The 72,089-nt window shown below is 38.1% G+C and overlaps 1 protein-coding gene across 2 annotated transcripts; it reads left to right on the forward strand.

Moving 5' to 3' along the window:
- Positions 1 to 4,273: 4,273 nt before the first annotated feature.
- Positions 4,274 to 57,722, forward strand: ABCG1 (ATP binding cassette subfamily G member 1). Of its 2 annotated transcripts, none has more exons than XM_026713607.2 (15): positions 4,274 to 4,487; positions 9,854 to 10,097; positions 33,999 to 34,116; positions 35,067 to 35,199; positions 37,767 to 37,817; positions 38,870 to 39,015; positions 41,603 to 41,726; positions 43,245 to 43,359; positions 45,413 to 45,561; positions 48,863 to 48,964; positions 50,698 to 50,866; positions 53,723 to 53,823; positions 55,870 to 56,028; positions 56,311 to 56,429; positions 57,100 to 57,722. In XM_026713607.2, the coding sequence occupies exons 1-15, from the start codon at positions 4,446 to 4,448 to the stop codon at positions 57,326 to 57,328; spliced, it is 2,001 nt and encodes a 666-aa protein (XP_026569392.1). In that variant the 5' UTR covers positions 4,274 to 4,445; the 3' UTR covers positions 57,329 to 57,722. The 2 variants fall into 2 exon arrangements, with proteins under 2 accessions (XP_026569392.1, XP_026569393.1); XM_026713608.2 differs by lacking the exon at positions 4,274 to 4,487 and adding an exon at positions 4,781 to 5,180.
- Positions 57,723 to 72,089: the final 14,367 nt, after the last annotated feature.

Below are 72,089 nucleotides of genomic sequence, written 5' to 3' on the forward strand. Positions count from 1 at the left end.
CATGCCTAAAGTGGGACTAGCTGGATGGCTTAACTACACCAAATTCTTGGTATGTGAGAGATACTTCAAACTTCATCATCTTGTAGTCTTCTTCTGAACTTGCTTCAGGTAGACAAATGATCTAAACGGGATCTGATTGCAACAAAGTATTATAATCTTGATTCTATATTTCTGTTATTATACCCTAAATTGGCATTTTAATTTTTAGCAACTGCATTACACGGTTGAGTCATGTTTAATTTGTAGTCATCAAGGATACCCAGATACCTTTCACACCTACTACTGCCAAGACAGGTCTTCCCAGTCCTCTACTTGTGCCATATTTCTCCTACCCAGATGCAGAACTTGTTTTTCCTTGGTGAATTCTACGCACTGCCAATGCCTGATTAGTTCTTTTGAATCTTCTTTTTCATTTTATTTGGTTACCTCTCCCAGTTTTGTATAATCTGCAAACTTTACAAGTGTCTCAACTCTTTCATCAAATCATTTATAAAAAATGTTGAAGAACACAGTTGAGGACATAGACCAATTCTATTCTACTACTTATAGTACTTTCCTCCAAACTGAAGGGGCACCATTATTAAGTCCTGTTTGGATACAGTCATTTACCAACTGTGAACTGGGACCTAAGATATCATCAGTCCCATGTACACTGCAGGATTCAGTATATAATTCCTGATAATTGTCTAATTTCTATTTGAAAACCATCCGTGAATGGGAAGAAACCACTCCATCCAGTAATATATTTTACTGCTTGGCAGCTCTTACTGCCAAGTTCTTCCAAATACCAAATCTGTATCTACATCTTTGGAGTTTCATCCCATTAGTTTAAGTCTTGCTCTCTGAAGCAAGTGAGAAAAAACCCAATCCCTCTGCTGTGTGACAGCTCTTTAGGTGTTTGAAGACAGCTACCATGTGCCCTATTATAAAGGTACATGAGAAAATCTTCGAAGATGAGACAAAGATGCTGTCTGAGACAGGGGTCCCCAACCACCGGGCCGCGAACCAGTACCGGTCCGTGGAACATTTTCTACCGGGCCGCCGGTTTGCTGGGCACCGCCATCTTGTTTTGATGAGAAAGTGCTTCCGGTGAGCTTTTCCGGTTGGAAAGCGGCGTTTGGGTCCTGAAGGAATCCTTGCGCCTTAGTTTCATCGAAGGGTGGGCGGCTTCGAACGAAACTAAGGCGCGAGGATTCTTTCAGCACCCAAGGCAAGGCGAGCCGAACGACCGTCCCGAAGCCCATCAACAAAGGTACAAAGGAGGAGTTTAAGGTGGTGGGGAGAAGCGGGGGACGGCTGGCTGGCCGGTCGCTCGGCTCGCCTTGCCATGTGTGCTGATGCTGGTACTGGGCCGTGGATTATTTTGTGATGCTGGTACCAGGCCATGGCACAAAAAAGGTTGGGGGCCACTGGTCTAAGGAACAGACAGAAATGAGATCGCATAGCCCACAGCTGGCTAGTGGGTGAAGCAAGAACTCAAGAGACCATATCTAGCTTCTTGGGTTGTAAATGAAACAGTGGAGGTATGTGCTTTCAGACTTACAAGATTCTGTTACTGTAGTCTTACAGTAAACTAGAATTATCTCACCTGGTTGTATTTTCTGTCTGGTCTACTTGGGAAGATTGACTCTCCTCAACCTTCCCTTCTGCAAGCTGAGCTTATTAGGATTTTTTTTTATTACTCCTCATAGGACTTCATTTCCAGTCCCTTCTTCATCTTGGCAACTCTTTTCTTAATTTGCTGCAATTTAACAATGTCTTTTTTAAACTGGAGTATACACAACTGAACATAATACTCCAGGTGAGATCTGATTAAGGCAGAATAGAACTGATAATTACTTCCCACAATATGAACTTTATGACATTCTTGATACCCTTCTAGATGCTTCTGGCCTTCTTTACAGCTGCAAATACATTATGGTCCAGGAGAATGGCTTTGTCCTTATCTCACCAACAACTCTCTTCCATTTTGAGAGACCCATCAGTGGAACTCTATTGGTGAAGCCACTTAACAGTGGAATGTTTTCCACAGTGTTCATATATATTTGCGCTTGGACAAAAAGGACATCTTCAGTCCCCAAAACAATGAAAGATCCATAATCTAGGGACCCTCCTTTTAAAGAGTAAAGAGTGTTGTTTTGTACCCTAAGGTCACTTTCTCATATGTTAAGGAATATGCCTGGCACTTATAAAACAATTTGTTTTAGTTGCTTATATAGCATGTGTTTGTAAAAATGCTGAGATAACACTGCTAAACACCTTACTATATCTTCTGAACACTTCAAATAGTGTGAGATATTAAAATGTTGCATCACTTCAGAACAGTAAATCACAGAGGAAGTTCAGTATTTTATTACTCACCACTTTTTTAGACTTTCAAGGAATAGAAATATCATAGCCTACATAAAGATAAATAGATACAGTAGTATGGAATCAAACACTTCAGTTCTGTAATCTTCCTTCAGCTGATTTTTTTAAACTTTATATTAGTACTGCAGTTGCATACAATTCATTGTAGTTCTGATTAACAGTTAACATCCAGCTATCAATTTAGATGGCAACTTGTCAATCATAAGCAAGAATACAACAAGGAATCCACCATAAGGATAAGGCCTGCAATTTATATTTTAAATGTCTGAAAGCCACCACTTAGGAAGGACATTAGTGTTTCCCTAAATCAGTGGGCGCCAAGTGGTGGGCCACAGCCCACTGGTAGTCCGCAAGAAAATTTTGGTGGTCCGCAGAGAAATGCCACCCCCAGAGCGGCCCCCCCCAAAGCAATTAATCCAGGATGCGCAGGCACACAAGGCTGCGCCACCCACATGGCCTGCGAGAACCCTCCCCACCCACTCACTCCTTACCTGGCAAACTTGCCTGCTAAGTTGCTATTTTTCCTTTTTCTTTTCTCTGACCATCAGCTGTTCTGCTGTGCCGGGAGATTTAGATTAGCTAGAAAGCAGTTAATCATTGGATTTTTTTTCGGTGGTGGGATTCAAACATTGTTGCCATCGGTTCGGTGGGCGTGGCTTGGTGGACGCACTTTGCGCATGTGCACACACTTTGCATGCGCACGTGCACCAAACATCCACTTTGCGCAGGCGCAGAGGCGTTCTAAACTTGCCTCCTACCAGCTCTCTGGAACCGGGCACAACCGGTCGAATACCACCACTGGATTTTTTTTCTAACTAATCTTTAGATCTTCAGCTCTGCTTTTAAGCAGAGCCAAACCTTCCTTAGGACTGAAGCTTCTATTTGTCAGTACAGACTCAGGTAGCCAATGGCAGATAGATGGATCTCTGAATGAATCTGTGATTCTGTGAGCAACTTAATTTGCCTGCCTGCTTTGCCTGATTTTGGGTAAAAGTTGCTCCTTTTTATATAAAAATTCAACATTTATATAAATATTTATAATATTTACATACAAGCTATGCCCAGCCAGCCACATGACCACCAAGCCACACCCACAAATTAGGCCACACCCACAGAACCGGTTAAGAAATTTGTATCCCACCCCTGCCTCTGTGTGTGTGTGTGTGTGTGTGTGTGTGTGTGAGAGAGAGAGAGAGAGAGAGAGAGATTAGATCAGGTCTCTCTCTCTTTCCCCCACTGTCAGCAAGCCACCCTCAGTCAAAATTCATATTTGTGGTCCCCGGTATTTAACATTATGAGTTTGGTGGTCCCTGGGGTCCAAAAGTTGGTGACCCCTGCCCTAAATCTTCCAAACTTACAACTAATAAGCACCATGCCTTATAAACATTAGGCACACAGTTTTGCCCATAAATGAATTTCCTTCAACATAAACAATCAACAGGTGGGATTAGTCAAATCGATTTCTTTCCATTTCACTATTTCCTATTCTGGACTAGAAGCCAAAACCCAGTCTAAACCTTGAAACTTCTTGTCCTTCTGGCAATGTGTATAACGCTATCGCCCACACCACTGAATAAGCGTCCGACATTTACCTCCGTGCTGCGGGACGGGGCAGAACACGGGCGTCAAATCAGTTCTGACCTCCCCGCCCTCCTCCGTCCCTTTTTATTTTGGAAACCCTGTCCCCGAGTCTTTTCCTCTCGGGTCGGGAAACCATCGGTTCCGTGTACGGTCTCCTTTTGCCGGAGCTACCCAAAGCAGGGCCGGGGCAAAAAACCTTCCAAACTGACCTTAAACCGCCGCGAAGCGCAGCGCAGCCCTGGAGAAGTTGAAGGAAAACAAGAGCACGTTTACCCAGCGAGAGTACGCTCCGCCCCCTTCGGCTCATTAGCCAATAGGGCGCAAGAGCCGGCAGGATGCCGAGATAGGACCGCCCTTGGGAAGAAGCTGCCGGGATCTCGATCGGACCCGCTTTCAAGCAGCCGATCAATCTCGGCCCATTGCGGGCGCTGCTGCGGGTTCCTTTCCCTTCCTCTTCTCCTCCCGCGATTGCAGCCTCTCCGCCTGGGGGGCACATGGCATGTCTGATGGCTGCTTTCTCCTTGGGCGCCGTTCTGGTAAGTAGATGCTTTGGGGCGTCTTTCTCTCTTTTTTCTCCCCCTGCCTTCCTGGGTAAGGTGCAACGTCGGAGTATCTCCAAGCTGGCGCCATAACCTCTGCTAAGCACAGCAGGATCTTACCTTGCCTCCCTTTGCCGTTGGCATTTTGAACACACAAACACACACAAACACACACACACACACACACACACGGAAGAAGCCGGGGGCTCGAAAGCCGTGAGGGGAATTGAGCAAGGAAAAAAGGTGCAATTTGGGGGACCTGGCGGAAAGCGTTGCCCCAATTGGAAGGCGTGGAGAACTGCTGCTTGCCACCCCTCCCTGCCCTCGCTTCCCGCGTCTGCATCCTTTGATCCTGGTTTGCCCGTCTGGCTTGTCAGAGCCGGGGGCTTGTTCCTCTTTTCCGAAAGGGAAGCCCGGGCTGTTAGCTGGATCGCTTATTTTTAAGCCCAGCGCTTAGAAGCCCCCCGAGAGAGGAGGCCGAGAGTTCAAAGCGCGGAGCTCATCCGTGTGTCGACCGAGGGGGAGGACTCCGCTCCCGAAGGGACCTGGAGAGAGCCTTCTCGGAGGTGGGTTAGCGGTGGCTTCCCGGATCCCGAGTCTCCTTGCCAGCCCTCGTTCTTATTGGAAGGGCAAAAGAAAAACCCTTCGCCTTGTTCTCTTGCGTTAGTTCCCAGCGCGCAAATTGCTGTGGTAAGCGAATGTGGTCTCCGCGCCCCCTTTTTTTGCCGGGTGTTTTCTGGCTGTGGCTCGTTTGCTTTCTGAAGGTATCCTTGACACGGAAATAGCTGGTAATGCCGGGCGAGGAAAGGCATAATAATGTCATTTTCACAATGCAAATCGCCTAATATAATTTATATGAGTGTATTACTACCCATTGGCTCGGCGGCAGATGCCCAAACCGAAAGCCTCCAAAGTTGTTTAAGGTCTCATTTATTGCAACAAAATAGACTGATTAAAATCGAAAGGTTTGTGTTTATTTTCCTCGGGTTGGGGGGAGGGGGAGGGCGTCATTTACATCATCCTGTATTTGAAGTCAGCTGCATATAGCTGGGTTTGACCGAAAGTTACCTCAGTGTTGCGCTCGTTAAAACAAGGAAGGAGGGGGGAAGAGGATGGTTTTCTGAGCATGCTCAGACTTTCACGGGCGCATCCTGTGATTCGAAAACACTTTTCTCTGCTGAAGCACAAATACCTTTCCAGCTCTTTATATAATGAATTCGATGTAAAAGGAACAAAGTCCATTTTCTTAAAATTGTTCTTAGTTGGAACTTTAAAAAAAAATCAAATACAGCTGCTGGCCAAGGAATGGATTTACAGTTACTGTATATAAAATCCCCCCCCCCCCCAATGATGAAATCTGTATTTAAAGAGCCATTTAAACTGAGATGGAGAGCATATCTATTACACCATGTACTGCATGAAGTTAGACATATATAATTGTAAGTTCGACATGCATACTTTTAAGTCTCTTCATTACAGTTTGAAATTATGGATAGTCTGAACTATTAGATTTTTGCAGGATCCAATCTGAGTCCATCTGGGGAATCAGAGCTTTAGTCTTCTGAGCTTTCGATTAGTGCCTGAGCCCATCCATAGAGAAACTGCTCTATCAGAATGTGTTAGGTTTTTCTGTGAGTTCTCATTTCCCAAAATAAGTACCTTAACATTATTATGATCTCTGAATTTATTACTAAAAGAAATTCCCTGCCTCATACTCAATAAAACTCTTACATATAGGGATGAAGATTTTAAAAGGAAGTAATTTATTAATTTTGTATGCTGCCTGACTCCCAGTGGTTTACAATTGTTAAAAACATTTAAGAACAAAACAAATCTCACAAAAACAGCACAAGGCAGAAGAACAATCATGGGAAACAAAAAAGAAGAAAGGAGCATCAGTTGTCCTCACCAAAGGCCTGGATGAAGAACCATGTTTTAGGGCTCTTTGAAATACCAGTAGGGTATGAGCAATTCAAGCCTCATTTCAGAAACTAGGTGCTGCTATAGAGAAAGTGTGCTTCTGGGGTCCGGAGAGATGGCATTGTTTAATCAGTAAAATCCAGAACGTGGTAACTCTGTAGGATTAAACCAGCCAATCAAATACAATGGGAGACAGGTGGTCCCTCAAATAACTAGGCCATATGTCAAGCAGGGCTTTATGTGGTGATCAGCATCTTGAATCACAGCCAGAAGCAAACTAGAATTAATTATTTCTGAAATGCTCATTGTATCATCTGAGGTTTTAAATTAAGTTTCGGATTGTCCAAATTGCATGTTTCTCTTTCCCTCTGCACTGCAAAAGAACTATCTAGACAAGACAACAGAAACAAACATCAAAATGATGTACTTTGAGCGAAGGCCAAATACATTTTTGGAATCAGAGGTGCTTCTGTAAGAGAATTCTACACACAGTTACAACACAGTTTTCCAATTTTGTGGTTTCATACCATCAGAATACTTTATTTCAGGCAAAGGCATAGAACATGAAGTAGAGGATGTGTGTGCATGCAAGCAATAAATTATATTTCCCCTTTTTTGGAGTGGAATGAGAAAATTTTTGTACTTCAAGACCTGTAGCAGCTGAAGACGGGGTGATAATTCTTTTTTCTTTGTTCTTAATGTTATAAGATTAGCAGAAGAGAAAGTAACAGCTTATCTTCACATTTCTTTTGAGGAACTAGAGAGTGGAAGTTGTGGTAGAGTTATTGGATTATTGTGTGTCTGAAGCAGATAAATTGATCCTTAGTTCCTGCTATGTGAAATCCATGTTTATGGTCTTAAACATGACTTTTAGTTGGGGCTAGTACTGATATAGTCCTGAGAATACTATGGATAATCAAGAAAACAAATGGATTATAAAGATAATCAATTCAATCATTTAGGGCACAAATGATCAGAGTCATATTTTGGGCACATTATGTGAAAACCTCTTCAGAAGTCTGCAATACTGAGAAAGTGGAAGGAAAAAGAAAAAGATGAGGGACTCAATGGGTACGCCTTTAAAAGACCCAAAGGACTTCCTTGGGGGATAGATTGTTCTCAAGAAAAACTACCTGTTCACTAAAAGTTGACAACAAGTTGATGCACATAAACAAATGCAGATGTTCTCATATTTGAAATTGGCATAAAGTATCAGAGGTGATATTCAGCATGTTCTGACTAGTTCTGGAGAAGTGGTAATGGAAATTTTGAGTAGTTTGGAGAATCAGCAAATACCATCTCTGACTGGCCCTGCCCCCATCTATTCTCTGCCTCCTGAGTCCCAGCTGATCAGCTGGGTCTACTTTTGTTATCCTGCATTAGTATCTGGCGGCAATGTGTATGCCTGGAGTCCCAGTTATAAGCTCTCTCATGCTCTACCATCCCAAATTGTAGAGAATCGGGAGATAACTTTGAAGCAAATATTCAGAAACAGTTATATAAACAAAGAAGACAGTCCTAGGAAGAGGAATAGTTTTAAGAAGAGACCCAGGCTGACTCCTCACTGATTTAATGGGATATAAGAGGGAGGGGAAGAAAAGCACAATCAGTTTTGCAAAATTCTGTTTTTATACGCTATCTCAGGAAAATATATTTCTATGGTTCTGTTTCCTGATCTGGTCCATTTTAAAGGTCCTACACAAATTCATGTCAAGACATTTCCCTTGGCTCCTTAATTACTTCACTACATTGTAAAAGATGTCATATAAATGGGAAACAATAAACAACCTGTTTGCCAGGTTGTCTGGAGAGGTTACTTATTTAATAGCTATTTAGAAATTTCCTACTGTTCTACCAACTGGTGGAAAGGTGAAGAAGCAAGTTCAGTGTCATTTTGCACATAATATAAGTGCATGTTTTTTTTTTTCAATTTTCTTGCCCTAACAGTCTCCATGCCTTCTGAAAAGTTGCTCATGAAAGTTTGGAAGAATATGAATTGCACAGGAACATATTTTATAGACTGAGGAAATAGCAGAAATCTGATATCCTATTTTAGGATATTAAAGGGTTTTCTGTCATCTCTAAGGCACTGATACAGCCAAGGAATTTCTGCTGTGTTCTTTCTTTCTGGAATTCACCTTTGACTCTTCCATTGATGATGATGTAGAAATATGATGACCCCCAGAATGGCCAGATATAGTGCAGTTCCATATATTATTGAGTATTTCTATATTTGATTTTGTCGTAGATGTTTTACACATTATCAATTTATGGCATCTTCATTGTACTGTATTTCCTGAATATACAAATAAATAACAATTACTTTCATGTTGGCACAACACTAATTGGATGACTCTGGAAGGTTCTCTAAACATTTAACTGCATTGTTTAAATTTATCTTTGGTATTTACCCTAGCCTTAGCAATAAAATATTTATTGTTAGCTTTCCACATTGATCATAGTTATGACACTGTTACTAGCATGTGGATACTCATTCAGTTATGAGGTAGCACACAGTATTATAATAAACAGTAACAAACATTGTTTCACATGTTACCATCTTCTCCTCTAGCATGGCCACAAAGAAAAATGGGAAGCTTTTACTTATGGTATTTGGGTCAGACTGTCAGACAACGTGCAGTTGAAGCTTATGTTTAATCGAAGCATGCCCCCAATGGTAGATTATCAACTGATCGTTAAAGTTAAAATTAATTTAGGGTACAATTTTGATACAATACCATACTAAACTGGGTAATATAAAGTATGAATGTTATGTAGACCTGACAGAAGCAAAAAAGGAGGGGTAAACAAAGCCCGAAGTATTATGAATCTATTGGATTCTTGTTTATTTATACAAATGGAAGATAAGAACATCTCAAGTTTTTTATGAAAGAGAAACATGTAAGCATCCATTTACAGACAAAGAAACCAATGCAATACATTTAAGATTGGCAAAAATGAACACTGGAGTTGGCGTAGTCCTTTTAGCATGAAAAAACACATTTGTTAATTTGTGCTTCACTATGAAATAACCTAATTTAGAATTCTTGAATTTACACATTAAGTAAAATGCAGTTATGAAACAATATTGGGTGGTGCAGAGTGCTATTTAAATGGGGGGTGGGTGGGGTGAGAACATGCACAAAAGTAATTTTTACTAAAAAAGAAAGAAAAAGAACAATGCATAAAGAACAAATTTAAAATTGAGAAATGAGAAAATGGGCCACACTTTGACTGATTTGCCTATTTCCAAAGCCATATTTTCTTGTAAAATAACCATGTTAGCAGAACATCATTGAGTTAACTCTTTTTCTGTAGTATTATAAGACTCGTTCTGAGACAAATATACAATAATTGTATTTGCAATGGAGAGAAGAGGGAGGGAAGGAAGGAAGACAACACAAGAAAGCTATGTTTTATTTGTTTCCCTTCTTGTGTTCTAGAATGCCAGTAATTCTTCATCTACTATGCCTGAGCCAAAGTCAATATGTGTTTCAGTAGATGAGGTGGTCTCTGGTGGTACAGACACACAAGAGGTTCATTTGCTCAATGGCCATTTAAAGAAGATGGACAATGTTTTGACTGAAGCCCATCATTTCTCCTACCTTCCTCGAAGACCAGCTGTGAACATTGAATTTAAAGACCTCTCCTATGCTATACCAGAAGGACCCTGGTGGAACAAGAAGGGTAAGCTAGCATGAATATTTACGTAATTTACATTGTGGTAATATACCAAACAGTAGCAGTGAATTGTTGGTTTGTACATCAGAACATATTGTAGCATAATTTGGCTCAGTATGGGTATCTAATTTATGAATTAAACTAAGTTATATAGCTTGCTGGGAGACCATAATGGCTAATGTGTGAATTCTGTTTATTAGATGTTTTGAGGTTAAAATTATAGGGCTTCTGTTTCCCACACTGAGATCTTGCACTGCTGTGGTGATGTTGATTTCTTTATGTGGTTGATCCTGTAGTTTAGTGAAAAAAAATTAAGTCAAATGTTTTAAGAACCTCTATTGCACAGTTATACTCATCTTCTTAGGTAGCATAATAGCTTGCTCTTGATTGCTGTCCACAATTTCTTATTAGTCTTAGTCTGCAAATCAGCCTAATGTAGTTTGGAACATTGATAGAATTTTTTTTTAAAAAAAAGATTAATTTTGACATTGAGAGGTTCTTGAGGCTCTCTGAGCTTGGTTGTTTTCTTGTAGATGTTTAATTACCCAAACTAGGTAACATCATCAGTGATGATGCAGAGCACTGCTGATGTTACCTAGTTTGGGTAATGAAATGTCTGCAAGAAAACAATCAAGCATAGAAAATATTAAGGACCCCTCATTCCCACCCTGAGCTAAAAATACTTTCCTTTATCAGTAATTTTGATTACTTGTAACTATGCTCCTTGAGAAGAGACTGAACTGCCTTTTGTTAGAAGTGGTGTAGGCTTGAGGGGGGTGTTGGAGTAGATGACCTACCAGGTTCTTCCAAACTCTGTTAATATGATACTTTTAATATTGTATAAATAGTTGGTGTCATGTTTTCAAAGTTTTGATTAACAAAATATGTAGTTGCAATTTAAAAAGTAGTTTGGTGGTGTTTCATTTTGGGAAGTTTGTATCTGAGATGGGAGGATTTGACATTTTAAAAAATAATTTAATTTGATACTATTTTGACTGATATTTAAAAGTGCAACCAAGAAAGAAAGAAACAAAATAACAATAACAAGAAATAGGAAATATGTTTACATGCCTTTTAAAATAGAACAATAATTTTGAACAAAATAACCTGAGATTAGCATTACCATTGGGATGTTTATTCAGGGATTTTAGTCAAAGTACATGTTGTACAATATAGCTGGTTTTTATAAGTCTGTGAAAAGTGTGTGTGTGTTGTTGTTTTTTACTGGAAACCCAATTTAACACCCCTCAGAAATCTATTCATTGAAAAAGAGGCTCCAGTTCAGACGATCAGCTTCAAGTGTCTGATGAATCCAAAAGTTTTAAAATTGTGCTTGAGAGATCTCAGTGCTAGTTCCGTTGAGCACCTTGTTCATGTTTGAAATATAGAGGTACACAGGGTGATGGGCTCTCCCTATATACCAGTTCTGGGTAGTTCCTGAGTTCTCTAGAAAAAGAAGCCGGTAACAAATCATCTGAACTGTTATCTTCGATTGTTAGAAAATGAAGAATAAGCATGATTGGACATGTGCATAAGCTCATATTTAAGTCTACTGTGTGAGGATAAGGGTGGAAAGCTAAAGCTGTTTCTCCACTCTTTTTTTCATCTGCTGAGTATCAGGCAGCTTGCAATGGTCTGGACCATATTTCAGAGTTCCAGTGAGGAACATAGATTACCTTGTTTCCCAACCGCCAGGTGGATACATATACATACCCATCCCACGCATGATAAAGTATCTGTTCATTCAGAACCCCACTGATTCTGGATTATTACTAATTTTTTGTTAAAATTACTAAAAATAACAAGCCCTCATCCATACTGTTTTACAACTTCAGATAGTGAAAGGCAGTGCTGTCTATTTAGTACCCAATTTCAAATCTATATCATACTGATAATCTCCAATGACATTGATCAGCTTGATGGTAATTTGTTAAAACTGAATGGAACATGCTGACAGAATTATAGTGTTTAGCAGGAACAATTCTGGACTGCTAAAGTTATACACTATGCTTTAATTTTTATGATGCCAGGAAAGAAGCCACACATAATATTTCCATTAGTCAATAAATCTGTTTAGATAATTACTCTAGAGGAAAACAAATGAAGCTCTTGAGGCTAATGTCCCATATTTATTATGAAGCAATTAGATTTTCACCTGGGTCTTTCAACTTGGCTGTATGATATCACTTGTTTGTTTTACACTTTCAGAACGTAGTGATGCACAGAATTTTGGCATGGCTTGTTTCTGATGGGTAATTCTCGAATTTTTTTCCACATAGTCTACTAAAATGCTTATCCCCTTCTCCCCATTCTTGATTAATTCAAAGACTTAGCATGTTAAAGAATGAAGTCTATTTTGCACAGAGTGATGAGGGAGCGAGGAATGATTTATGATCTAAATGGTTAGTGTTAAGCTGGTAGGATATAAAAACTTTATGAGAAAGCTAGATTTTATGAATCTTCCATCTTATTCAGGAGAGAGAATGTTATTGATGGTCCTTGTAACAGAGAAATGGCTTTATAGAGAGCCAAATCTAGCTCAGGTTCCAGGCTATCCACTTACTTTGGAAGCCTGGAGTAAGGATTCAGCAAGGAAAGCACAACTCCCAATTCCTGAAGCCTCATTCTTTGATTCAAAGCCTACTTCCAATTTTCTTTGCAGAATCAGATTATAGGAAGACAAGGTTAATCAGTTTTGTCCAATTCTAGTTATAAAATAGATTAGAGGAATCCCCTTTGCAACATATTACAGCAAGTAGCTATGATTGAAAAACCCAAAAGTCAGATTTGGTTAGTACTTGAATGGGAGACCATCAAAAATCCCAATGGAATGGGATGATGGACAACTGAGAAAACAGATCAGAAGAAAGCAAGAACCATCTGCTTCTGTACTATTGGTAAGAAAACTCATGGAAGTGCTAAGGTAATCACCAAGCATTAAACCTTTTTTTACCAGCTATTTTATTCAGGATTACTGTTTTCAAACAGATGTTTTGATTATAGCCGATAGGATCATTTAGCAGGTTCTGGCTGTTTATTGTGAAATAGATGAATCCTTCCATTTGACAATATATTTGATGGCACAATAACATCCATACATAATATTCAGAAAATTAAATCTCAGACTATTAAAGGTCTTAGATTATTGAGGGCTTAATAACTGATATTGTATACTGTACTGATTTGCTTGTTTTTCCTCCTCCTAATTTGAATTCTGTTTTCCATTTCCCATACTCAACAAGAAGTACAATTTCCCTTTAATTTCTGTGTACATAGTCTATATTAATTATGTTATTTATACAAGAGGAACCAGAGCTGATCTGTAAAAATACTGGTGACCATTAAATTGCAGCAAAGAGTTATGATTCCTGAAGAGCTCCTCTGCCGTCTAGTGAACATCTTAGTTTTTACAGGCCAAACATGGTTGTATTTATATAGGTAGTCCTCAACTTGCAACAGTTCATTTAGTAACTGTTCAAAGTTACAACGGCACTAAATGACTTATGATCATTTTTCAGCTATTACCAGGGGTGAGATTCTACAGGTTTGTACCTATTCCCTAGAACCGGTTGTTAACATTCTAAGCAGTTCGGAGAACCGGTTGTTAGAAGAAATTACTGGCCTAATCCTGTAAGGAAGGCAGGAAGGGAACATTCTGGTATTGCTTACAGAATCTGCCTCTCCGTTAACCCTTATTACATTCTTGGCAGGACTAGACTTCCTGTCTCTGGAACTTCTCTGGAGTTTTTTTCCCTTCTTTGCTGGTACTTTGCTTGTGTGAGTGACCATTGAAAAAAGTGACTTATGACCGTTTTTCACACTTACGATTGTTGCAGCATCCCCACAGTCATGAGAGGCCAGGCAAGGAGATGTATGCCTTGATGTGAGTGAAATTGAGTTGGCCACACCCAGCCAATAACATGACCACCAAGCCATGCCTACCCAGTCACATGACCACCAAGCCATGACCACCACCTAAGCCACGCCCACAGAAACAGTTGTTAAAAGTTTTGAATCCCACCCCTGGTTATGATGATTGTAGCATCCCCATGATCATGTGATCAAAATTTAGATTCTTGGCAAGGCATTCATATTTATGACTATTGCTGTGTTCCAAGGTCATGTGATCAACTTTTGCTACCTTCTCACAAGCAAAGTCAATGGGGAACAATGGTTCATTTAACAGTTGGGTTACTAGCTTAACAACTGCAGTGATTCACTTAACAATTGTAGCAAGAAAAGTTGTAAAATAGAGCAAAACTTACTTAACAAATGTTTCACTTAACAACAGAAATTTTGGGTTCAATTGTTGTAAATTGTACTGAATATAGATTCCTAAAACTAATTATAGGATTGCTAATAATATTCATTCCATGCCTGTGGAAAGTTAGCTTCCTATATTATACACTACACTATATATCCATAACAAGAAGCTATTATGAGTATTTTGAATAAAGGCAAGCTGTAGACACCAAAGAGGAACACTCTAAGATCATCAGAAAACTTAAAACAAAATGGAAATATATAGAGCTCTCATCTCACACTACTATTCTGCAGTCATTTTAGCTGCTCTGTTTTTTAGTGAAGATAGAGTTACCTACATTCAGCAAATTTATGAGCAAATTTGAGCCTAGCTTATTTCATCCATTGCTACCCTGTCACTTGGTCAAAACAAGATAAAGTTGCAAAATATTGAAATAGTATTTTAATGATATTAAATAATTATAGGGGTTGTCAATTTTTGACTGTAAACCAACACTGGATTTCTGAAATATATACCTATTTGGTACTTGCTAGAAATATATGCTATTATCTTATTTATCTGTTACATTTTTAAAATTGATAATTTGGCTTCAAAGGGCTATGCTACAATTGTATGAACACTATGAATAATTCCCTTTAGACATTGTGAGACTTGCATGCTAGTACACATATGTTATAATTTTGCTATTAAATATTCATCTTAAAATATGTGCAGGAATCTTACAACATTTCTGGTACTGATATCTATTGACTAATTCCTATGCAGCCCACAACAAAAGATAAATTTCTAGTAAATACTGCAAATGCAATACCTAACCATTGCAAATAAAGCTTTTAAGCTATTTGCATAAACCCATTTTTTCTGTATATATTCATTAGTGAATTGCATGCATGCCGTTAAATGTTTTGCTTTTCCATTTTGTAGCAAATGTCTGAAACATTCTCAACTTTTTCAGGTTATTAAGAAAGGCAGCTGTTTTTTCATATATTTATCTTTGCTATGCAAATTAATGTGTTTTGATTAGCTGCATATATCTTAGATTGTTTTTTCAAATATCAGAATTAAAGATAAACTTGATCCAGTAATAGATTCATTTGTTAAGTATTTATATTTAATCTGCAAACCACTATTTAAACACTATTGAAGTATATTTTTACCAAAGAACACACCCATTTGGCAAATGAAATAGTGTGATATAAATATGCCATTGTTTTGCCTTTTAAAAAAGTCAGAGGTATTGTAAATTCCACTTTGATACTCTCATGTAATAAATGTATATCTTGTATTGTCCTGTCAAGATTCCACCCCCTACCTTTTGAAATGCAATGGTGAAAAATAGGATTTATTGTATATGTTTTGCTGCTTCTAGTCAGAGAATTCAAGAAAAGCCTGTTCTTGTGTGGCAGGTGCATTGCAGTTGAGGTGCCGCATGAAGCAGCTCTCTCTCACTCCTACTCGGTTACTATCGGTCATTGCACTACAGTAACCTCAGTCTGTGATGCTGAGGCAGTGACGAAACAATGGTTGATTGGTTGCACTATATCTGTTGCTAAGATGAGTGAGGAAAGGAAGGAAGGATTGCTAGAGAAAAATGTACATTCTTCTTAACTAAATGTTATAACTAAATGCTGTAGTCAGATTGCTTACATTTTCTGATGGCAACACATCTTAGTTAACTAAAGATTTAACCATCTTTTTTTTTTAAAAAAAAGTAAATACCCAATTAGGATATAGTAACTCACTTAGAAAGAGACAGTGCTAAGGGCATCTTTTTTTTAAAAAAAATCTAAACTCTGCTTGATCTATTTAATTGTTTTTATTCTAAACCAGTAAATATAATGAAACATTTTTTGTTGCTGCAACAGCTGCACATTTTAGTATTGGACTTCATAGATCTGAATCTTTGATCCAGTGAGTTATCTGATACTGGGAAAGCAGAAATTAGCAGATGCTTTTTCCTTTTTCATATCAACTGAAGATGACAGAAGAAAACCTTTTCTCCTTGTAAAAATGATATTTTTATAAATAGCCTGATCTTACACTGGTTTGATTAATGTGCATTCCTGCAATACTAATATCTAAGTGATGCTTCCCATTGTCTGGTGAATTTAATCTAGTTATTTACTTTGGGAAGAAAAGAGAAATGCTTGTGTTGTGAACAAAATACACCCTGGAACAACTTACACAAATTCACAGATCTATGATTAATAAATTCAAGGCTAAATGGCTCTGGACTTGATCATTGTGGCTCTATTAAAATAAACACAAGCAAATTGTAACTTTTTAATCTCATTATTTCAGTGGATTTACTTTAAAAATGACTATTTATTTATATATATTTATATATTAAATTTATATGGCTATTCAACTCAGTCATGGTGACTCGAGATGGCTCACAGAAATCAAATCCCAATACAAAACCCAATAAACCCCTGCTCCCCAACTATTTTTGTGTCTATCTTTGTATCTTTATGGATGTGTCTTGAACCAGTTTCATATACAGTACGTTGTATTATTGTGGCTTCCAAAGAATCAGCACAAGTGTTAAAAATGTGTGCCTTGAAGTGGCAGTAGATATGTTACCACTCAAAGATAATCTTTGGCCACTTGGATTTCTATTGTCAGTAAGACTCAGGAAGCACCCCATCTTTTATCCTGATGCCTCAAGGAAGAACAGTTCCATCTAGGACAGATCACACCTTTTGCAATCCTGGGAGCCATCCAATCCGAAATTTTGTTCAGATTGGGATGCTTCAGTAGCAACCTGCAAGTGTTTGTTCTGGCCAAGTACCATAGTCCCCAGGAACCAATTGCCTTCTGGCTGTGCCCTCTCAATGGCCAATCCATTTCCTTTCTAGGAACAGTCCTTAAAAGGGTTCACATATTGTGTATATGTGTACAGAGTTTTCAAAATTATATATGAATGCATTGTATATGTATTATATATGTATTGTATGTATATGTATGTATTATATATGCATGTATTGTATTGTTTAGCTTGTATGTATATGCAGACACAACAGTAAGCTTTAACATCAAAATACCTTTTTTGCATTATCCTAGGTTTGGCTCAGTAATGTTTGCTACAGCTTTTATTATAAAGGGTCTTTCAGTAGTGGGGGGGTGAGTAATGACCCATATGAAGGGGTGTAGCCAATCAAAATGGAAGAGTTTGTCTAAAAGAAAATAAAACGCATAGGGTAACTTGATAGCAAACTTATGCTGGCATAAATTGTAAAGCAGTGGTCCACAATCTTTTTGGCACCAGGGACCGGTTTCCTGGAAAATAATTTTTCCACGGACCAGTGGGAGGAGCACACAATCTATATCCCATGCACGCGCAGTTCTGCTCACCCACTGCTCACCTCCAGCTAAATGGCACGGTTTCCTAAAAGGCCATGGACTGATATCGATCTGGGGCCTGGGGACCCCTGCTGTAAAGTATTATAGTACTTTCAACTCAACATTAAGCATGTTCCGGACTAGCAGGCTCGAAAGCCTGCAACTCTGATTGGCCCGCGAATAGCAGATCGTGATTGGTCACCGCAGGCTGATCTGATTGGCTAGTAGACGGGCTGCCGCGATTGGCCCAGCCAAGCACGGCAAACTCAAATCGCCTTCATTGGCTGCCTGGCCGCAGCCAGCCCTATATAAGGGGCTGCTGCGGCCAGGATATTTTGCTCAGATCTGAAGTTACTAATAAAGAGCTGTTGTTACTATCTGAGTCTTGCCTCCGTTCTTGGACCCATCCTCCCAGATCTAACAAAGCACAAGGACATTTACAGTAGAGTGAGGACAAGTAATAATGACAGTGTTTAGTGTGCAGTTTTGCAGAAATGGTTGGTAGCCTGTATTTACAATAGGGTAACTTAGCAATATGGATAGGGCAAGACTTAAGGCTCCCTTAAGCCTAAGTTTCTTACCACAGTCAAAGTCTTAGATTGGGTCTATGATGCTGCATACACATTCTTTTTTGTAGAATAGAATATATTCTTTATGTTATTAACGTACTTTTAAAACGTAAGTATTTAAATATTTTAAAACAGTACTTTCCTCTGTTTATTGTCTTCAGTATTTAAATTTCTAGTTAAAGGAGAAATATGTATGGAAATGTGACAGAGAATTTTAAAAACTGCATAGAGTATGCAGTATTTATTTTAGAGGCAGTTTAAGAATCATTGCTTAAAATATATACAAACTCTATGTTCCAAGGTTGCCTATATATTATGCTATTATCTAAACTGATCTGAAATGCTGAATGTAGATCAGTTAGACTTTGGAAACAGAAGGTGGTTCAGATTTATTTTAAAATAAATCTTAAATAAATCTTAAATGAATCTGGTTTCCCCATTGATTTTGCTTGTCAGAAGGTTCCAAGGTTGCCTATATATTATGCTATTATCGAAACTGATCTGAAATGCTGAATGTGGGTCGGTTAGACTTTGGAAACAGAAGGTGGTTCAGATTTATTTCAACAGTTCTTAAATGAACCTGGTTTCCCCGTTGATTTTGCTTGTCAGAAGGTTGCAAAAGGTTCCAAGGATGCCTATATATTATGCTATTATCTAAACTGATCTGAAATGCTGAATGTAGATCAGCTTGTCAGAAGGTTGCAAAAGGTGATCCCATGACACTGCAACTATCATACATGTGAATCAGTTGTCAAGCATCTGAATGTAAATCACATAACTATGGAGATGCTTTATATGTAAACCTGATGTAAATGTGCTCTTCTCCTACCCCATGTTTATTTTCTGCACATGTATTTCTGTATTTCTCAAGTATATGTTTTTGTATTTGACAATCCATAAGTAGATCCTAAGAAGTCTATGGGGGGGGAGGTGCATAAGTGCACAATCGTGCCGATTGTCCCCATTTATTCATACCTATTTCCTGTATTCTTATTCATGTTTATACTTATACCTATTATCTTGTAAGCGATTGACAAATTAAATAAATAAAATAAATAAATAAATAGATACTTATGATACTCAAAAAAACCCCAACAACCCTTCATCCCTTTTCTTCTGGAATCTACTCAATTGAATGGGGGGGGGGAGGGAGTCCATAATATTTGCATAAATTGGCAGTCACTCAAAATATTAAAATCATGAATCATGCAAGCATTCTCTTGTTGTTTCTCCCTTTATCTGGTAAAAAAAAGCAAATGGGCAAGTAGTGATTTCTGAGCAAAGTATAACTTCTTCAGGTGGATGGCAGGATGGTTGCCTCATGGAAGACATCCCAGAAACACTTTCATGTAGTCTGGCATCTACAGGGTTATTATTATTATTCACTGACCTATTTAAAAGGCTCACTCTGTTCTGAGCTGCAACAGTGCTATATACATATTTGCATTTGCCTTAATCTTTCTCACATAATCCTAGTGCCTATTATTGAGAGGCAGGTTCTAACATGTTTGACTATTTGCAAGTCTACCAGATTGCACTTTATTCAACTTTTTGAGTAGGCTAGCACTGAAGACTTTGACAGATGATATCAAGAAACATTATAGCCCAGTGATGGCTAACCTTTTTGGCACCAAGTGCCCAAAGCACATGCACACATGTATACGCATGCGCAAAACCCAAAATGCAATGTGCACACATCCCCGTGCATGCATGCGTGTCCCCCGTATGCGCCCCACCTCCCATGCACGTGCTGCAGAGACCTGAACACCAGCTAGCTGACAGGAGGCATGCGCTCATGCATAGCAGAGCAGAGCAGAGCAGAGCTGAGCTGAGCTGAGCTGAGCTGGGGAGACGGCTGGCGTGCTGGCAGAGAGGGCTCTGCATGCCACCTCTGGCACACATGCCATGGGTTTTCTATCATGGTTATAGTCGCTTATTTTCTCAGCTTTTTATGTTACCTGATTATTTATCTGCAGTGAAAAAATATGATTACTATGACCCGATCTTTATTAATTCAAACTAATTTCTGGAAATGGTAGCGTTTTTTCTATATGCTTACAAACATAGTGCTTGACAATCTGTTCTGATATTTTGGGTCCACACCACTGCAATACCTGAAAGTCAGGTTAGGGACAGATTGCCATGGAGAAAATGGGTCAGAAAAGGTTTATGGATGAAACTGTTGACAATTGCTGTCAATAGTTATTATTTTGGATATGTTTGCCACCTTGAGTTATTTGTAAAAATAATAAAGGATATAAACAAACAAACAAATAAAATTATGCTGTATTCCATTGTATTAGAGCAGGAGCTTTCCAACTTTTTCAGGCCACAGAATCTATAAGTTAAAAATAGCAGCAAAATGTTTTCCAGAACCTCTGATCAAGAGATTAAGCTTTAGAGATAGAAAACTGGCTGGGTTGGAGAGATATTTTTTTCATTCTTAGTTTCTTAGTGGAACTGAATATATTTTTCATAGACCCTAGAGTTCCATGGAACACATTTTGAAAAATCCTGGACTGATTCATTATAAAATAACTCCTAAGACTAAATTTCACACCTTGCCAAGTACAACAGAAGTGCATATTAAAATGAAAACTTCATATGGGGGCAAGAGGTGGGTGGGAAGAGACATTTATTTATTGATTTATTTGATTTGTATTGCTGCCCATCTCAACAAGTGACTTTTTTAAAACCATAAAAACAAAACAGTACAACACAAATATTTAGAACACTAAGTAAAAATGGTAATAGAGATCTTAATACAGCAGGAAATGGAGCTCTTAACACAGTTGGAGCTCTATGCCCAGGCACATAACCAAGATTCAAAGCCCTGATAAATGCCAACAATTTCAGGGTCATCCTGATATCTGAAGGGGAATATTCCAGAGGACAGGGTTACGACAGAGAAAGCCTGTCTCCTGCCAGCTGACAGCTGAAGGAATCCAAATCCCAACCTGCCTGCCTGAGTTGAATGGTTAGAAACAACTGGAAGAAAATGGTCTTTAAGGGAACCTGGCCCCACCTTGAATTGCACCTGGAAACACACTGTCAACCAAGCACTGGTATTATATGTATTGAATATCTGACACTTTTTCCTACCCATACAGCTGCATTCTGCAGCAGCTGAATCTTCCAAATGCTCTTCAAGGGCAGCCCCATCTATAGCACATTGCAATAATCCATATGTATGAGTCATGAGGTCATGAGTAACTGAGAACAAAGCCACATGATCAAGATCCAGAAATGATGTTTAATATGTTGCTTTAAATACTATGAGAGTCCATGGGACTAGGAAATGGTGAGTAGAGTAGAGCAGAGCAGAATAGAACAGCATAGAAAATACCTTGGAGGTCTTCTAGTCCAGGGGTCCCCAACTTTTCAGACCTCACGGACCACTAAATTCATAATTTTAAATCCCACGGACCACTAATATGAATCCAGCACACCGGTTGCTGAAGAGCCTGGACACCCAGTGACGGGATGGGGACCTTCAGGCACTTAGCGTGGCCATCTGATTCTGCAACCTTAAACACTGAAAGAGCCATTTGGACCCATTTCCCACATAAAATAAAACACCGGAATCTTCTCTCTCTCTCTCTCTCTCTCTCTCTCTCTCTCTCTCTCTCACACACACACACACACACACACACACACACACACACACACACACCTCATCTCATCTCTCTGTATTTCTCATTCTCTCATCTTCTCAGTATCTCTTTCTCACACACACATCTCTCTGTATCTCTCATCTCTCAATATCTCTTTCATCTCTATCTTTCTCTCTCATCTCTCTGTATGTCTCCCTTTCTCTCTTATCTCTCTCTCATCTCTATCTCTTTTGCTGCGGAGAGGAAGTCGCGTGTCTCCCAGTCACGCAGGACCAACAAGGGCCAGAAGAAACACCAGCGAGATCCAGCAAGAGATGAAGCCTTGCTCCTGTCCTGCAATATGGAGTGAACCCCCCTTCTCAGGCCAGATGAGGAATGAGTGGGAGGGGAGGGAAGCCACAGCAGGGGGAAGAAAGATCTGTGGATTGCCAACACGTGTTGCTTCGGCCTGCCTCGCCGCCACCACCACCACCTCTTGCCGCAACAGCACCATTACCTCGTTCTGGCCAGAAAGGGCTGCGCTGCTCCTTGCACTGAGCATCTCCTGCAAAGTTGCAAGTTGCACATTCCTCCCTCTATGGCGGAGATTTCCAGCACCACCACAAGCTGCCTGGCCGGTCCCATAATCCAGAGCTCTACGACTGGCCCATTGGTCATCCCAGAGCAGCTCCTTCACCCAGGTGTGCCGCAGACCACCAAAATTTTCTTGCAGACCACCAGTGGCCTGCAGACCACCAGTTGGGGGCCTCTTGTCCACCTCCTATACCATTTCAGACAAATGACTTTACCATTTCAGACTGTCTCTTCTTAAAAATTCCAGTGATGAAGCACCCACAACTTCTAAGGGAAGCCATTTCACTGGTTAATTGTTCTCACTGTTAGGAAGTTTCTCCTTAATTTCAGGTTGCTTCTCTCTTTGATTTGTTTCCATCCATTGTTTCTTCCTGTTTTGCTTTGAAAAATAAGTTGACCCCTTCTTCTTTGTGGCAGCCCCTCAAATACCGGAATACTGCTATCATGTCACGCCTAGTCCTTATTTTTTCTAGACTAGCCAAACCCAAATCCTGCAATTGTTCTTTATATGTTTTAGTCTCCAGGCATTTAATCGTCTTAGTTTCTCTTAGTTACATTCTATGTGATTTAGAAAATTATTTTCATGATTCTGACACATAGATTAAATGACATATCAGATAACAGTATAACAACATGATTTATAGCTGAAAAAGGAAATAAAGTCAAGCTTGACTTGTATATTTGTGAAGCTACCTTTTTTAGATAAATACTACCCAACCAATTGTCTGACCAGAAAATGTCTGCTGAAGATATGGAAGTAGACATTCACCGTGGGAGCTTCTGTCTCTTGGAACAACTAATCAAATTGGCAGTTTTACTCTTATTTGTTCACTGTACACAACGATATTGATATTGCATTTTACTCTAACCTGATGCCTTCTAGGTATGTGTGGAGTCTAGTTACCAGAATTCCCAAACAGCAAATTAGATAAAGGTGGCACTGATGGTAGAAAATAAGCAGACCCCTGCAATAGATAATGAGTTTGACAGTCAAAAATAGGATAGCTTCTGTTTTAATTTCTTCATATGATTTTTAACACTCTTTTGAGGAGCATTTGCTCTGTTTATATTTGATGTTAAGCAACTAATCAATATTCATGCAAAACATTTCAAAAAATTTATCCATAAAGTAACTATTTCAGTATTATTTCTTTCAGTTTCTATTTACATCTGTTGCATTTTTTTGAATCTGATACCTCAGTTTGAATCTCCTGTAAATTTTCTTTGAACTTTTCTAGAAATTATCTCACCTTCTGGACAGAATTCAGTCAAAACCGCTGCTGTTTAAAAGTAAAAATCACACCTTCCTGTTTGTCCAATTGAAATGGGATCCTCTTCTGCTTTAATATTTCAATTTAAAAAAAAAAAATTCTTTTCTCTTACATAAAATGCTGATAGATAGGAATTTTTAAAGATAGTTATATATGTATTATCACTAGTCAATCTTGTATTAAAATGCTGCTGCAAAATTTGAATGCTTTTTTTATTTCTGACAAAGTACATCAAAACTTCCCTTGGGGTGTTTCTCACAGTTTCTGCCTCTATATCATCCTCTTCCAAATCCAAATAATTGCCAAGACTTTAATGACCCTTTTTCTAGTAGCTTCATCAGAAACCTCTGGGATTGCTCTAGGTTTTTAAACGATATCCTTCTCTCTCAGTTTCAGATTATCTAGTTCTGTTTCAACTTTCTATAAGTTCTGTCTTACTCTCTAAAATTCCATTTTGTCATAATGTATACTATAGTAATAAAGACTTTAAGAACCAGTGTTTGCAATCTTACTCTACTCTGTTTTATCATAGCAATCTTGTAGCAGTTGTAGTCTATGTTAGATAATTAAATTAAGATTTTATTTTATACCTAACACTAATTTTGATGTGTTTGTGGGTTTTTTTTTCTTGGAGACATTAATTCTTTGATTTTGTCTTCAAAGTGTACTTAAAATTTTTTGATAGCATGAAAAATGAGAATTTGAAATATATGTTCACTAATAAATGCTGCAGAGGATGATAGTATTCTTTAGTTGTGAGTTTAGCTAATCAATTGTAAATTGGCTCATAGAGATTGAAACTGGTTAATTAGATCAGTATAAGACTTATGAAAGAAGTCCTTCCTTTTTTATATATGGGATCTACCTCCTTTAGCCATATAGTTTCCACCAATTTCTTAGCTTACCAGGTGTTAAAGTTGTTGCAGTGTCTTCCAATTTGTCTTTTTATGACTGCACCCATGACTAACATTTAGCACTTGAATAACCAACTGGCTGAACACAATACAAATCTTTGTTGTGAAATGATGGTGCTTTGTCATAAATTTTATTTATAGTGACTGCAATTTAACTTCTGTTTTGAAATGGCTGTATATTTTCTTTTCTCAGAGATATGATGACATAACACTTATTACCTGTGTTGGAAACTTAGCACAAGAGACAATCATACATGTAAGAAATATTCAGAAAGCATCTCGTACTTTGTACACTGATTAATGGTAGACATATTTTATGTATAGCTTTTTGTCTTTGTCAGCTGTGCAAGTAGATTGCAAATAATCAAAATGGCAGTTTTTCTCTTATCCGTTCACTATACAGAATGATGTTGATACTGCAATTTACTCTAACCCAATGCCTTCTAGGTATGTTTGGAGTCTAGTTACCAGAATTCTCAGCCAGCAAATTAGGTAAAGGTGTTACTGATGGTACTGATGGTAGAGAAAAGACTTTGGTTTTTTTTTTTTTTTCAGGTACGATATGGCCCTTATGTGAGTTTTGTGATCTGTACCAATGTAGCTTATTTTCTCAGGCAATGGCTCTTTGGTGGAATCCTCAGCCATTTCTAAACTCTTTGATTCTTGGTTAAGTCCACTGCAAGCAATAAAGATCTGAAAGGATCAGATATTGCCAAATATACTTGTGATGCCAATATAAAATATGTGGGTCAACACAGTCCAATGAATATTCAGCTCGATACAGCAAAGAGTCCAGGTATTTGAAATATATGTTTACTAATAAGTGCTGCAAGCCATGGTGGCACAGTGCTTAGAATGCTGCACTGTAGGCTAATTCTGCCCACTGCCAGGAGTTCTAACCGGCTCAATGTTGACTCAGACGTCCGTCCTTCTCAGGTCGGTAAAATGAAGACCTAGATTGTTGGGGACAATATACTGACTCTATAAACTGCTTAGAAAATGCTATAAAGCACTATGAAGTGGTATATTAGTTTAAACGCTATTGCTATTTGTGTCTGAGTATTTTAGATTACAAAGAGCAGTTTTAGTATTAGTCAGCTTGCATGGTAGACTTTTATAAGACCTTTCACCCATTTCCAGTGGGATAACCTATGTCACCGGGTTTTAAATCCCTCTGGCCTGCAGTACTACTTAAGAAAATCCAATTTGATAAGTTTTTTATATGCTCTCCTTTTAAAACAGGATGTGCAAATACACTTGTATGGTACATTACAGCAATGATTCAGAAGCTTAATACAGCAGCATGGTATAAGATGCTTCATCCTGTTAGACCAGCTCTGCAAACCCACCAAATGAAATTTTATATACATACATACATACATACATACATACATACACACACACACATACACACACGTGTGTGTGTGTGTGTGTGTGTGTGTGTGTGTGTGTGTGTGTTCTACTCCCCCTCCCTACCTGAAAGTAAATCTCTTCCAAATGCAAAACAAGCAGAGGAGAGGAGTTTCAGTTTCAGTTTCACAGCAGCAAGCAGCTTTAGTACAGTACAGTTGAGTTAAGCCATGCTGTCTCCTTTTTGCTCACACAGCAAATACTGTTTCAGTATCCAAACACCCCTCAACTCTCTCACACATTGACAGGATGCTAGCCAGATGAATACCAATGGTTGCTGGTAGGCAGAGGCAGATTTTTTTCCTTCTTATTTTCCTCCCCCAAAACTAAGCCCAACCACATAGTTTTCGTAGCGAAGCATGGGTATAGAGCTAGTGTATTTATAAAGACAAATAGGGACACCTTGTTCATATACTATAAGGGCTCCCAAAATCATTTCAGCTACGTTTTGAAAATTATTTTGGAAGTACACTAAGAATCTCTCTATAAAAGTAAAAATGTGCTGAGGTTTTCCTCTGTTGCATTTGCAGAACCAAGATTTGTACTGATGCCAAGCCAAGCCACGGTGCATATGAGTGTGTGTAGCACAACCTTGGGAAAGCCTTGGAGCAGCCACATGGGACTTCCTGGAGGTTGTAGTTGATCCAATCCTTTAGGGAAAGGCCTGTGTCAACAAGCTTAACGTAGCCTTGATGTAGGAATTCAAACATAATTTGGGTTGAACAAGTACTATGAGAACTGTTTTCATTCCAAAATTAATACCCACGCCTTAGATACTTAGCATTATAAAGGGTAGCATACTTGTTGACTGTAATTAAAAAGTGACTGAAAACTAGACAGAAAGGCAAACACATGGAAAACAATAGGCAGATAAAGCATTTCTCCAAATGTTTATATCAAATATAAGAAAGGAAGAGAACAGTGTGATACCAAATGAGAAGCAAAAGGCATGTTTTATTGATTTTTTTAAAGTTCACTTAATCCAGAACAGATCCATTCTATTTTAGGAAGCATCCTTTATGAATGGCTATAAATAAGTTTAGTTTACTTTATTGTCATTGCACATCGTACAACGAAATCAAACACCATCTTCAGTGTACATCATGACCATGACCATGAAAATAAACGCAAACACACATCAGTCACCCTCCACACATTGAACCGGAAACCCCCAACACCACACCAACACTGCACTTATACAGCAGAATTCAAAAGAGATACTGCCCTGGGATAGAAGCTGTATTTGTCCTTGTTTTTATTATTCTGTACCGTCTGCAAGATGGCAATAGTTCAAAAAATGTTTTCCTGGGATGAGATGGATCTTTGAGAATGTTTTAAACTTTCTTAAGGCAGCGGGATCTATAAAGCTCTTCCAAAGAGGGGAGAGCGTAACCAATGATCTTCTGAACAATGACATTAACCCTCTGGAGTGCTTTCCTATCTGCCACTGTGCAATGGGCAAACCATACAGTGGTGCAGTATGTTAAAATGCTTTCTATGGTGCAGCGGTAGAAGGTCACCAGCAGTTTCTCATTCAGTTGTTGTTTTCTGAGAAGCCTCAGGTAGTATAATCTCTGCTGGGCCCTTTTGACCAGGGCTGCAATGTGGACACCCCAGGTCAAGTCCTCTTTTAGGGTAACACCCAGAAACTTAAAAGTGGCCACTTGCTCCACTCGGTCTCCATTGATAAGCAAGGGCTGGATGTCTGATCTGTTCCTTCTATAATCCACTATAAGCTCCTTGGTCTTATTGGTGTTGAGGACCAAGTTGTTGTCTCCACACCATGAAAGCAACCGGTCCACCTCATCTCGGTAGGCAGACTCGTCCTCCCCGGAGATAAGTCCCACCACTGTTGTATCATCTGCAAATTTAGCAATATTATTACTTGCGTGAGTGGGAATGCAGTCATGCACATAGAGAGTATAGAGTAAGGGACTGAACATGCAACCCTGTGGTGTACCAGTGTTAAGAATAAGGGCTGAAGAGGTATGATTATCTAGTCTGACCCTCTGTGAGTGGCCAGACAGGAAATCCATAATCCAAAGGCAAACTGAATTAGAAAGCCCAAGGTCCAGAAGTTTAGACGCTAGTCTATGTGGAAGAATTGTGTTAAACGCTGAACTAAAATCCACAAAAAGCATCCTCACGTAGCCCTCCCGCTGTTCTAGATGAGTCAGAGCAATGTGAAGAGTGATGGCTATAGCATCCTCTGTAGATCTATTTGTTCTGTATGCAAACTGGTGTTTATCAAATATATGTGGAAGACCAGAAATGATGTGCCGGCAGACCAATTTCTCAAAGCACTTCATGATGATAGGAGTGAGTGCCACTGGTCTGTAATCGTTGAGGTTATTGATAGGGAACTTCTTTGGCAGCAGAACAATGGTGGAAACCTTCAAACAAGATGGAATAGTGGACTGGGATAAAGACCGATTGAAGATCCTGGTAAAGACTCCAGCCAACTGATCAGCACAGTCTTTAAGCACTCGGCCCGAGATACCATCAGGACCGGCAGCCTTTCTAGGGTCCACAGCCCTCAGAATGCTCCTCACCTCCTGTTCCTCCACCATGAGGTGGGGGCTACAATGGGCTGGTAGTTGTGTTTTATCTATTTCTGATGTCTCCACTTCAAAGCGAGCAAAATAATTCAGTTCCTCTGCCAGTGATAAGGCATTAAGTATAGCTCGCGAGATTTGTGTAAAATGTTTGCAGTTTATCCATTATAGTGCTAATGAATAACGAAAATAGAGAAACCCAAAGAATACATTTTGCTGAAGGTTTATCCAGTCACTGGCTGAGAAAAGGAGCTCTAAGAGATCATGCAGTTGGTACTGCAGGGATAAAATCTTGTCCAAACATTCTAACTCAGAATTCATATCGGAGCTCTGCCTGTACACATATATGCTTCAAATCGTCAATGGACTCTGGGGAAAGTTTGTGGAACTGGGAGCAGATTCTTTAAAATGTGATTTGGACTGATTCAAAGATAATCTGTTCACAAAGTGGCCAAAATAAAGGTGAACAAACTTTGGAATGTTGTCTTGGATGGGTTGTGAAGCTGAAGGATAGGTTGAGTTTTTTCCCCTTTTTATAAATAGTCCTCGAGTTATTATCACAATTGAGCCCAAAAATCTCTGTTGTTAAGTGAGACATTTGTTAAATGAACTTTGCCCCATTTTACAATTATTTTTTGCCATAGTTGTTAAGTGAATCACTACAGTTATTAAATTAGTAACAAGGTTATTAAGTGAATCTGGCTTCCCAGGAAGAACGCAAAAGATGACCATATGACCCTGGCACACTGCGACTGTCATACATGTGAGCCAGCACCCAAATGTAAATCCTTGGGGATTCTGCAACAATTGTAAGTGTGAACAATAGTTATAACTAACTTTTTCCAGGGCCATTGTAACTTTGAATGGTCACCAAATGAACTATTGTAAATTGAGAACATTTGAGATTTGGAAGCTATCTTGAAATCATTCCTTGTTTCTGCTTTTTTATTTGAAGTGCTAGTACTTAAGGAGATAAAGGACTTATTGAAAGAAGAAGCCAACTATATAGATGGCACTATTCATAAGCAAAGCAAATACTGCCAGCAGCGGCCTATTCAAGACAGGATATTTCAAAACTCCTTGCAGCAAAGTTTGACAGCTAACAAAGGCAAAATGGTAGATTAGAAGCAGCCCCTCACCCAAGATCCAACACAAGACAAAAGCCAGTAGCCACAATTAGGAATTGCCCAACACCCTTTCAGAACACAAGCCCCTTCATTGCACAACACCAGAACAATTCAAACTTCAAAGTCACAGTAAACCTATAAAGATCCATCCACTCATTCAACCTGTGGTTTAGCTGACCCAGAACTACACGCGATCTTTGTGGTTCTGTTCAATAAACTTCCTTTCCAGTTAACCTCCATGTTGTTTCCAGAGTCTTTCACCCAGCTTGGAACTAAACCAGATAGATTTTCCTTCAAACAGCACACATACACAATCCTAAATATAAATGCCTTTATGCCTATTCAAGATCTAGATACTTTATTGTATTCATTACATGAATCTATTCACCAAATTAAAATGCAACCTTTGCTAAAATTATCAAGGAAGCTTCTAAATAATCATCATCCAAGTATGTTTATTGGTGTTGAAGTTAATATCTTTGTGGTGGCAGGAATATTTACACGCTTATGTTTTGCACTTCCCAAACAATAATGAAAAAAGGCACTGTCTCTCTGACAACCTGGCAGATTGTGCCTTTTGCAGTTATTAGCCAATGGGCTGGTGCTTCTTTTTAGCTTGTTCAGCTAACTTTGGTTTATGATTAAGAGGCAGGGAAAATGTAATGATGCAAAACAATGAAAAAGAAAATAATTCTGTCACAGCATGCTGTCTGATAAATGCCATCCAGCTTTCTAAAATCACTTTAGAAATCTCCTAAATCTTCAAGTAGGGAAAATACACAAAAATTGGTTTTCAACTCATTCTTCTCTGTATTTTCTTCATCTCAATATTTTTCTTCCTTAATGATAGACTGTAATTCTTGGGGGACTTATTCTATTACTGTTGTACTACAAAACTGATCATGCAAAAACGTGTTTACCAGACACAAATATTCTCATTTATTCCATATCCTTCTCCTTTTACATTTTTCCATCAAATTACATAGTGGTGGGATTCAAGTAATTTAACAACTGGTTCTTCCGGACTTCCGGTTTGCCAGGCTTCGGTGACGGCAGGGATTCACGATTCTCCGCGATCCCTGCCGTGCTAGCCGTCTTGGTGCTTCCGATCCCAACGGATCTGGAGGATAAGGCTGCCCTGTTGAGGCAGCCGAAGATAGGGGGGATCCGGACAGGGGTTGAGGAGTATCGCAGACCTCCTCCCCAGCCGGCAAAAAACCCCTTTTCTCAAGGCGGTGGAGCGGCGGTCTCAATGGCCGCCACAAAGAAGCCAGCAACTGGCTTAAGAATGTGCAGGAGGAAGAAGGAGGAAGTTACAAAATGAAAGTTTTTCTTGGCTGAACCGGGACTTTAAGGACATGTTTAATACCTTGAAAACTACTATTTTTTTTTTGGATGTTCCCAATGGAGGTTTTCTAAAGCGGCAAATGAAAGTGCTGAAAGGGAAAGTCACTCTCCCTCCCTTATGGAACTAACAAATGGACATGGAAAATCTGCTTTCTAATAGAAGGTAAACATTTAAAGCCCTTTGTTACAAGTGGGAAGGGAGAGGTTTGGAAAAAAAAATTATATTAAGACTTTGTTGGAGGAGATGCCTTGAAGATTAAGAGACTAGAAGCTAATTGCAAAAAGGATTTAAAATACAGATTGGGTTTTTTTCCCTAATTGACATTACCCCAGGAAGAGAAACTGCAAAAGGAAGAATTTTGTGCTTTGCCTGGACTGTTTGATGACTTTGGGACTTTGGGGAATTGTTTTAAGTTTGGAAATATTTTGATTGGCTTAATAACAAGAAGAAGATAAAGAAAAAGAAGAAGAAAAAGTTTATAATGGCTCTATCTCTCAATGAACTAAGAAAACAATATGTAAAAATAAGGAAAGAAGGCAAGGATGCTATGGGAGAAGCCCTTTGTTTTTTAGAAATGGCGCTTGTTATGTGTCAGCAAATTCAACAACAGCTGGAAGAAGCGGAGGAAGAAGAAGCCATTTTTAATGAGCTAAAAAGTTTGATTAAGAAAGAAAGGAGAAAGAGAGGAGGGAAAAGGAAGGACTTAAGACTTAAAAAAATATCTATGAAAGAGAAAAATAAGATGCAAAATCAATATAATGCTAGAAAGCAAAAGGAAAGAAAAATACAACAGAGAGGGGAAGCCAAGAAGGCGGAGGTTTGGAGAGGAGTGGGTAAAAAGTCTAGCTGGGTCAAGAAAGAAAGGGAAAAGGGGGGAAAAAGTTACAAAGGTATAAAACAAGATGGGAAAAAGAAAAAAAAATTTAGGGACAAAGGGTAATGTATGATCTAAAAAAAAAAAGGATTCTGCAAAGTACACATGATAGTATTGTAGTATTTGTATTAAAAATAGAAAATTAGAATTTTATAAGATTCAATAAAAGAATTAAAATATTAAAGTACAATGTTAAAACATTTAATAATGAATGATTTTAAGTTTTAATAAAATATTAAAGGAAATGTTTAAAATATTAGTTTAATTATAGAGTTTAACGGGCTAATGTGCTGATGTTATTATAGATTTATTATTGTAGTATCTGTTTTTGAAATAGTAGAATGTACTAAGCAGAATCAGATTGGGATTTAGGTGTTATTTTAAATTTCAATTTAGGGGAATGATAGAAAGGCATCATACTCTGATTAGTGATTTCAGGAGAAATTATCTTTTTTTATATTGGGAATGAGATAAATGGAAATGGAAAAAAATGGACAAAAGATATAAAAATATTGACTTAAAGCAAGATGAAATATATAAAATAGAATTAAGAAGAGGGAAAAGCGGGGAGGAGTTATATAGAAGATATAGAATGGTAAACAAGATAGGTAATGGTATATAAGAAGAGCATGAATTTAATTGAAGTCCATACAAAAAGAGGTAATCTGGGGCCAAGCTACTTTCTAAAAGGAAGTTTTATGTTTTGTGTGTGTATGTTTAACTGAGAATTAATAAAATCTCGGAGGAATGCCAGATGAGAATAATTGTAAACAAGTCAGAGGGAAGTATAAATATGATGATTTAATAGTAGATAAATATAGAAAAGAAATGTGATTGAATAAGAGTAAAGAGAAATAATGTGAAATTTGTTAAAGGGAATTTATGTGTCTACATGGAAATGGGGTAAATTAGAAGTATGCGATATAAAATAATGTTTACCTGCCTTGTAAAGATTTATAATGGAAAGAGGTTTTATGTTTTTAATGTTTAATGATGTTTTGTTTTGTTTGTCTTTAAAATTAATAAAATTTGTTTAAAAACAACAACAACTGGTTCCTCCTAGTGACCGGTTGGGTGGGTGTGGCTGAGGGATGTCATATGACTGAGCGGGCATGCCCAATTCAACGTCACTCATGGCAAGGTGGGATGGTGCAGGTGGGCGGATGCTGCAGAGACAGGATGATTTCCTACATACCATTCCAAGCCTCTCCCCGCCTCTTGGGCTGACCAGATATACTCTGGTTGCAGACCCCAGTGGCCACCAGCTGGCTTGTTGAGGCATGCAACATGCTGCTGCTTAAGTTCCCGGGTTCCTCGCACAAATGTTGAAAGTCCAGTACTCTTTCCCCGCCCATTCAGCCTGCGCTCTCCTCTCACTTCAGGTACCGATTCCCCCAGCATGCCCAAATTTTAAGAATTAGAGCTGTGGGGAGGCAAGGTGCGCTTATCTCTGTCTCCCTCTAGGACTGGCCATGCCCCTGGCCCCGCCCTGCCCTCAAGGTCAAACACAAACCTTATGTGGCCCTCAATGAAATCGAGTTTGACACCCCTGATCTAGACCACCATAATGTTTAGGCCTACAATAAAAAACTTTTTCTGTAACAACTGAAAGATTGTTTTAACCAGTCTAGAGCTGATACAAACTTATTGGAAAATCATAGAAAAATATTAGAAATGTTTTCCTCCTCTAAAGCCAATGTGCATCTTATAGTCCAAAAATATGGTATATTAGCCAAGAAAAATTATAACTAATATTATTTACAATTACTACTACTGTCTGATCAATGTCATTTTATTTATTTTAACATGATTAAGATTTTATTCCTATTAAAATAGCTAGGTTTTGTAAAATGGATTGCACCTTGACTAAACCAGTTTTGTAATTAATGGGTTTCATTACGGTCTTTTACTTGCTTTCTGACTCTGATTTTGTATGTTTGGTTTGTTTTTGAGCTGGTCTATGGCTTTAACAAGGTGCCTACCTATTTTAGAGACCCATGTTTTCTAAATTTTAGCGCTCTTTCTCCCTCCTTTTCATTTTTATAGGTTTCAAGACTTTGCTGAAAGGAATTTCTGGGAAGTTTAGTAGTGGCGAACTGGTGGCAATTATGGGTCCTTCTGGAGCTGGGAAGTCGACACTTATGAATCTTCTGGCAGGATACAGGTGAGGAAGTGTACAAACACCGGCATCTTTTTATGACCAATATTCTCAAGATGTTAAGTGTGTTGCCGAGATGTTACTGTGTGAGAAAACAATATATTTGAAAATATAGGCTGCATTTCTTCGTCAGCTTTAAATATTAACAATGGTTTCTGTGTAAAAAAGAAAAACCCAGAGGTGTAATAGCTGGAATCAGGGTGAAAGATTGGAGGTCTTCACCTCTCGCTTTAAATAAGCAGTTTGGACACTTCCTCTGTGATGATTTACTTTCTAGGAGCACTTGATCTGGCATCTCATCCATAGCTCTGATCTGTGGGACAGCCTTTGCAACACGTACTGCCATTCTAACAATTATACGGGAAAAAAATATTATCCATTCTTGGCCATGAAGCTTAATGCAAGGGTTGCCAACCTCTGGGCTGTGACCCACTAATGGGCACTGAGCTTGTTTGTAACCGGGCTGTGGAAATGGGCAAGTATATGTGGTGTGTGTATGTGTGTGTGTGTGTGCACATCCCCATTTGTGTGAGCAATGGGTGAGTACATGCAGGCATGCTCTGTTTGCAGCAAAGGCAGAAAGGTTGGGGAACTCTGGCTTAATACACTTAACTTTTAATTATGAAGGTATTTTCAGCCTAAATGTATTAGTCTTTCAGGAACTTCAGAGATGTGAATCCAACACTGTGTGCTATTAGGAGAGTTAGTTTGCATATGATAGTTACATTTGTGCAAACTTGATAAATACAATTTGTGACCGGAGTGCTTTTCCATAATAACCCTTAAACTGTAGACTCAGACTCTGATAATAATTATTTCACACCTCATACTTACTAGCAGATGCTAAAAAAGAACTGACTCTTGTACTGTGAAAAACCTGAGTGTGCAGGTTTACCTGATTAATCTGATCTAAAGGCATGGGGAAAAAAATAGCCTGTTTCTTCTTTTGCTTTCAGAGAGACTGGGATGAAAGGAGAAATTCTCATCAATGGGCAACATCGTGATTTGCGTTCTTTCCGCAAAGTGTCTTGTTACATTATGCAAGATGACATGCTGCTTCCACATCTTACTGTCCAGGAAGCTATGATGGTATGGTTATTAATAATAGCAATCACATCTATACATCATACAGTTCTCATTTTTCTGAATTAGCTTCTTCCTGGGTTATGCCGTAATTATTACGCATCAAAGAGCATGAAAGAAAGAGGGAGGGAGGTAGGAAAGGATATAATGGTAAGCTATATACAGAGTTTTGTTGGAAGAAAGGAATATATGAGCTAGAACTGGTGATTTTATGAAGCTATATTATAAATCACAAAATCTGGACTTTCACAGAGAGCGAATACAGAAACAACTGGAATCCTGCTATTTACTTGCATATTTTAAAGCTTTTATATGCTGCCCCAAATCAGTACATTCAAGGCAGATTACCACTATCTGTATTATTCTATTTCACTGTATGCTAAAATCCTATTTCTCCCATAACACTAAAGATGAGTTTATCCATTTTGTTTATATTTGAAAGACAAGAGAAAGGGTGTTGCTTTCATTGCATGTGGCTAGTATTAAATAGCCATTGTGTTTCAAACATTCTGCCATCAGTATATATGATGCACATTACTTATTTAGCATACAATGAGAACATGACACAGTCCACGTAATTATAAGTAAAACTTCTAAGGGGGTATGGCAATGGCCTCATAACTGGATGCCCAGTTCAGCTATCAAGGCGATCACCTCTGGCATTGTTCATGCAAATCTTCTAGGGAACCAGACAATGCACATCATGGGCAATCTTGCAAATTATGTTTAATAGTTTGCATATCAGCACCACAATCACAACAAGGGGAATCTTTCCATCCCAACTGATGCAGGGCAGAGGCACTTCTTCCAGTATCATACCTAATTCTGTACAATCTCGACTGAACAAAACAAGTCAGGTCAAAACCAGATGGTTTGGTAGAGGGATCACTAATGGTTAGGCCACACAAGAAGATACCTTGGATCATTTCTCACTCTTGGCATTCTATTCTGGTTCATGTTAAGTGAATAGCTGGCCTACGGGATTTCAGTCTCGGGTTGGGCTGTGCCTGGTGAATCCTGGTGAATAGGGTGGGCCTTGTTATTCAATATCCTTGACCATAGCTGATTGAGAGCTTATTGTCTTCTAATGTGGGGTGGTATGATATTGCTAAGTACCAGTAACTAGTGCACAGGAGTGGAATGCAATGTGCCAGAGATGATATATGTTGTCCGGCAGATTTGTGCATCAACCATTGGGTGCTGTTAAGCCACACACTGACACAATATTTACCTGTGAAATAAATCAAACTGTTGTTCATAGACTGTTAGCATCAGCACCCCAGGATGTTCCAGCCAGTCTGTTCAGTAAATTATTGTGGTTTTTCAATTTTGCAGGAACTGCAGAATAGATATTGCTTGTCAATTGATTCATTAAATTGGGGGGGGTGGGGGGGGAATGACTTTGGAGTATTTTTCAGCCAGTCTATTTTCATGGTATTCTATGCATATCCAATTCTTCGTCATTTTCTCTATCGTGCTGGGAGTCTCAGAAATAATCAAAATTACTTGATTCTATATTGTTGATCGAATATGTCCTTTCTAAGCAAGCATTGAATTTGAAATTAAAACCTGGTCTTTTTGAGCATTGTGTTACAGATGCTGAAATGAACAGATAAATCTTACAAAGATATGTGTATCTCAACCTTAAAAATATACCAAAACTTGCAGGTCTTGAACTATGTGATTAGGTCTCTTGAACTGCAACAGAATCAAATCAAATATTTGGCGGGGGTTTGTGTGTGTAGTATACATAAATGCATTCACAGCTTTGGAAAATATTATTTTTCTAATCAGAATTATAATAACAAAAGTATAATCTTCAGATCAAATGTTTCCAAGTAGTTTCTTGAAGAGATGGTTCAGATAAAGATGGATTTTTTTCCTCCTCATGAACATCTGTGTCAGGCCAGCTTGGGCATTTAAGGAAGAAAGACCCTCCACTCCATTTATAGGGACATATATACTTTTAATAAAGCCAAAAGGTGTTACAGTATAAGCAAGGCCAGATCTGAATATTCCCGTGTAAACTCAGTGCTTTTCTGGTCTCCTGGGCTCTTGGTCCCCTTGGTCCTTTTGTCAATGTCTAATGGCATTCAAACTGGGTGTTTCAGTAACAGTCCTAAAGTTTGGCACCTCTTTGGTGGGTGTTCACATTCTGCTTTGGCTTGTGTCTTTGGATCGGCCAGGCTCTGTTCCGGGCTGACATCTCTGGTTCTTGTCATCCTGTTATTCCCCTTCCCTATATCCCCTAACTACTCCCTCCCCACTTTTATGGCAGGATACCATTGAAGCAAAGCAGGGCTGAAGCGATGTGATGGCAGATCTGGCAACCTGCAAGCTTCTCACATTGCTCTAACAAATATTGATCCTAACTGAAACTATTGATAATATTTCATCTCTCAAGGATTTATTTCCTGGCTTCTATACAGTAATAGCTATGTATTTTAAATAAGCGGCTACATTAGTTTCAAAAGACCTATACTGTATTATGGGAATTGGGTAAGTACTTTGCATGGCTGACATCCTCCCCCCAAATAAATTGACTTAATAAGTATAATATTCTACTATTTCAGGTGTCTGCCCATCTGAAACTTCAAGAAAAAGATGAAGGCAGGAGAGAAATGGTATGTGTATTACTGTATTCCGACTTAAAATGTGATACTTATTTTCTTTTAGAAGAAAACACAATATGCTTTTTATATCTGAAAGTATTATTTGTATATGTAAAAGTAGTATATTTAGAAGATTTTATAGAATATTTTTTCTTTTTTTGACCAGATTTATGAAATGTTGAATGCAAATGATATCCAGTTTGCATATAACTTATGTAATTCAAATCAGTAGGTTGAAAAGACTGAATGGAAGAAATATGGGAAATGTACATATAGAAGAATTTGTGCAATGACAGAGAACTCTTCATTGAACATGAAATTTGAGTTCTCAGCTGGATCTTAGGATTTGAGCTGGTGGTAAAAAATGCTTTTCACCTGAGAGCCTGTCTGGTATAGTGATAAGAGATCAGGAGAGCCAAAGTTTATCATTTATCAAACTCAGTGGGCAACTTTAGGCCATCGCTCTCTTTCAGCCGAATTGACTCAATAGGGTGGTTGTTATGTGATAAAATTAGGAGAGATGCTGAAGATCCAGACATACTTACTTAGAAAGAAATTAAATGGATATTTGTGGAAGATGTGCATGGACTAAACTATATCTCAGCCGATAAAGATGGAAGTAAAGGAATACAAAGGCGCTTTGCTGAAATTCTGACATTCATTTTTGCAGTCCAAATTTGGTCATCCCAATCTTTCATCCGGTTTTTAAATGAGAAATGGGCTTGTAATAAATGTAAAATAGATCCTTAGCAGAGTGTATAATACATGGATAATAGTAGAACAGGGTCATAGTTTTCATCCAAAATGACTACTTAGTCTTGTTTCCTTATGACCTTAACAATAATTAGAAATAGCAACTTCCAAACTGTTAAACTATGTTTAACTAAATATTAAACAATGTGCTTCCTAATACTTTAGAGCTGGCATATTAGATTTTTTAATAAAATATTTACCTATCCACTTCCCTAGTTTCAGATATTTATGTTTCAGAGATCACTGTTGTGATATGAATACAGTTACAGAAATTATTACCGAAGTTTCCCTTATGTTGTTCCTCTTCACAGGTGAATGAGATCCTGACAGCTTTGGGTTTGCTGTCGTGTGCCAGTACTCGTACTGGAAGCCTTTCAGGAGGGCAGAGAAAGCGTCTTGCGATTGCTTTGGAATTAGTGAACAACCCACCAGTTATGTTTTTTGATGAACCTACCAGGTAATTTGTGTTCTGGAGTGAAAGGCTGACAATTATTACAAATACGCTTTAAACATTTATTATTTTTAATATTAAAGTATTAAAAAATTAAAAGTATTCTCTTGATGTTTTAATTTTAAATTTTAAACAGATCTATTTAAAAAAAAAAGAGACCTTTGACTATGGAAATTCACTTTGTGCTTTTATGTATTTTATCAAGTTGAATATAATCCTGAATTTAAGGCGTTCTTTCCCTCCAAAGGGAGGATTAGAAAAATATACTAAAATACAGATAAAAATTTGGTGTAATGCTCAGCTTCCTCACCGTGTCAACCTAGGATTGTCAACACCAGATGAAACCAATACTGGAAACTTGCCTAAATAAGTCCAATAAATATGTGCATGTAAATCAGAATCAAATAAAAAATATGTTGATGCTAAAATCAAAGACCAAATTGACATACTTAATCCTATGCATTTAATTAATCATCAATATTGTTCAATTATCTGTAAAACAAGATACTTGAGTTATAAAATTCATGGATTTCCATCTTTATATGTTAGCTTTCATTCTATCAAACATAAATAACTCATACACAGGAACAGACACTTCCTTGTAGGTGTCAAAAACAAAATGGGAAAACAGGATGGGGATGGGACAAAGTAGAATAGCTACAGCATGAAAGAAAGGGAAAAAAGGAGACAGAATGAGAAAGTAAAGGAGAATAAGTAGTTGGATGGTTAAGAAAGAAAGAAAGAAACTAGATTTCATTTTTAAAAGGTTAAATTTACAGGATAGCTGGTCCTCCCAAGCAACAGCTAGTCCTTAGGCTAGAAACATCCATATATTTCAGAATACACTCTGCAATTGTTTGCATCTCTATCCACTCATAGTGATTATTTGAAAATAAAATCTTGCCTTCCTATCAGATAACTACAATGTCAGTATGTATTACTGGGTTAATATATCCTTTATCTCTTCATTAAGTGCAGTGTATGTGGATTGTGAAATACTAGCCTATATTCATTGATCACCATGGCTTCATGAGTTGGTCCCAAGTTTTTTTTAAACAACCCTAGTAATAACAACAGCAGATGCAACAACAACGAACTATTTGGCACTGAGAATACAAGGAGGTTCATGGACATATTCTTGTCACTTGCCAATCTCCCTATTTTAAAATAGAAAAAACGACCATGCAACAAACTCTAAAGCAAAGGGGCAACCTCCTACATTTTCAAGAAGCTCTCAGGGCACCCAATAAATGTAAAAAACAAGGAAATAAAAATGTTGGTAGCTATAGTCCAGGCTTTGCTTCTCCTCTACAAAAAGGACCAGCATAAGCAGAGATAGCAGGTAGCACCCAATCTAGTGTGATCTAGAGGTTGCTGGAAGCATTGTAATAATTACAGGCTTGGCCATCGTTTTTATTGAATAATTTTTGCTTTACAAAATGAATCATGTGAATTTTCTGTATTTCTGTTTTTCAAATATCTCATTTGTATTCAGAAAGTACTATTTGACAAAAGTACTTTCCTATCAAATAACTTTGATTAATTGAATATATGCCAGCCTTTTCAAAACCTCCCAAAATGAGAGGTTAATTTGCTCTGGGTTCATGACACTCCAACATAGAATGTGCTGAGATATGTGAAAATGTATCACATATAATATTACTAGCTCGATACCCGTGCTTCGCTACAAAACCATATGGTCGGGCTTAGTTTTGGGGGAGGAAAATAAGGGAAAGCAATTCTGCCTCTGCCGACCAGCATCCATCAGTATTCATCTGGCTAGTATACTGTCAGTGTGTGAGAGGATTGAGGGCTGTTTGGAAACTGAAGCAGTATTTGCTGTGTGAGTAAGGAGTCTGGGTATGGCTTAGCTCAATTGTTCCGTACTAAAGCTGGTTGGTGCTCTGAAACTGAAACTCCTCTCCTCTGCTTGTGTTTTGTATTTGGAACAGATTTCTTTTCAAGTGGGGAGGGGGAGTAGAACTCCTTAGCATCAGAGCCTGTTAATAATAATATACGAAATACTAAAGCTCTGGTGGTCATTTCGAAAAATCCTTTCTTAGTGAGCACCTAGAAGTCAGTGGTGGGATTCAATTTTTTTTACTACTGGTTCTGTGGGCGTGGCTTGTGGGCGTGGCAGGGGAAGGATACTGTAAAATCTCCAGTCAGAAGTGGTATTTGCCAGTTCTCCAAGCTATTCAAAATTTCTTCTACCGGTTCTCCAGAACTGGTCAGAACCTGCTGAATACCACCTTTGCTAGAAATCAAGAGGAACATATGTGCCAGATTTCAAGTTTGTAGGCTTTACAGTTCTGGAGATTTTGTGATGATTCGTGATAATATGTGATAAGCATAATAATATATAATAAGCATCACTGATAAATGATGTAATCAAGGCTACATTTTGGTACAATATGGTATTAGAATATGGTATTAGCAACCTTGTAAAGGACAAGCTAAAGTGTGTGTGGCGGGGGTGGGGGGCGGGAATAAGTAAAAATTGCCTTTCATTCAAACTTCTCATTTCAAGATCAATTTTGGATATGAAAAGAACAAAGTGGGCAAACTGTGTTTTCTTCATTTTTTTCCATAGTGGCCTGGACAGTGCATCTTGCTTTCAAGTTGTCTCCCTCATGAAGGCTTTAGCCCAGGGTGGCCGGTCCATCATCTGCACTATCCATCAGCCCAGTGCCAAACTCTTCGAACTTTTCGATCAGGTAGAATCATAGAGCTGAAAGACATGTATATGTACACACTGTGTCATAGCCACTTGGATCCTGGTCTTGAAAAGGCCTTTCCTCATTATTAAAAGATCCTTCATGTTAGCATCATATTTAACAATCATTCACAGAGGAAACCTGTAATACGTCACCTGCAGAAAAGGATGAGTCAATGCAGTTGAATTTCTTTGGGAATCACTTAGAACAGAGTGGTATAGAGAAGTTATCCTCTGCCAGCTATTCCTTCAAAATGCTTACATTGTAGTAAATGCATTTATTAGGAGTATATAAATCATTCCTAAATATTAAAGTAATTTGTTTTAATAAGGTGGTTTGCCCCATAGAAATCCACTGCAGCACTTTGATGTAATATTCTGCCTTTGCAAAAAATCTAGGCAGGGCCAATCTGCTTTGCTCATCAGATCTCAGAACCATAGCAGCTGAGTGAAAATAGCTATATCATTTTGATGAATATAAGTGAGGATGTTTCATTTCATAAAGGAGAGGAGGTTTGAAAAGGTTGCTTTGGTCAGATATCAAGAAAGAGAAGTGCCACCTTGAAGATCTACCAGTCCAATCTTTAGCACAGGAATAAAACACGAGATATTGCTAAGTTCACCCACATTTCCACTCATGCAGCTTTTTAACTCTCACTCAACCTTTCTCAGACTTCGGAGTTTATTATGTTCCACATATGATATGTAATAGGTTTATGCAGATGTAATTAAGACATCCTTTATTTTGATGGATGGTTTTCTTCAAATAAGCAGAATGACTCCTTTGCTTGATGACAATATGCTGTTCATTCAATCTGTTTATTGAGATAAATCAGACATATCATAACTCTTCATGAAGGTGACTGAATGTAGATCTGTGAAGACAGGGCAAACATATCTGTAAGTCTTTGGAGTAGATTGCCAATAAGTTTAACAATTATAGTTTAACAATTCATACCAAAATTAGTAATCAATTTGTAATAAGAAAAAAGTATTTAACATATTGAAATTTGTCAGCCATTAAAATATAATATAATGAAATTAGGAAATTGTTGAGAAATTGAAGACGTTGTGTATTTAGGAAATTTGTGATGAGAAAAATGGGATTAGAAATTAGATCTGAATTAGCCCTAGTGTGCATGCATGCTAACATATGTAACAAATAATTTTGTTAGTTAAAGTTTAGGGCTAATTTAAAGCTACACCTGAGAAAAATGTTGAAATGAAAATGTTGTACAACAAGGCTAGGTATGAGAAAAATAAATGTTTTTTATGTATATGAGGAGAGAGATTAATAAATTAAAATAAAAAAATATCTTCCAGTAGTTAAACCTGGAAACAGATATTATATACTGTAAAATCTTATTGGTTCTTAGTAAGTACATTAACATCCTGGAGATTTAACTATGTCAGTGTCTCTCCTTTAACTTAAATAATATTTTTGTAATAAGATTGCATATCATAATTCTGAAGCTAGACAGGAGTATTCTTCATCATTTCTTGTTTTTCTTTATTTCAGCTCTATGTCTTGAGCCAAGGGCAATGCATTTACCGTGGAAAAGTATTAAATTTAGTCCCTTATTTGAGAGATTTGGGTTTAAATTGTCCAACATATCACAATCCAGCAGATTTTGGTGAGCAAAATGATGGAGGTTCTCACTTTCTTTCACAAGCTTTTGGGAATGATACTGAATTTGTGTGTGTGTGTGTGTGTGTGTGTGTGTGTGTGTGTATATATATATATATATATATATATATATATATATATGCATAATAATTATATGGTATCTGTTTATTGATATCTTATATCCTCTAATGGTAGCTAAAATTGCCAGATCTAGTTCATTTAAAAAAAACAACCCTTTGAAATAAAACTAAGAGCAAGTAAAATACAACTGAGCTGTATTTGCTGAATTTTTTCCTTCTCTTTTATGATTAAAAATACAGAAAGTCAGGGCACGCTTGATTTGGGGGATAATTTGATATTCATATTGGAAATAAGCATACATTCCAGAGGATATGGCAGCCACAATCACTTTACATTAATTGATGGGTATACTTTACAACTTTACATACTGAAAATAGAATTTCATTAGGAAAGTCAAATGTTCATGACATTTCTTTTCAAATATTTTACTTTGGAAGTATTCTTATGGAGTAAAGAACACCATACTGAAGTGTGCTTTAAAAAAAATTTGTAGTAATTTTGATTATTAAAGCTATCATTCTGCATGAACATTGAAATAGAGTCCATGTTTAAATGTGTTGATCAGCCTTAATTTTTAAAATCATTTTAAACAATTTCAGGAATTCTGCAGTTTTTTAACTTCGTTTCCTCTGCATAGTTACCTGCTTTTCACAAACTCTTCTATAATATGCCCATAACATATTAGATTTCAGGATTATACTGGTAGCTGTACCACTAAACTTTCGTGTTAATTATATCATTTGAACAATTTACATTCATTCAAGGTCAGTTTGTGACCACTAGCTCATACACACACATACCCTCCAAGGCACCCACATCCCAAGAAGTCTGTGGGACTATGGTAAAAAAATATATATATACTGTAGTTCGGACCTTCCAACTTCTCATGAAAAAAAAAAAAAAACTCACAAAGTTGGAAGATCTCAACTATATTTTTTACCATAGTCCCACAGTCTTCTTGCCCTGTACACGCAGTGGAGAACGGAGCTGGAAAGCAGGTCAGTGAATGGATTTGGCTGCCATCAGGGGGTGAGGGACCTCTGTTTTGTGTGTGTGTGTGTGTGTGTGTGAGAGAGAGAGAGAGAGAGAGAGAGCAAGCACACATTGCCGCCAACCCTTGGAGGTTGCATTGGATCTCTCTCTCTCTCTCTCATCTGCGGCAGGGTCCAGGCTGCTGGCATTGAGCCCGGCACTCTTTGGGCCCTAGCGGGCATTGCAGCTCTCTTATCAGCTCTGTGTGGGGCAGCATAGATGGAGAAAAGGAGGACAGGCAGAAAAATCCTCCTCCCCCTTTTCCTGCCAAGCCTTCAGCATTGCAATCCTGGGATATGATATCTCTCACTCCCCAGATTATCCCTCTTGTGAAGAAAACCCAACCCAATGCAAACGCTGCCTTCAGCCACCTCTTTGTCGTGGTGAAACTCCTCTTTGAAAGGAAGACCTGCAGGTGTGTGTGTGTGGGGGGGCAGATTTCCTGCACACCATCCTTTTAAAGAGGAGCCCTGCACAGGTGCACATCCAAAAATGCTCCCTCCAGGGCTTCAGAGCCTCCATTCTTGCAATCCTGTTAGCACAGGTTTGCTCCGAAGCTGCGCCAGAGTATTGTACAAGGAGACCTCTGCAGTTACGGCGGTTTTGTTTTCTGGAGGCAGCAGCCGGAGCAGCACCCACGAGAGAGCTGGAACATAAGCTGGGACTCAGTTTCCTATCTTTAACATTCCAATGGGCATTAGTCACCGCTTCACAATGCAACCTGTCCCTTGTATGGCCCAAATAGTTGAGGTTTGTGGCACAACTTTGCAATGCGTTATTCGCATGCTGATGAAAATGGCAAATTCTGTAGATGCTGCTGCACTTTGTCCTGATGGTTGGCAAACTCCACAATTTTATGCATACCTGACAGCAAGGAATAATGCTCCATGAATCTGGCTTTTATTCTACTATATAGTGGGATTAAATAGTTTTTTCTATCTGTTTAGTGATGGAGGTCGCATCTGGTGAATACGGAGATCAGAATAGCAGGCTTGTAAGAGCTGTGCAAGAGGGAATGTGTGATTCAGATTACAAGAGAAACTCTGCAGGAGAAAATGAACTTAACCCTTTTTTATGGCACAAACCATCAGACGAGGTAATTCAAAGTAAAGGAAATCAAGTCAGCCACTTTGAGAACTCTTTGAGTTCTTTCGTTTTAAGTGCTTCCTTCAGCTGGGTGTTGTGTGACATATAAGCTTAATAAATGCATTATTATTTTGATTAATCACATAGCAACACAGATGTTTATACTGGGTTTGGTATTTTTATCCATTTATTGAGCATTATTGTTGAATTATTTTTAAACTGTAATAGAAAATGAACCTGGCTCAGCAGATAGTTACACAATAAAAACCCCATCATGCAGGGGTGCTTCTCAGGTAATTTTGTCCAAAAAGTTTTATATGCCAACATGAGCACTTTGAACTGGGCTCAGAAAACAATCAGCAACTAGTGTTACTTTTTCTTTGTAGAAGTAAATTCCCCACATTATAATGCCAAATTCTGGCCCATCTGCAATTTAAGACTATCTTCAAGATTGACCTCACAATGAATGTTTTGTAATAGTCCAATTTTGCAACTACTAGGATATGTGTTACTAATTTGAAATCTTTCTTCTTGTAACTAATTTGAAGTGCATTTGATTTAACAATCAATATAGTAAAAAGAATCCCAGGCCATAGATATCATGTGACTGTTCAGCATGAAAGGAGCATCCATAGACTGCCACCCTGTTATTCAACTGGGAATTCCAGTCCATCCAGAATAGGTTCATGTCTGAAATTCAGCCTGTAATAGTAATACTGAGTTTAATTTCATTTTTTTTCTGTCCATTCAAGTTTGGTAAAACATGAAGTGACAGGTAAAGATTATAGTTGATGTAAATGTCTGAGTTATTTTTAAGTGTAAAATTCTAATATGCTGAATCTTTATATCATGTAAAGTACACTGCTCATAAAAATAAAGGGAACACTTAAACAACACAATGTAATTCCAAGTCAATCACACTTCTGTGAAATCAAACTGTCCATGTAGGTAGCAACACTGATTTACGATCAATTTCACATGCTGTTGTGCAAATGGAATAGACAACAGGTGGAAAGCATAGGCAGTTAGCAAGACATCCCCAATAAAGGAGTGGTTCTGCAGGTGGTGACCACAGACCACTTCTCAGTTCCTATGCTTTCTGGCTGATGGTTTGGTCACTTTTGAATGCTGGTAGTGCTTTCACTCTAGTGGTAGCATGAGACAGAGTCTACAACCCACACAAGTGGCTCAGGTAGTGCAGCTCATCCAGGATGGCACATCAATGCGAGCTGTGGCAAGAAGTTTTGCTGTGTCTGTCAGCGTAGTGTCCAGAGCATGGAGGCGCTACCAGGAGACAGGCCAGTACATCAGGAGATATGGAGGAGGCTGTAGTAGGGCAACAACCCAGCATCAGGACCACTACCTCCGCCTTTGTGCAAGGAGGGACAGGAGGAGCACTGCCAGAGCCCTGCAAAATGACCTCCAGCGGGCCACAAATATGCATGTAGCTGCTCAAACGGTCAGAAACAGACTCCATGAGGGTGGTATGAGGGCCCAATGTCCACAGGTGGGGGTTGTGCTTACAGCCCAACACCATGCAGGATGTTTGGCATTTGCCAGAGAACACCAAGATTGGCAAATTTGCCACTGGCGCCCTGTGCTCTTCACAGATGAAAGCAGGTTCACACTGATCACATGTGACAGACGTGACAGGGTCTGGAGACGCCGTGGAGAACGTTCTGCTGCCTGCAACATCCTCCAGCATGACTGGTTTGTCAGTGGGTCAGTAATGGTGTGGGGTAGAATTTCTTTAGGGGGCTGCACAGCCCTCCATGTGCACGCCAGAGGTAGCCTGACCGAGATGAGATCCTCAGACCCCTTGTGAAACCATATGCTGGTGCGGTTGGCCCTGGGTTCCTCCTAATGCAAGACAATGCTAGACCTCATGTGGCTGGAGTGTGTCAGCAGTTCCTGCAAGATGAAGGCATTAATGCTATGGACAGGCCCACCTGTTCCCCAGACCTGAATCCAATTGAGCACATCTGGGATATCATGTCTCGCTCCATCCACCAACACCACATTGCACCACAGACTGTCCAGGAGTTGGGGGATGCTTTAGTCCAGGTGTGGAAGGAGATCCCTCAGGAGATCATCCGCCACCTCATCAGGAGCATGCCCAGGCGTTGTAGGGAGGTCATACAGGCACGTGGAGGCCACACACACTACTGAGCCTCATTTTGATTTACTTTAAGGACATTACATCAAAGTTGGATCAGCCTGTAGTGTTTTTTTCCACTTTAATTTTGAGTGTAACTCCAAATCCAGACCTCCATGGGTTGCTAAATTTGATTTCCATTGATAATTTTTGTGTGATTTTGTTATCAGCACATTCAACTATGTAATGAACGAAGTATTTAATAAGAATGTTTCATTCATTCAGATCTAGGATGTCTTATTTTTGTGTTCCCTTTATTTTTTTGAGCAGTGTATTTTATTCAAAGTATTTGCATGTTTCTCTGAAACATCTTTCTCACCTGGAACAGAAGAGAAATCAAGTCTGAGGAAGACTAAGAAAGAATTTCTCATGCATGGATTAATATATCACTCATTGTTAGCGGTGAAGTCTATGTTTAGTGTTCCTCATTAGTGTTGTTGAGAAGGAGCTATATCTCAAAAAAGAACTCTTTTAAATTCAAATAAAATGGTTGAGTTCTGTTTAGAAAGTTAAAGATTAGTTGGCCAGATCTTAAATCTGATTCAACAAATTTTTCTCTCTTAAAACTGTAAATTTGAGTCAGATATGTCAGACATTCTTTCAATTTAGGTTCCACTAAAATCAGGTCTGATATTAAGCAATGCATTCCAATGGCCAGTGCTTCACCGAGCTAAATTATTTGTCTGTGCACTGAATCCAGGTCAAACATCACTGCTGCAGCCCAGAAGTGGGGGAGTTTCTCTTAGATTCTGCATGTTGGAAATAGTTTACATTGGTTTTCTGCCTTCTGCGACGTCAGCTGGTACAAATGTAGATCTAGCTTAGTCTGACCTGATTTTCTGCCAGCATTGTGGATGTTTCTCTGATCTGGCTGCACTTGGTTATTTTCCTGGCTTATTTTGGCATTTTGCTTATATATTTTAAAATCAGTGGATGACTAACTGTCCCGAAAGTAACCCAGCCAGCATGTTTTTTTTAATATTTTGCCCTTCAATAGAAACCAACTGCAACAAACCAAATTTTGATTTAATATAATGCTTACTTAAATGCTAGACAGCAAATTTGTAGAATCAAAGTTATGTTCATTTATATTGGTGTTGGAATCCAAGAAACAATACAAACCAAAAATTTCTTTCCCACTTGTGTTTTGCACCAGGATTCTTCATCCATGGAAGGCTGTCATAGCTTCTCAGCCAGCTGTCTTACTCAGTTTTGCATTCTGTTTAAAAGAACTTTTCTCAGCATAATGAGGGATTCGGTAAGGCTCAGATTTTAAGTATAAGAAAGAAAAGTGCATTGTAAGTTATCAGTTTTGATCTATGAAGCCATATTATTAATATTAAGTGCATAAAGTAAAAGAAAGATAGGTTTGATTCGTTTAGTGTTGCATAATTTAATCATGTTTCAAAAGTCAGGAGATGTAAAGGGAACTATGGATATAAAACTTTATATGGATGTATAACGTGCTTTAAATAATACTAAACACATTATTAGTATTTAAGCCTCTGGGGTTTCCGCCCCCCACCCCCCCCCGCAATCTGCTTTGACCTACCACCTCTGTAGCTTCATCCATGCTCTTAGCAGAGGTCTTCAGTTTTGCTCCCTTCTAGCACATCCCTATCAACCTTAATGAATACAAAATACTGGAAATATATGGAATTAAAATTATAAAGTGAACTGTAGCAAAAAAAAAACCTTTGCCCAGCCCTGTAGTGGAGGGGTTGGCAGAACTCAAAAAAAAAATTAGAAAAAGAGAATAAGCAACAATACACTACACTCTATTTAATTATCCAAGGCTCTAATTATAACTCCCTTCTCTTTCCCACAAGCTTCAAAGCTAAGCCATAAATATCCAGAAAGACACCTGTAATAATATTCCACAGAGTGCTTTCCTCTATCTTATCAGAGGATGTCCTTGAGAAGAAGAGTCTGTTTTTTCAGTTCAAGTAAAATATTTCCGAGCCTCTAGGTGGCAGTGTTACAAAGTATCTTAGTTCTCACTTTCCCCCCTCCTCTCTGAAAAGCATAATAAACAAGGGAAAGCCGACGTGAAATACACAAAAGCGAAAGCGCAAAAATCAAACAAAATCTAGAGAAGCCTCTAGCCCAAAAATAAAAAGTCCAGAAGAAGAATAAAACATATGAATATATAAAAAAAAAAACAGTCCAGTTATCCAATAAATAACAATGAAGTCCGGAAGCAAAGAAAAGAAAAAAAAAATGGATTCTCTCTTTGACGTTTCCCTAAGAAGAACGCCGCTTAGTCAGTTTTGTCAAAAAAAAAAAAAATTCACATAGGTTTCTTCAAATAGTCAGAGTAAACTTTCAAAGCTCAAAAAATTAAATAAAAAAAAGTTCTCACCCAACCGACAAACTCTTTCTCAAACTCTTTCCTTCTGGAGCCGCCCCGGCTTCAGCAGCATGGGGGCTGCCTCTCCGCCGCTGGCAAGAAGAGCTTCACCCGGGCTCTCCAGGGATTTTGCGGTATCCCCGGAGTCCTCAGGGTACGCTCTTCACGATGGCTGCCCCTACAGGACAGCGTAGGTCCGTTGGACCGGCCGGTAGCGGAGATATCGGCTGCAATCGAGGAGCTCGATTGCAGACCGTATCGCCACGGCGCAGGCTCCTCCCATCTCCCTCCCAAGTATATTTTTTGTTGTTGTTTTTTTTGTCTTCCCACCAGTCCCTCACTTTTGTCTTACATTTGATTGTTACTGCAAACTTATTCCTTTTTTTTTCACACTGGAAAATTTATGAAGATACTTTAATTTTTCACTAACTGGAACCATTAACTGGAAGCATTACATATAAGAAGCCTCTTAGGTTAGGCTAGTACAAAAATCACATTGTTTTTACAAAATGATTTGCATCCTCACTTCTATGCTATACAGAGACATTCAGTGTGTGTGCATATGTATAGATGTTAGCATGCTATAGGAGTTGCTAAGTCAAAAATATTATTAGCTCAAAGGTAATTTTTCTCCCTGACAGGTCCTGACACATCTGAGGGTAACCTCTCACATTGGAATTGGACTTCTGATTGGCTTGCTGTATCTGGGGATTGGAAATGAAGCAAAGAAAGTCCTAAGCAATTCTGGCTTCCTCTTTTTTTCAATGTTGTTCCTTATGTTTGCTGCTCTCATGCCAACAGTCCTTACATGTGAGTAACCAGTATGACACAGCTGACTAGGCTTCTTTAACCAGCTGCTTCTCAAATATCCTGAACTTCAATTCCCAAACATCCTAGACTTTGTTTTCATTGGCAGGGAATCACAAGAGAAGCTGTAACTGTTCATATGACAGCAGTGGTGGAAGGTTGCCAATAGGCTAATAGTTTGATAAGCCACCTATTAGATGGTTTTGTTCTGACCTAGGTTTCCCAAAATTATGAAGCAGATTCCTCATCCTGATAAAATCCCTTTTGTTTAGGTTACAGTGAATTCCTCTCCAGCAGAGTCTTGGCAAACAGTCTTTCATGAGATTTCACAACTACAGACCTTTATCAGGCTTGGAGAGTTGCCAGGCTGATTATAGCAGCAATTACTTGGCAAGAAATCAGGAACAGATCTTCACCCTAATGAATTGAACTAATTATCTCCTGCAAACACCACTCCCCTTTTGCTCCCGTTTATTACCTATGGGAGGGGCCATTCACCATCCACCTGAACCTTTACTCCCGAGTCGACCCTTGTTCCCTTCTCCTGGCAGGTCTGTGCATGCACACACTGGGGACAGGCTCCAGCTGTTCTTCTGCACACTGATCTCCAACTCCAAAGGCAGCTGATAACTGTCAGGCGGCCCTGGCCCCATCTCTGCCTCCGACACAGAGCACTTGTCAGAGCCTTCCCCAGACTCCAGGATTGGCCTATTCTCCTCCCCAACCTCCTCACTGTCCGAGTCTGGTGGGCCACAACAGGTTTCAGTAATACTAGCAAAACTCCATGTAGTTGTTTTATGCATACATGCATACACACGCACAAGGGCTGAGCAGCATTTTGGGACCATAGAAAAAAGGCTGTACAGAGCTTACGGTGGTGCATACATTATCATCACCATTATCATCACTGTCTGCCTTCTTATATATGACTTGGGTATAGGCAGATTAGACTGTAGAATGTAGAGAAGGGCTGTCAAACTCACGGCCCACGGGCTGGATGCGTCACGTGCTGGCCACGCCCCCACCCAGTTTAGCAAAGTGGGGGGAAGTCCTGATATGTTACATGATACTGCTGTGTCGACATGAGTTTAACACCCCTGGTGTAGAGTGTTAAAAACAACCTTTATAATCAGCAGCAAGTGATGTTTCCTAATCAAGATTCAGGAGAAATATCTTAAATCTACCACTTTGGCTAGCACTTTTTCACCAACAAACATGAGAACAATGAAAGGAAGTTTGTTTATCAGCTGAAACTCTTCCCACTCTCTGACCATTTATTTCCCTTTCCTCCAGTTAATCAGCTAGTCTGGTTTTAGCACCTTTCATCCTAATCCTTTTTGTTTACTATAAGGTAAGTGAATTCAGCAGCTGAAAGAGATCTAGTCTTCCAACCTAATCTTGTCCTTCATTGCTAAATCTGTGCAACTAAGAGGGAAAACGTCTTTTCACTTTAGGGTTTGATTATTTAAAGTCCCAACAGCTGCTCCAAAGTGGAGGATGGGAGACCTGCAGTTGTGCTTATCAAACAATCTGTTTAATCAACCAACAATGTACAATCATGTATAGAGCGTATCAAAGAAAATAATCTTCCAGTAGTCAAGTGGGTGCCGTTGTCCACCTGTATTCACTTTTACTTTTGCCAAAAACTACTACAGTATCTTTGTTTTATTATAATTTATCTTCCATTTTCTCCCTTTTACAACAAGGCTGGTCAGTAATCTGCTAAAGCCAGTTTCAATATGGAAAATAAGAGCCATGTCATCAGCATACATTAATAGTGACATTTTCCATCCATTAAATAAAAGGGAGAAAATACTTTGTGACTTCATGACCATTGTAATATCATTAATACAGAAGTTAAATAAGAAAGGAGCAAACAGCCCTGTTTAACTCCACTTTCCAGTAACATAGAGTCTAGCAAGAACCCTTGTGGGCCTGTTCTTATTCAAGCTGTAATCCAATCATTAGTTTAAGAAGATGCTTATTGATATCTGTTCTAGCTAGTTTCTCCCATAATCAGTACCTGTCAATGGAATAAAAGGCAGAGGGATCAGTAAAAGCAACATAGAGTTGTTTTGTATGCCCACTGGTATAGTTCTGAACAAGAACCTTCAAAGTGGTACAGTAATCTAGCCTGCTATGTCTTTTTTGAAACCCTGCCTCCCAAACATCTAATTTATTCAGAAGATGTTTGATATACAGCTTAGAAGAAATATCTAGCAGACTAACAATAATTGGCAAGTTCCTGCCAGTTGCCCTTCTTAAAGATTAGGTGTACTGTAATTTGTTTCCAATGGGGAGGTATAAAATCCAGTATGTTTTACCTATTTCTGAAAGAGTCTAGTCAGGATGGGTTCCCACCAGGAATCATTGATCTTACATATCTTTGGAGTAATCATATCCTCTTCAGGAGTTATTCCAAGAGCCAAGCTTGAAATCAGCTGCTTAACTTATATTTTGTGGTTATGCTTAATTCAATAAAGGTTTTTATTGGTTCAATATATGGCAGTTTAAAAAAGTGGAAAATAAAAAAAAATCTCCAACAACTGAATTTTCCTGCATAATATATTAGGGAAAGAATTTCCTGAAATATCTGAAACAATGCATTACACTTTTGAAAAAATAAATTGTGAAGATCTGCATTTTTCAGAATTATATATTCATATAAATAAAACAGTCATGGCTTTTCTATAAAATATATTAATGAATAAGCACATTCAAATCATACATTTTCAAATGAAGGAGAGGCTAAGTATGACAAGACAAATGTAAGATATTCAGGACAGCATCTAAGCATTAATTTCTGGAATTACTTTTGATTCTATGTATTTCAAGTGCTACTTTTATTTTTCTATATAGTTCCTCTTGAGATGGGAGTATTTCTTAGAGAACATCTGAATTATTGGTACAGTTTGAAGGCTTATTACTTGGCTAAAACTATGGCTGATGTCCCTTTTCAGGTAAATCTTTCTCTGCACCTTATCATTATTTTAGGACAGGAAGTTAGATAAAAGTAGTGATCAAATGAAATTTTCTTATGCAGTTTGCAAAATGCAATATGTCATTTTATCAGGAATATGAATTAATACTGCTACAAATCCTATTATAAAGGATATATATTATAGCATATAAATATATGCTATATGGTGTACAACCAGTTGTAAATGCTTTCTTTTTATTATACAATGGGAAATGGGATGCCCAAATCGCATTTTAGAATTATGCCAAGAAATGAAATTTAAGTCAGAGATGGATGGTTTAATGCAGGCTTGTCCAACCCGCGGCCCACGGGCCGCATGCGGCCCAGGTCGCCTCGTAATGCGGCCCAATGCCCACCCCAACCATCGTGCCACAGCCAGCAAGGAGGAAGAGGAGAGGCAGGCGCGAGGCGGGGCGAGGCGAGCGCCAGGCCAAGCAGCAAGAGAAAAGGCGGGTGCCGTCAGAGCGCCACCTCCTGTTACTGCTGCTGCTTCTGCCCCCGCCGCCGCTTCTGCCCTGCCGTCACCCCCGCCGCTTCTGCCCCGCCGCCACCCCTGCTGCTTCTGCCCCGCCGCCACCCCCTCCGCTTCTGCCCTGCCACTGCTGCTGCTTCTGCCCCCACCGCTGCTGCTGCCCCCGCCGCCACCGCTTCTTCTCCCGCCGCTTCTGCCCCCGCCGCCACCGCTTCTTCTCCCGCCACCGCTGCTGCTTCTGCCCCCGCCGCCGCTGCCCCCTCGGCGGGGGCATAAGCAGCGGCGGCGGCGGTGGCGGGGGCAGAAATGGCGGCAGCAGAAGCAGCAGTGGTGGTGGGGGAAGAAGCGGCGGCGGCGGGGGTGGTGGCGGGGGCAGAAACGGCGGTGGCAGAAGCAGCAGCGGTGGCAGGGGAAGAAGCGGTGGCGGGGGCAGAAGTAGCAGCGGCGGCGGGGGCAGAAGCGGCGGCGGCGGGGGTGGTGGCGGGGGCAGAAATGGCGGCGGCAGAAGCAGCAGCGGTGGCGGGGGAAGAAGCGGCGGCGGGGGCAGAAGCAGCAGCGGCGGCGGGGGCAGAAGCCTTCCCCCGTCGCTGCTTCTGCCCTCGCTGCTGCTGCTTCTGCCTTCCAGTCCTGCCTCATCCAGCCGGGCTATTTGCAGGAGGAGAGGTAGGCGTGAGGCAGGCGAGCTTTCTCCCCCCCTCCTCCCCCCGCAAAATTTGGCCGGAAAATAAACTGTGATAAAAAAACTGTGATAAAACAACCGTGATAAAAATAAATAATTTTAAATAAATAATTAATAATAAATAATAAAAACATCTCACTAACTTTATTTTCAAATAAATTTAATATGTTAACTATGTTTTCTATGGTTTTTTGGGATGATCAGGTATCGTTACTGTTATTTTATTTCATGTGCGGCCCAAACCAAATTTTCATCTTCTAATGTGGCCCAGGGAAGGTGAAAGGTTGGACACCCCTGGTCTAATGAATTAGTTTCCAGTATTCCAGTGCCAAATTTGAGGGAAAAGATAAACCACCTATATTTGAGTTGCAATTAGGTTAAATCTGTAAGCTGCCCAGAGTTGCCTTATCAGGGAGACAAGTTGTATATAAATTGAAGAAATAAGTAATAAATAAAACTTTAGGCATGTGTCGAGCATTTAAAATATTATGTTTCATTCTATATGCCTGGGCAAAGAAAACACTCTTCAAATTAGCAAAGTAGCTGTATTTTTCCCAAGGCTGGTGTCTGCTTCTGAAGCTGCTCCAGTGGTCCCCATCTACATGTACGTGCCAACCATTTCATAAACTAGAGCACTCCTCCGGAAAAATCCTAATAGGACATAACTCATCTGATAAGAAGTAGGAAAAGTAGTATAGTATCTGGCTTCTCATGTACATTGATAGATACAGGAATTTAAAAATATAATTCAGCTCATAAAGACAAAGACCCATCTCTCTCTTTCACTTTATTTTCTTGATGTTGAATAGGGCTATAACTCATTCCTTTACTTTTGACTTAACAGAGCACCATATTCTGTTATTTGTCTACTACAGATTATGTTTCCTGTGGCTTACTGCAGCATTGTGTACTGGATGACAGCACAGCCCTCTGATGCTCTGCGATTTCTCCTGTTTGCAGCCCTGGGGACTATGACATCCCTTGTGGCTCAGTCCCTTGGACTTCTGATTGGAGCAGCATCCACCTCACTTCAGGTCTCTTCTGCTTTATGTGATCTTCTGTATCTTTCTTTGGTGAACCTGATGTTCTCCAGGGGGGGTTGGGATTTCCAATTCCATTCTTTGCACCCAGGATAGCCAAAGGTTGGGGGAATTATGTATTGGCAGCTGGAACTGAACTGTACTCATTATATTTTTGCAGTCCATACCACATGTCACTAAAACAGTTTTTTTAAAACACTAAAACAATATGATTCTCATAAAAGTTTTATTCAAAATTTGATTTGTTAATTTTAAAAAATTGTTTTGTTTTTTAAGGTGGCAACATTTGTTGGTCCTGTTACAGCAATCCCAGTTCTTCTCTTCTCAGGCTTCTTTGTCAGTTTTGATACCATTCCTGCTTATCTCCAGTGGATGTCCTACATCTCTTATGTCAGGTACATTCGAAGGATGTTTCCTTTTTTTTTTCAAGATAACTCTGCAAAAGCTGTATTTTTTTAGACTATTCTCTTGGAACTTTTCCCCAGAGCTAGCTGTTTTCATCTTTATTCTTGGTTATGTGCATTTGTATGTATAAACAGATACACGTGCTGTGCAAACATGCATTAATATGCTTCTAAAAAAGATGAATGTGCAGGAAAGCTGTTTATAATTTCACTTTATGGGGTCCAGATATGAGTAAGCCAGTTTGATCTGCTGGATATCTGAAATTGGACCTGAGCTGTACAGCCTGAGTTCAAAGCTTGGATCAGCACAAAGCCTCTGAACTGCTTTGGGTCAAGTTACTTGTTTTTAGCCTCTTAATCAAATGCAGCTCTGCTCACCATAGGGTAAAAAAAAAACCTGTTGAGACAAAAGCTTTATTTTCAATTGGAGAGGTTTTTTTAAAAAAAATTTTTGCATTAATTCAACTGTATGTTTTCAATATCTGTTTATAATCTTTATTTCATTTATTATTAACTCCCTTGAGTGCTCAACAGAACCAAAATATCAAATATTAATCAAATAATAATTCTGTTGTTGTATCTTTCTGGCATTTCTTTGCTAGGGATGGTGCTGATCTATGCTTGCTTTGAGTTTGACCTTGCAAATGATTCCTCTCCATAGGTATGGATTTGAAGGTGTCATTCTTTCCATCTATGGTTTGGATCGAGAAGATCTTCATTGTGACAAAGATGACACTTGCCATTTTCAGAAGTCAGAGGCTATCCTCAAAGAATTGGATGTAGAAAATGCTAAACTTTATTTGGACTTCATTGTGCTTGGAATTTTCTTCATCTCCTTACGTCTCATTGCCTATTTTGTTCTCAGATACAAAATTCGAGCAGAGAGATAGAGAACAAATGGGATAACATGCAGTTCTAGACAATTGCTCTTTGGTGTGGCTGATGAGTTTTCAAAGCTCGGTTGCAAATCATGTTGTCTTCTGACCCCTAGAAGAACTAAAATGGAAACTTATTTCAGTTTTGAAAAATGTCACTGCTGATCCCAAGAGTTTCCTCTCCTGGAAAATGTATTTCTTCTAAGGTAGCGTGTAGATCTGGCAACTAGACGGAGAATGTCTATCTTTTATTATAAGTGGAAAAACATGAAATGTTGTGTCATCACTTCTTGCTGCATCTTACAAGTGTTTTTCCATAAGAAATTCCACAGTTAGTGTACACGTTTTTCCAGTTGTATGAAAAGGTGCTCTTTAAACTGAATGTTTAAAAATAAAGAAGGTGAGAAATCTGATATTGGTTCTCCTTAATACCCTGCTTTGAAGCTTTAATCATATGAGCTGGTCTCATGTACCAAATTTTTAATATTGTATCATATTACAGTGAAAGATGTAGAAGAATTTGAAAATCAAGATGCATACCTAGCTGCTTTCTCCTAACATTCTGTTTTTGTAGTGTCTTTAAGTTTCTTGTGGAATTTCAAATACTCTTTGTCTGTTTTATCTATTTTTCTGTGAATGCAAAACCCGAAACAGAGCAAAATGGAAACCAATCTCAAAGCCTATTTGAATACTCTAGCATGTTTTTAATAACACATATTCTAAAAAGAGAAAGGACTGCCAGTAATTTGGTGTTTGGTATGATGAATGCTTAAGGACTTAGTTTAAAAGGTCTCAGTGAAATATGTGTGCCCTGCCCAGCAATATATATAATACTGTATACAGAACCTATTATTTTTATTTTCACCAATTATGACTTTCTCAAAAAGAAATTCAAATCATGCTATTTTCACATTCCAGCAAAGCTAGGTGATTCCAAATCCATTCATAAACAGTTTATTTTTCTTTCACTCACTTTTTGCTGGATTCCAACCAAATTTATCTAAACAGTTTTTATTACTAGTTTGACATCTAATTTGACAACTGGGATGTGTAAACTGAAGCCGATTACTAGAAGTGCCTACATCCTGATTTCAAATACTAGCTGTATATAGCACTTTGTCTCAGAAAATTATTTGATAAAATTAACATTATAGGAAAAAAGACTAGCACTCTGGGCCAGTCTTATCTACCTCAGTGCAATGGATTCAGGTTGATTTATTAGAGAAATCAATTAAGCTGTTTTCAATCCAAAAGAGATTTCAAGTTGTGTATTCAGAACCCAGATCAAATGGCTGTTTCTAGCAAAGGCTATTGTTGAATGGATACTAAACCACTCAAGCCAGATCTCCAGAGTTAAGCTAGAGCATCAAAGCAAAACAAATAGAAATTGAAACAAAAACAAGACAAATTTGAGGAAAGATTAGTTTTATCCATATTGCAAGATTTGCCCCTTCTGCAGTTCTTCTACACTAGTACATGTTCCTGAAATGCATAGTTTATGTTGCTGGAAAACAATTAAGTAATTGGGATTGTATTTATTGGCAAAGCCAAAGTCCTTCGCTCCCTATAATCCTAGTCTTCTAGTCTTAACTTCAGAGTAAATAAATAAAAACGAACACTGTTCTTTAAATTAGCATGCAAGTTAGTCCATATGTATCACAGGATTCAAATCTGCACCACTAATTAGGTACTTGTAGGTTTGTATCCAGAAACCATTAACAACTTACTTTGTAAATTAACAGCAGATATGTAACAACGATTAGCATAGACAACCTCCAAGAATGTAATTATGTACCTTCAACAAGAAAATATACACTTTGGAGGATAATCAGTAGATGGATTGTGATAGGCTACCACCAGATTTGGAAGAGTCACACAAGTGCTTTCCAAGAAACTCATCAGGTGTATCTGCTAATTGACAAGTAAGGCATTCACAGGAACTGATCATTCTTTCATGAAATACTGCAGGTTGGTATTGCAAATGTAGAGATACATCATTTATGGATTATATCTCTAAATATAACATTATTTTGTTGCAGGAAACATGGGCCACAGAGAATATGGGGCTTGATAATTTTGCAATACATTCTCTCAAGGCCATTAGATTAAGGAAAGCGGGGAGGCCAAATGATAGGTCTTTCAAATAAAACCCACCCTGTGGTGAGTAATCTAAAAAAAAACACGGTGTAATCAATTTGCAATGGTTATAAACCTTTGAGTTGGCCATCTCCATGTTCTCCCATCATGTTATAAAACGGGTGGAAGAAAGTTGGCTTATGTTGGGACTATATATGACATCCTACATAATTGTTTTTATTTCCAGTGTGATGTATCAATTTTGAATAACATGTAATCATTTCCATATCTGATACTATTATTGGATCGAGTCCCTAATAAATTCCTAATTCTTTTGAAAAAGAAAGAACACAATCAACATTAAGCCCCTTTAAATTCTGTTGATGTTAGTTTGTAGATTACTTAAACTTGGCCAGTTTAACTTGATCTGGTTGTTTCTAAGAGATTACTAGCAGATTTGTTAACCTGCCAGGATTGTCTAATATATCAAGTTTAAAAATACAGCTGTCCTTGATACTGCAGTTCCATTCTTAAACCAAAACTCTAATTGGCATGATATTTCCACAAGGAAGAAAATTCTATTACAAATTGTAAATCCACATGAATTATTTTCAGCAGTGGAAACTGGAAGAAGTTACTGTGAGAAATTAATAAACAAAAATGATTACACAGATAGCAAATGTAATATAAAAAATAAGTAATTTTTTTCTTGTTGACATCCCTGAAAATACCTTAAATATATTATGCGGTGAGAATCTACAACAGACAAGCATTATTAGGAAGTCACATACAGCTATTACAACTGAGGTTGTTCAAGACCTTGCTTTTCCATTAGAGTAGTGGATATGTCTGTTTCACACATTTTGGGAGTGCATTGTAGGAGGGAAGGATTCAACATGGCTCCGTACAGTATTACTGGCTTTCATATTTTAATCTGAAGACAAAAGACACTCATAGTATTACTACAGACAAGCAGGAATCTTGTCCCTTGCCCACCCAATAAAATTTATTAATTGCACATATATTTGCATATATCTGAGCTTAGAACCCAACTAAATATATGGGGAACATCCTGGATGAGTTCATACAACACACTAAAGTACAAATAAGCTAACCAAAAGTTAGGTCAATGCATCATGAAACTCCAGTCCGTGCAGCTAGTTTATGATTCACTGTGTTATACGAATCCAGAAAATTGGATCAATGGGGTAAATTATGATTCTAATAAACAAGCTTAAGCATGTCATGCAAAAATAGCCATTTAGTTTATTACATTTTTACGTGAACTTGCTGTTTTCAGAAATATCAGAACAATGATGTATAGAGATGAAACTTTTCAGTTAACACGCATGTTCTAAGTTTCACGCTATACATATCTGGCTTTTCTTTTAGGAAGTATATTCTTCTGGGGTCCATGCCTAAGTATGCTGAAATTTTGCAAAATCCCTACTCCAAAAACAGCCCAACAAAAATTCTTATTTGTAGTTTTAAAACAAATAATGGATGATGATGATGATGGTGGTGATTATTATTATTATTATTATTATTATTATTATTATTATTATTATTATTATTTGAGGCATTTTTAATGGTGAGAGAGAAAATATCATCTGTATGTTGAGTATCAATGTGACAGTATTGTTGACATCTTTTGTTTTTAAATTATACTTTCTGTGCAATGTAGATTCTTAGTTGTGGTGAGTTGTTGCCCTAAAAACCTACTTATTTAAGACATTTATGCATATGTGTGGTTTTCCTTTCTTTCCTTCTTTTTTAAGAAAAGCAAAAGTCAATGCAAGTAATTTCAAAACCTCAGCGTGCTAAAGAGTGCATTTACTGTACAATAACAGTTCTTCTGCCTTGGTTGTGTAATGCACACTGCATTACTTTGAATTCCTGTTGGTTTTGCTATTCTAGAGACTGCTGCTGCTTGCACGCTGTGATACATTTGCACTGTTGTAGATACATGTAAACATTGTCTTTTTTCCAGGTGGCTTATTTATCTTTTATAGTTCTGATGATAATAACTACTGAACTATGAGTACTTTGATTCATGTATTAGAAGATTTAGGATGTTGGGCATTCTAATTCTGTATTTTGCATAAACTAACAAAATGCTTTGTATATTTCTGATTGTATAGTTGATTTCTTCTAGAATATTTGTATGTGCATTATTTTCCAGGTTAGAGCTCGTTTTCTGAAAATGGAGAACCCTTATGATAACGCAACAAAGGAATAATTAAATAAAAGCATTGATATTTTCCAATTGCTGTCTTTGTCCTGTTTCAGTGAGACCCTCAGTTTTCAGCTTTAGAAGTTTTCTTTATCCCAGTATTGAATATGGAGCCCTTTTAAAATTTTTATTTTATCTCTTCTTCATCTTTTCCTCTATGCTTCCTGTTTTTGCCTCTTATTTCTTCCTTCCTTTAGAATTCATGAGTCATATAAGCCAATGAAAACAAAATGTGAATTCTAAATCATCCAATAAATGTAAGTTGGCCAGTAGGCAAAAAGCAGTTGTCTGTTTAGGATATTTTTTAGAATATAGTCAGGTTTGTACACTAGAGGGTGCTGCATTCTTCAATAAACAATGAAATTAAGTCTTGCTCAAATTAAATTTTCCTTATAACATTTCTCTATAGTGTATTCTGCTTCCATGTTTCTGTATTTTCAGGGGAGAAAAGAGATTAGAACTCTACTTTTTATTTAAAAAATACTTTAAAAATACATAAAATGTGTACATTTTTATTTAGGTTACACTGTGTTTAGTGAAATTCAAGGGGATTTTTAAATGAAAATGTAGCTAAAGTGATTGACAATAAAACATTGGGAATATGCAATAGGTTTTTGCTACAAACGCCTCTAAAAGTTTTCATAGATCCTCCTCATGTTACCTGGGTAAAGCTATCCCTTGTATGTATGTATGTACATACATACATACACATATACATATTGGCTAAAATCTTGCGTGTAGATGTGTGCCAGTGGTGGGATTCAAATTTGTTTACTACTAGTTCTGTGGGCTTGGCTTGGTGGGCATGTCATGGCTTGGTGGGTGTGGCTTGGTAGGCATGGCAGGGGAAGGTTACTGGAAAATCCCATTCCCTCCCCACCCCACTAACCTGCTTTCCAGTTCTGTGTGCAGGGCAACAAAAGAAGACCTAGCTGATCAGCTGGGACTTGGGAGGCAGAGAATAGATGGGTGTGGGGCCAGTCAGAGGTGGTATTCACTGGTTCTCTGAACTACTCAAAATTTCCGCTACCGGTTCTCCAGAACTGGTCAGAAACTGCTGAATAACACCTCTGATATGTACATATACGTATATAGCAATAGAACTTAGACTTATATACCGCTTTACAGTGCTTTACAGCCCTCTCTTAAGTAATTTACAGAGTCAGCCTATTGCCCCCAACAATCTGGCTCCTCATTTTACCAACCTCAGAGGGATGGAAGGCTGACTCAACTTTCAACTGGTTAGGACTGAACTTCTGGAGTCAGCAGTAATTTAGCCTGCTAAATTCTAACCACTGTGCCACCATGCACAGTCCTAACCACTGTGCCACCATGGCTCATGTATCTGTGTCTATGTATATGTTTATGTATCTGGGTAGCACATGAACAACCTTGTCTAGGGTTGGAATCTAACCGGGGTGAACTTAAATAATACCTTTGGTATGAGAGTTCTAGGGCTTACCAGTACCATAGGCCCTTTTTCTTAACCATATACTGTGCCAACTTTTAAAGATTATTGACAATGTTTAGTGATTCCTACCTCTTCATAAAAATATAATTGCTAGGATTTCAGAGAGAAAATAGCTCATATTAATTCCATTGTTGCAGCAGATCCTGCTTCCAAATCAGGACACAAGACCACGAAAGGTTGAAGAATACAGGTTTATTGGTGCACAAGGTTCAGAGCATTAACATGGCAAGTTCTGAACCGCTGGCTCTTCCTGAGGTGTCACTTTTACACATTTCATGACCTCAGGCTAGCCCGGGGTGTTTCTCTTATTAAACTATACCATAAAAGGAAAATAACATGTATACCAGAAAAGGAGAAGTACATTTAATTATTCATTTTATCTTACACGATCTGCTATTTTCTATATCCACCCTTGTTTACTGGAACATGGCTAGTTCCTTGGTTCAGTAACTTTGTGGTTTTGCACAATATTGTATTAAGCAAAGCTTGGGGGCTTGGGGACTTCTGCTAAATGTAAAAATACTTCATTTGTAATTTTCCACTGCTTCGTTCCCCCCTTTGAAACTACACTCAAATCCACTGATTACTGTGGAGTTTCACACATGGAGAAATGATCGTCAATTGTATTCAATTTCTTGTATTCCCATAAAGCCATAGCCTTGGCAGTAGCCTTCTTCTCTACTAGCATAGAAAGACTATTGCAGATTGTTCTGACAAAGATGGGGAGGATACATGGTAGAATTACACATCCTGCATACCAACTAGTGCAACTATGGCTTGAAGACCAGGCAGCTTAGGAAACCAAGAACCAAAAATGTCACCCGTTCCATTTCTGGACAGGTACATGTGCGAGATTCTCTATGCATCTAGCGTGCTGCTCGATGATTTCACCGACATCATCAAATTCTAGGCAACAATTTCCCCTATGGAGGGCCCAGTTCCTTGTGTATTAGCTAAGCACCACTGAGCTACAATGGGATTAGTCAACTCCCATCTGGAAAGTGGTTGGTGTTTTGGCATTGCCGTTAGGTTGTACGTGACCGAATAATTCCATTCTTGTGCCACCCACGGCCACTGGTCCCCAATTTTAGTACCCCCCCCTTTGAGACTTTATTTAACAATTAAGTCTTAACTTTATGATGTCTTAGATTAGCCCTTGTGCATATAACGTTAGGCATGACAAGATGAATGCTTTTGCAAAAGTAGGCAATTACAAATCCTTCTCAGATGAGTCAAAGTTGAAAAACTGAAGAACTTTCTTTAAATAATACAATTTATAGTTTGTTTCTCTTTTGAAGCATATTTGTGGTTGAGGTATTCTATAGAGATAGGGAAGTTTGACCACACTGAACAGGAAAGTCTTAGCTAGGCAACTGAGCAAGAAACATGTTGTGGTTTCTTCAACTCAGATAAGCACTTTAAACATATCAGGGTTTAAAATATGGGACCCTCTAGGTCATCTATTCCAACCCCCTTTTTGATACATAAAATCCTTTAAAAGAATTCAAAAGAATATTGTCGCCAGAACAGGGTAGTCTCGGGAAGTCCCTCGGATTCAAAGGACCGATGGCACCTGGGATGTTCCCTTCAACTCACCCAGTCGCTGGCACCTGGGGTGGACCCTTCAGCAGGCCTCAGGGCCCCTTGCATCCTGCCGCGGTCGCTATAAATGTTGCAGCAGATCCTGCTTCCAAATCAGGACACAAGACCACGAAAGGTTGGAGAATACAGGTTTATTTGTGCACAAGGTTCAGAGCATTAACATGGCAAATTCTGAACCCCTGGCTCTTCCTGAGGCATCACTTTTATACATTTCATGACCTCAGACTAGCCCGGGGCATTTCTCTTATTAAACTATACCATAAAAGGAAAATAACATGTATACCAGAAAAGGAGAAGTACATTTAATTATTCATTTTATCTTACACCATCTGCTATTTTCTATATCCACCCTTGTTTACTGGAGCATGGCTAGTTCCTTGGCTCAGTAACTTTGTAGTTTTGCACAATATTGTATTAAGCAAAGCTTGGGGGCTTGGGGACTTCTGCTAAATGTAAAAATACTTTATTTGTAATTTTCCACTGCTTCACCATTAGTTTTATTCATTGTATCCCCCAAACTTTACAGATTCCAGATGTGTGGATTCTAATTTCCCCAAATTTACAACAATGTTTATACTGGCTGGGAATTCTTGGAATTGAAATCCATGTAACTAAAAGTTGCCAAGGTTTCTTGACATGATTGCTGCCCTACTAATGGGTTGCTCTGACTATTTCTGGAAAAGGAAAGAGGTCTTCCTATAGCTTCTTTAACGTGCTACTCTACCAAAGCTCAAAGTTTGGGCTAACCAGTGCAATGCCCACCAAATAATGCACTAGGCTTGAGGAACAAATATAATTAACTTAGAATATTTGTAGTTAATACAACACTGCTGTGTTTCTATGGACTCTGATTTGAAGTGTTAATATATATTTACTTTTTGGGAAAACAACAGGATTTGTAGAACAAAACAATACAAAGTAATATGAAAAATGACATAGATTTATTAGTGATGGATGTTCAAGGGTTGTATTTGACAGAACAATAGACTGGAAAAATCACATTTGTGTTAAAATATTCTGTTTAATTTTTAAGATAAACCTCACATGTTTTCAAAGACCAACATTTATTTTAGCAGAAGAGAGCATATGTAAGTCTACAGATTCAAAAATAACATAGTTTTAATTCCTCAGGAGCTCTAGAAGAAGGAGACAGATTCTGGAATCCCATTTATGTTAGATGACACATTCTGGAAACAAAATACAATTAAAAACAATTAGTGCTATCATCAAATTACAGTGCCAAATATTCCCATTATAGTATAGGCCTACTGACCTCAACTAGATATCTGAAATGGGGAAAGTAGGTTTGTTTTTGTTTGTTTGTTTGTTTGATTATATTTCATGTTTCTAGACCTGCCATCCAAGGGGCTTAATGATAAAGTAGAACATTTACTACACTACTACTAAATACTAAACTACTACTAAAGATCGGAAAACAGTTAAGAGAAATAATAAAATGCAAATCATCATGGAAAGATTGTAGGTAGTATGCTATCTGTTGCAAAGAATGCATGTTTGTCAAAACAAGCACAAAAAACTATCTATAAAACCCAGCCAAAGCCGGGCATCCTCAAGGGAGTCAAAAACATCAAAATTGTGTCCATAAGTGGGCTTTATCTCTTTGTAATGTGCATTGCATGGGGCAGAACAAAAAGGAATCAAGAACCAACAGTTTACTGAGTGAAGGTAAACTAATACAGGATTGAGTGACACTACAAAATGAATACTTTGAGATAGTTTGGTCATATAAATAAAAGTTAATTGCCACAGAGATAATTAAGGAATGCTGAATAAGTTTGAAATGCAGGGAGTGACTCATGACTCAAGGGAGTCATGATTAAGTGGAGCTGAAATCCTGAAAAATGTGAAAGTTTAAAAAACAAAAGGCGATGGGTAAAACAGTTCATAGTTGTGACAGAAACAAACATGGTTTATATAGTCGGTGTTGGTGAAAAGTACTTTTGCTATCTTTTTGCCCCTCTTTTTTAAAAATTCTTCTGAATTTTTTTTTCTTTTGGCTTCTTATTTCTTCATCCTTTTCTGCAGATTGTATGATGCTACTCTCTCCAAAGTAAATGAGTGGCCGATGTGTTTTGTTGCTGCCTTTGCTGCTGCTGATAATGTTGTTGCTATAGAAGGATAGACCTGAAATCTGTAGCTCTTTCTATAATGTGTGTGGAATGAGTTGATGCAGAATAAGTCCTTGGTTCACATATGTATTTGGGGGTTTATTTTAAAATAAACAAAATGTGCTACAAATAGGGCTTTGGCCCCAAATTCCAGAGGTTGGAAGCTTTAGGGGCAGCAAAATTGAGGCTTGGGACTCTGCAACTTGTAGGTCATGGAATCCTACTTTTGCTCCCTTTGTGTTAGCTTAATTAACTGATTTCAGCCATTCCATATGTTTTCTCTAGATTTAAGAATGATGTTTCTTTCTGAGAATTAGAATTGGTGAAAGGATGGGCATGTATTTATATTCCCGGAGAATTTGTATTATGTCACCAATTGGCAAATTATTCTGATGTTGTTGGTACTGAAATGTTGAAGAACATTGGTATTGTAAGCAACTCTGTAAGGGAGAGGGGCTGTTCCTTAATATGATAAATAAATATAAATAAATAAATAAAGGTAGTTCATACATGAGTCAGACAAAAAGACAGAACTGATGAAGAATAGCAGGTTTAAAAAGGTATATATTTAGATATGTCTAAACAGATGAAAATCTTTTAAAACAACAGTTGCCTAAATTATCTCAAACCCAGAGACAACTTATGAATGACCAATAAATGCCTTTGCAATGTCCGGAGGTATTAAAAAATGAAATCAAGTAAAGCTCCAGGCCCAGATGACCTTACGAGCCAATATTATAAGTCCTTTGAGGGTGAACTTTTTCAACCATTAAAAGATATAATGAATAATATATTACAGGGGGAAAGATACCTCAAACATAGAAATAAGCCAATATTGTGTTGTTACCAAAGGAGGGTCAAGATGTTACAAAGACAAAAAATTACAGACCAATTTCATTATTAAACAGGGACTATAAATTCTTTGCTGCAGTTTTGACAGAAAGACTAAAGAAGATCTTACAAGCATATATACATGAAGACCAATTGGGCTTTCTGCCAAAAAGACAGCTAAGAGATAATGGGAGGACTGTTTTGAATATTATTGAATATTTACAATACCACAACAAGAAACAGATAGCTCTAATATTCTTAGATGCAGAAAGGCCTCTGACAATCCCAATTGGGCTTTTTATGTTTAAAGTGCTGAAATTTAGAGATAATTTTATTCAAGGAGTCAAAATTTGTCATTAATGGTGACTTAATTAACTCATGTGAAATTTAAAAGAGTATGAGACTAGGATGCCCCTTGTCTCCTCTATTATTTATATTGGTGTTGGAAGTTTTGAGTAAAAATATTAGGCAAGATGAGAAAATAATATGTATAAGCATCAAGAAAGAAGCTTATAATTTGAGGGCATTTGTTAATTGTCTTGCAAGATCCAAAAAAATAACATAGAACATTTAATAAGGAAATTAAAATGAGTTTGGGGCTTTAGCAGGTGTTCAAATAAACAAACAGAAAGCAATGTTGATTAAGAACATGTCATCTCAGTACAGTGATATATTGAGTAAAAAGTTGGGTTTTAAGGTCAATAAAAAGGTGAAATACTTGTGGGTTATGTTGACAAAGACAAATATAAAACTGTTCAAAATAATTATGTGCCACTTTGGAATGATATTAAAAAGGACTTACAAAGATGGGACAAATTGGATTGATCACTATTGGGTAGAATTTCTGTAATTAAAATGAATACCTTACCAAAAATGCTCTTTCTGTTTCAGACATTACCAAAACTTGCAACTGATATTCCTTTTAAACAATGGCAGAGGGATATTTCCAAGTTTATATAGCAAGAGGAAAAACCAAGAATTAGATATAAACTATTGCAAGAGAGGGTTTGAGTTTACCAGATTTGAAACTGTATTTTGAGACATGTTGTCTGGTCTAGCTAAAAGAGTGGGTGAACATCCAGAATAAGAGGCTACTTGATTTAGAAGGTCATGAATTAAGGTTTGAATGGCACAGTTATTTATGTTATGACAAAGTTAAAGTTAATGTTGATTTCAATGATCACTTTGGTAGATGTGTCATACTAAGAGTTTGGAATAAATATAAAATGAGTTTTTGTATGAAGTTGCCTCTTTGGGTGTCCCCCCAGGAAGCTTTTTTAAGAAAAGAAATGGTGGCAAGGCTAGGCTGGTGGACCTATGGTAAAAAAAATACCTTTCAATTCTGGTGATCTTACCCTCAAGTTGAGGAAAGAGAATTAGAAGGCCGTGTTTGCCATTGGTGCACATACCAAGAACTGAAAGAAAGATTTCAACTAGATAAAAAGAGTTATGGATTTGACTTTGTTAAAAATGAATTGGAAATCTTATTGTGTGGTAGTGATGAACATATTATTACTGAGGTTTATAAAACATTGAAACTGAATTTGGAAAGTGAATATTTAAAATATTGTATGACTCAGTAGGCAAGGAACTTTGGATATAATGTGATACTCGAACGATGGGAGTATATGTTGACAAAAGGTTTAAAATTCACACTAAACTATAATTTAAAAGAAACATTTTGTAAGATGAAGTATTGTTGGTATTTAACACCAGTCAAGTTATCTAGAAAGTATAAAGATATTTCAAATGAATGTTGGAAATGTAAATATAAAGAAGGGACCTTTTACCATGTATGGTAGACATGTGATAAGGCAAAGAAATATTGAAGTAGGATTTATAATATAGAAAATTCTTAAGAGTAGAGATAAAATTGAAACCAGATTTTTTATTTTATTTTTTTTGAAAAAGACTTTGGGAGAAAATTGGAATTCTGAACTTACATATGTTGACAACAGCAAGACAAAAATGGAAAACATTTCGATTCCCACCATGGATGAATCGCTACAGAAGCTGATGGAGCTTGGCTAAATTGACCATTTTGATCAAAGAAAAGTATATAAGTACTTTTGTTTCTACTTGGAGACAGCTTCTGGACTTTGTGCTTGAAGTGGAAAAAAATGAAACTTTGACTTTGGCTTTTACTGATTAGATTGAGTTGTTATTATAGAAATGGCTGGGGTATACTATTATGGAAAAGTGAAAAGTTGATGTTTGATGTTTATGCCTTATTCTACTGCAACAGAGGGAGTCAGAAGTCAACACCTTTCCCCCCCCCCCTCTTCCTTGCCCTCCCCTTTGGGTCCTACTATTTGCTTTTGTGTTTTATATTTTATTCTATAAACTAATAAAAAAATTGATCCGGAAATAAAAAGAGAAAGAGAGAGATGTAAAAACTGCATCTAAACCACATAATTAGAGTGACAAATATATATATATACACTCATGAAACTGCAAATCCATCCATTTCAATCCAATTTGCCTTTTGTTGGTAGATTAAAAGAGTATTTGGTTTGGTTTAAATTTCTCATATTTAGATTTGGTTTTGAAATCATTAGGAGTTTGGTCAGAGTTAAGTCTCTAACTACCCTTTCATTAAAAGATAGGAATAGCTGTGTGTCTCCCATTTTCTTTTCATCAGCTTTCTCAATAAATACTCAAGAATTGCATTCAAATGTACTTGTCCATGTATGTTCTTGTGTGCACACATCCTAGAAGCATACACCAAAATCTAGAATGGGGAGGTTGAAGTTGAGGTTGTTATATGCTTGTGATGAATAGCTGACCATGAACAGAATCTGCAGTTGTCCTTGAGCCATATTATACAGGTCACTGAGTTCAAGTTCAGTTAAGCACATACTTATTATGTTTAATCCTTGAAAATCAATAGATGCTGACAGTGGCTTGCAAAATAATATGGATTCTGCTTGCAGCAACACTTGGTTTTATTAAGAGCAAGATTTACTGTAGAATAATATTGTATTAAATGGTTTAGTGTTTGTTGCTGTAAGAGCTGGATTTCTGTAGAATTTTTCAGAATGTACAAATGATCCCTATTAAATTTTTCAATTTGTTTTTCTGGTTAATTATAGTATTTTGTGAAAGTGAACAACCTAGAACTTATGTACATACATACATACTGCTTCAACATCATTCATGTTAATTTATATTACTTCATAACTATGCCAAATGACACATTTAGAAGAAAATTAGTCAGGCCAATTCAGATTGACAGACACCCCTTTTCCCCAACAGTCCATTAAATCATGGGTTGATTCCATGTCAATTTCTATTTTACTTTTCTTGCTAGATTATAATGTTTCTAATTATGGTTTTTTGAATTTGAGGAGTGATAGCAGAGGTCTGTGACAATTCGCCACAGCCAACTCATCACAGCCAATTTGCCATGGCTAATTTACCACAGGGCAAGAGTTACACTAATGGTGGAATAGAAGCATTAAAGAAAGAATGGAAAAGGAGGGACAAAAATGAAATGTGAATGACAAAAATTAAAATAAATTTTAAATTATTTTAAATAATTAAATTGAATTGTTGGGTTGTATTGTGGTATGCTGTCCTATGGTGAGTTGTCCATGGCAAGTTATCCCTTGGTGAGTTAGCAGAGCACGTTGGCCAAGGTAAGTTGACCGCAACATGTTCTCTCATTCCAGATGGTAGGAATCTTAGTATTGGTAGACTAGTTGCATTTATATGATTATGAGAATCACTTTGTGAAGACTTTTCCTTAACCAGTAACATCGATCAGAATCAATACCTGCATTCTCTTGTGGAAAGAAACACCAGATGACTCCAACAGTACTTGAATCAAAACAGCATCCTCTATTGTAGCATTCCTGAGCACTGATGTAGGGGTATCCACAATTCACTCTGGCATTTGGTTGCACTTGGCATTGTCCTGGAACTGTTAAATACAGCCTAAATTAATCCAGTAGTTTAATGTATTTCAGAAAGGTAAAGCAATTAGAGCATTTGATTTGTGAAAAAGATTCTATGCTCAAGTCTGAATGCTAAATATTCTTAAAAACAGGTAAGGAATATAAATCCTTCCATTCCCCACTATCTTGTCAGAACTGAAAAAGTTTCTTGGATAAGAAGCAAAGCGTCTTCAAAGCAAAAAAAGAAAAAAGTCCAGTTGCCTCTTGAAAAAGCACCTTTGAGTTAAAAACAGATTAATCAGGTCTAAAGTTGTCCTTAGATATGTAGATGCTTTAAACAGGGCAGAAAATGCAACCCCTTCCCTCAGATTCAAGGTACTATAAATCAGTCAAGAAGTTTGGCCGTCTGAGGGAGAACTTCTGTAAAAATATTGTAACCAAGATTATGTACTAGGAATCACAGGAAGATTCTACCTTCACATGTTATCAAATGCTAACAAATTTAATATTTGTGACAAAGGGCTGCTGCAGAAAGTGT

This window comes from Pseudonaja textilis, chromosome 7 (genome assembly GCF_049901715.1).
Source record: "Pseudonaja textilis isolate UNSWEBS1 chromosome 7, rPseTex1.2, whole genome shotgun sequence".
Lineage (NCBI taxonomy): Eukaryota > Metazoa > Chordata > Lepidosauria > Squamata > Elapidae > Pseudonaja > Pseudonaja textilis.

Coding starts and splice junctions, on each gene's coding strand:
- ABCG1 (XM_026713607.2), top strand. CDS start 4,446: ATGGCATGTCTGATGGCTGCTTTCTCCTTGGGCGCCGTTCTG. Junction 4,488..9,853: donor TCTCCTTGGGCGCCGTTCTG/GTAAGTAGATGC, acceptor CTTGTGTTCTAG/AATGCCAGTAATTCTTCATC. Junction 56,430..57,099: donor TCCTACATCTCTTATGTCAG/GTACATTCGAAG, acceptor TCCTCTCCATAG/GTATGGATTTGAAGGTGTCA.